The sequence below is a fragment of the Oncorhynchus keta genome, chromosome 17 (genome assembly GCF_023373465.1).
Source record: "Oncorhynchus keta strain PuntledgeMale-10-30-2019 chromosome 17, Oket_V2, whole genome shotgun sequence".
Lineage (NCBI taxonomy): Eukaryota > Metazoa > Chordata > Actinopteri > Salmoniformes > Salmonidae > Oncorhynchus > Oncorhynchus keta.
This window is the reverse complement of record NC_068437.1, coordinates 41,295,591-41,361,203: the sequence shown is the minus strand read 5'-3', so window position 1 is coordinate 41,361,203 and position 65,613 is coordinate 41,295,591. Positions and strand designations below refer to the sequence as shown.

Sequence of the window (65,613 nt, the reverse complement as noted above, 5' to 3'; positions counted from 1 at the left end):
GTGGACACCTATAAGTACCTAGGTGTCTGGCTAGACTGCAAACTCTCCTTCCAGACCCATATCAAACATCTCCAATCGAAAATCAAATCAAGAGTCGGCTTTCTATTCCGCAACAAAGCCTCCTTCACTCACGCTGCCAAGCTTACCCTAGTAAAACTGACTATCCTACTGATCCTCGACTTCGGCGATGCGATGTCATCTACAAAATCGCTTCCAACACTCAGCAAACTGGATGCAGTTTATCACAGTGCCATCCGTTTTGTCACTAAAGCACCTTATACTACCCACCACTGCGACTTGTATGCTCTAGTCGGCTGGCCCTCGCTACATATTCGTCGCCAGACCCACTGGCTCCAGGTCATCTACAAGGCCATGCTAGGTAAAGCTCCGCCTTATCTCAGTTCACTGGTCACGATGGCTACACCCATCCGTAGCACGCGCTCCAGCAGGTGTATCTCACTGATCATCCCTAAAGCCAACACCTCATTCGGCCGCCTTTCGTTCCAGTACTCTGCTGCCTGTGACTGGAACGAATTGCAAAATCGCTGAAGTTGGAGACTTTTATCTCCCTCACCAACTTCAAACATCAGCTATCTGAGCAGCTAACCGATCGCTGCAGCTGTACATAACCTATTGGTAAATAGCCCACCCATTTTCACCTACCTCATCCCCACAGTTTTTATTTATTTACTTTTCTGCTCTTTTGCACACCAATATCTCTACCTGTACATGATCATTTATCACTCCAGTGTTAATCTGCAATATTGTAATTATTTGCCTACCTCCTCATGCCTTTTGCACACATTGTATATAGACTCCCCTTTTTTTCTACTGTGTTATTGACTTGTTAATTGTTTACTCCATGTGTAACTCTGTGTTGTCTGTTCACACTGCTATGCTTTATCTTGGCCAGGTCGCAGTTGCAAATGAGAACTTGTTCTCCACTAGCCTACCTGGTTAAATAAAGGTGAAATAAAAAAAATAAAAAAATAAATGATAACAAGACCACTGAAAATATTGTGATTTTTTTTATTCTTGTTGCCAAATACTTCATACACACAAAAAAAATCCAACATTCTACACCAAAATTAATTATGTTTGATTGAATTTAACTATCTTATTAAAACATTAACCCTAGTGAGCAATAACAAGAATACAATAATCATTACAATAAGATTTTTTCAGAGTGATTACAATTGCACTAGAATTGTGTTTAAAAAAAGATTATTTGTTTGTTTCAGTATTTTCTCGTTAATACTTGCATTCGGTTTTGTATGATGTAAGAATGTATATTGTTGATCTGTATTTTGATTTTTTTTTAAATAATACTTAAATAAATAAATAACGAAGTGCGTGCCCTCACCGACGTGTGCCACAATTCTACAGCCAAAATGGGAGCCACTTTAAAACACAAGCCTGGAACAAGCCTGTTGAAATCAGCTGGAAGTCCTAGGAACTGCAATCTGGGAGGCATTCCTTTGATATTCCCATAGACAGCCATTAAAATGAGTGGTGAGCTCAAAAACAAATGTTCCCGGATGGATTCTCCCCGGGTTTTCAACAGCTAGATCAGTTCTGTTATACTCAGACATTATTTTAGCAGTTTTGGAAAGTGTTTTCTATCCAATACTATCAATATGCATATCCTAACTTCTGGGCCTGAGTAACAGGCAGTTTACTTTGGGCACGTCAGTCATCCGAAATACCGAAAACTGCCACCGGCCCACAAGGAGTTAACATGGTCATTCATCAATAATGTAAATCATCTCTTTTTAGTCACGTAGATCTGATTGTAGCACAACTTTTTTTGTAGCACATTTTTTTCCATGTATAGTGCTTTGAACTTAACATTGCAGCCTCAGACTAGGATATTTTATTAGTTGGCATTAATGCTGTCATCATTTGTCTGAAGAACTTATAACTTCAGACTGAGATAGACAAACAGCATTGATACCTCTTGCACCGCTGAGAAATGTTTCAACAAGGACTGTTGCCAAGGAACAGATGGATATTTTAAGCTTTTAGCGGAGGCTGATTATCTTTCAGGCTCTTTTATCGGCTAGTGATGTTGTTGTTGCTGCTCTCGCTAGACAGCCTTGAGAACCCACTGCGTCATTTCCAGACACAGAGACATCAAGTACCTCACTCACTGCAGTTCAACTTCTGCAGGATGTGAAATGTTTAATGTTATTGTGCTGCATTGACGCTTTCCACAGAATAATTCAATCCACCAAGGAGAAGTTATTTTACATGAAAATACACTTTTAACACCCCAACTGCTTGATACCTTTGTTTTTAGAGGATACAACATTTTAGTGAAGTGAGACCAGGTGCACATTCTCCAATGAATTTTGCCTGGCCTGGACCATGTTGTATGTTCCAGCCCTAAGGCTCAGCTCCCACTCCTAGTTAGCGCAACCCAGCCTGCCAGCCCATTGGGCACCAGGCCACAGTGGGCACTGCATTGCCACCTAATATTCTGATGAACTCTGTCCCTGATAAGGTTTCTCAGCGTAGCTTTGTCCTCGACTGACACCGGACACTGAATTAAAGCAGGAAATTTAGAGAGAACTCACCTGCGCTAGATTACAGAGCTGTATCAGTGTCATAGAGCAGGGGGTTCACATGTCACTTTACTTGCTTGATAGGAGCTCAGAGGCCTGGTGACACTGTCAGTCCTGATGGGTGTTGCCCTACAAATTGAGGCTAAAATGAGGCAAAAAATGATCACATTCATGAGTACTGCAACTGAGAATCCTAACCTATACATTCAAATCAAATCAAATTTTATTGGTCACATACACATGTTTAGCAGACGTTATTGCAGGTGTAGCGAAATGCTTGACAGTGCAGTAATATCTAACATGTAATATCTAACAATTTCACAACATATACCTAATACACACAAATCTAAATTAAGGAATGGAATTAAGAATATATCAATATATGGAATATAAAGTAGAAAAGTATAGATTAAAGTCTATACATATGAGATGAGTAATGCAGGATATGTAAACATTATTAAAGTAACTAGCGTTCCATTTATTAAAGTGGCCAGTGATTTCAAGTCTACAGTTGAAGTGGGAAGTTTACATACACCTTAGCCAACTACATTTAAACACAGTTTTTCACAGTTCCTGACAGTTAATCCTAGTAACAATTCCCTGTCTTAGGTCAGTTAGGATCACCACTTTATTTTAAGAATGTGAAATGTCAGAATAATAGTAGAGAGAATTATTTATTTCAGCTTTTGTTTATTTCATCACATTCCCAGTGGGTCAGAAGTTTACATACACTCAATTAGTATTTGGTAGCATTGCCTTTAAATTGTTTAACTTGGGTCAAACATTTCGGGTAGCCTTCCACAAGCGTCCCACAATAAGTTGGGTGAATTTTGGCCCATTCCTCCAGACAGAGCTGGTGTAACTGAGTCAGGTTTGTAGGCACACGAGCAAGGAGAAGCTTTCCACCTTCTCCACTGTGGTCCCATCGATGTGGATAGGGGGGTAACCCCTCTGCTGTTTCCTGAAGTTCACGATCAGCTCCTTTTTTATATTGTTGAGAGGTTATTTTCCTGGCACCACACTCCCAGAGCCCTCACCTCCTCCCTGTAGGCTGTCTCGTCATTGTTGGTAATCAAGCCTACTACTGTTGAGTCGTCGGCAAACATGATGATTGAGTTGGAAGCGTGCTTGGCCACGCAGTCATGGGTGAACAGGGAGTACAGGAGGGGGCTGAGCATGGATCTTTGTGGGGCCCCAGTGTTGAGGATCTGCGAAGTGGAGGTGTTGTTTCCTACCTTCACTACCTGGGGGCTGCCCGTCAGGAAGTCCAGGACCCGGTTCAGACCCAGGGCCTCGAGCTTAATGATGAGCTTGGGGGGTACTATGGTGTTGAATTCTGAGCTTTAGTCAATGAACAGCATTCTTACATAGGTATTCCTCTTGTACAGATGGGATAGGGCAGTGTGCAGTGTGATCGCGATTGTATCGTCTGTGTATCTATTGGGGCGGAAAGCAAATTGAAGTGGGTCTAGGGTGACAGGTAAGGTAGAGGTGATATGATCCTTGACTAGTCTCTCAAAGCACTTCATGATGACAGAAGTGAGTGCTATGGTGCACTAGTCATTTAGTTCAGTTACCTTTTTCTTTCTTGGTTACAAGAACAATGGTGGCCATCTTGAAGCATCTGGGGACAGCTGACTGGGATAGGGAGAGATTGAATATGTCCGTGAACACGCCAGCTGGTCTGCACATGCTCTGAGGACGCAGCTAGGGATGCCGTCTGTGCCGGTAGCCTTGCTAAGGTTAGCAAGCTTAAATGTCTATCGTCGGCCACTGAGAATGAGAGCCCACGGTCCTTGGTAGTGGGCCGCGTCGGTGGCACTGTTTTATCCTCAAAGCAGGCAAAGAAGGTGTTTAGCTTGTCCGGAAGCAAGATGTCGGTGTCCGCGACGTGGCTGGTTTTGCTTTTATAGTCCGTGATTGTCTGTAGACCCTGCCACAAACGTCTCGTGTCTGAGCTGTTGAATTGCGACTCCACTTTATCTCTACTCTGACATTTTGCCTGTTTGATTGCCTTGTGGAGGGAATGACTGCGCTGTTTGTATTCTGCCATATTACCAGTCACAAAGGGGTTTTCACTTTGCATAAAGTCCAGTGAAGATCTTTCAGGGCCGTTGTGGTAGTTGCCGTTGCGGCTTGAGTGTGGATAAACACGGCCGTGACTATAACCAAAGAAAATTATCTTGGGAGATAATACGGTCTGATTTGATTGTGAGGTATTCTAGGTCAGGTGAACAAAAGGACTTGAGTTCCTGTATGTTTTCGCAATTACCCATGAGTCGTTGATCATGAAACATACACCCCACCCCGCCTTTCTTCTTTCCTGAGAGATATTTATTCCTGTCTGCGCGAACTGAGAACCTAACTGGCTGGACGGACTCAGACAGTATATCACGAGAGAGCCATGTTTCCGTGAAACAGAGTATGTTACAATCCCTGATGTCTCTCTCAAAAGAAACCCTCACCCTGAGTTTGTCAACTTTATTATCCAGAGACTGAACCTTAGCGAGTAATATCGTTGGAAGCGGTGGGTTGGGTGGTGTGCGCGCCTCCTTAGTCGGACTAAGAAGACTACTCCAAGTACCTCTTCTCCGCTGGCATTGTTTTTGGTCGGCCTCTGGAATCAGTTCAATTGCCCTTTGGGGTGCGAACGAAGGATCCGCTTCAGGAAAGTCCTATTCCTAGTCGTAATGCTAGTAGTGCTGGTGAGTTACTGCCGCTCTGATATCCAATAGTTATTCACGGCTGTATGTAATAACACCAAAAACATTCTGGGCTAGTAATGTAAGAAATCATTCATAAAAAACTAAATACTGAAACGTTTTCTAGGAGCTAGAAGCAAGGCAACCCTCTTCTGTGTGTGATCCTGACCCCACACACATCAGGATCACACACTCCCACCCATCACTCATCCAACTTATGAAACGTTATTCAACCCGTTATTCACTGTCCTTACTATTTTTTCCCCCACTTAATTTGCTGCTCAGTCAGTGTTGAGATTGAGGTGGTAATGTGTCAGTCAAAGGGCCGCTGAGACGTATTTGCTGGGTCACAGTGCCCAGAGAGCACAAAGGCTGTCAGGCTTATTGTCACAGGTCGTCACATGGTAGAGGCCACTCAGTGTGTGGCGCTCGACACTGCCGCCACCACAATGGAGCCAGGGAGCAAAGCAGTGTTCCCTCTGCCAGGTGTGGTTGTTATCTGTCCCATTGTTCCACAGGGCCATGATAGCTCCGGGACGGGCTGTTGTCCTGGACGCTGTTTCCATGGCACAGTTGCTGTGGCATCGCTGAGAGAGGACAGCTGGGCGTCTCCTCAAGTCTAATGAACATTAATTGGATTTGCAGGGAATGCTGTGTAAACCCCAACCCAGGCGGGATGTTAATTAGTGACTGGCTTTGTTACATTAGTCTCTGTTGTTCCTGTTGTTCATGGTAGGGTACTGTTGGATAGTAGTGCCAAAACACAGCCCGGCTCCTCCTCTATGGGGACCGGGCCATCATTGTGTAATGTGTGAAGACTTGCCTGCTCCGAAAGATACTACAAAAGAAGGTTGATTTTTGTATTTATTTTTTGAGACTTTTGCTCATGAATTGAGATCTGAGTTGAACATAATAATGCATTGTTGTCTAGTAAAGAAAAAACACTTTGAACTCGACAAATATATAACATAATGAAAAGTAAAAATAAATACATAACATAATGAGAGATGTGTTGGTCAGAAAAGGCCAGTGTTTCAGTGAATGGGGCGGCAGGTGGTTAGAGCGTTGGACTTGTAACCGAAAGGTTGCAAGATCAAATCCCTGAGCTGACAAGGTACAAATCTGTCGTTCTGCCCCTGAACGAGGCAGTTAACCCACTGTTCCTAGGCCGTCATTTAAAATAAGAATTTATTCTTAACTGACTATCCTAGTTAATAAAAGGTACAAAAAATGTTTGCATTTTGAATGAGCCAGGCCTGAATGGAGCCTTACTTGATTACAGCCATAGTGTCTCTGAGAAGCTATCTCTATCAAAGACCCAGCTATCAATGTGATTTGATTACAGCCATAGTGTCTCTGAGAAGCTATCTCTATCAAAGACCCAGCTATCGATGTGATTTGATTACAGCCATAGTGTCTCTGAGAAGCTATCTCTATCAAAGACCCAGCTATCGATGTGATTTGATTACAGCCATAGTGTCTCTGAGAAGCTATCTCTATCAAAGACCCAGCTATCGATGTGATTTGATTACAGCCATAGTGTCTCTGAGAAGCTATCTCTATCAAAGAACCAGCTATCGATGTGATTTGATTACAGCCATAGTGTCTCTGAGAAGCTATCTCTGCTATCAGACAGACAAACTGAATTGGTCTACTCACACTGACAGCGTCGTGAAGAAGGCGCAGCAGCGCCTCTTCAACCTCAGGAGGCTGAAGAAATTCGGCTTGTCACCAAAAGCACTCACAAACTTCTACAGATGCACAATCGAGAGCATCCTGGCGGGCTGTATCACTGCCTGGTACGGCAACTGCTCCACCCTCAACCGTAAGGCTCTCCAGAGGGTAGTGAGGTCTGCACAACGCATCACCGGGGGCAAACTACCTGCCCTCCAGGACACCTACACCACCCGATGTTACAGGAAGGCCATAAAGATCATCAAGGACATCAACCACCCGAACCACTGCCTGTTCACCCCGCTATCATCCAGAAGGCGAGGTCAGTACAGGTGCATCAAAGCTGGGACCGAGTGACTGAAAAACAGCTTCTATCTCATGGCCATCAGACTGTTAAACAGCCACCACTAACATTGAGTGGCTGCTGCCAACACACTGTCATTGACACTGACCCAACTCCAGCCACTTTAATAATGGGAATTGATGGGAAATGATGTAAATATATCACGAGCCACTTTAAACAATGCTACCTTATATAATGTTACTTACCCTACATTATTCATCTCATATGCATACGTATATACTGTACTCTACATCATCGACTGCATCCTTATGTAATACATGTATCACTAGCCACTTTAACTATACCACTTTGTTTACTTTGTCTACATACTCATCTCATATGTATATACTGTACTCGATACCATCTACTGTATGCTGCTCTGTACCATCACTCATTCATATATCCTTATGTACATATTCTTTATCCCCTTACACTGTGTATAAGACAGTAGTTTTGAAATTGTTAGTTAGATTACTTGTTGGTTATCACTGCATTGTCGGAACTAGAAGCACAAGCATTTCGCTACACTCGCATTAAAATCTGCTAACCATGTGTATGTGACAAATAAAATTTGATTTGATTTGATTTTGATCGATGTGATTTGATTACACGCTTTGGAACAGCCCTTGTATTTGGCGGCTTTTAGCCCATGAAAAAAACAAGTGTACATTCCCATTGTACATTGACACATGATGTCATCGGGTTAATTCCCCCATCTGTGGTAATTGTTCCTATTTGAAAGGAGCTTATAGTTCGTGTCTCACTGGTTTTGGACAACACCTTTGTGTCCAGTCTGTGACTAAAGGGGTTAAGGGGATCACCTTGCACCATCCACAACCGCAGGGCTCTCCAGAGGGTGGTGCAGTCAGCCCAATGCATTACTGGGGGCACACTGCCTGCCCTGCAGGATATCTAGAGCATTAAATGTCACAGGAAGTCCAAGAAGATCATCAAGGACCTCAGCCACCCGAGTGACGGCCTGTTCACCCCGCTATCATCTAGAAGGCTATGGTCAGTACAGGTGCATCAAAGCTGGGACAGAGAGACTGAAAAACAGCTTCTATCTCAACGCCATCAGACTGTTACGTAGCCATCACTAGCCGGCTACCACCCGGTACTCAACCCTGCACCTTAAAGGCTGCTTCCCTATATACATAGACATGGAATCACTGGACACTTTAATAATGTTTACATACTGCTTTACTAATCTCATATGTATAGACTGTATTCTATTCTACTGTATTTTAGTCAATGCCACTCTGACATTGCTCGTCCTGATATTTATATGTGTCTTAATTCCAAGATTTTACTTTTAGATTTGTGTATTGTTGTGAATTGTTAGATACTACTGTGCTGTTGGAGCTAGGAACACAAACATTCCGCTACACCCGCAATAACATCTGCTAAATACAGTACCAGTCAAGAGTTTGGACACACCTACTCATTCAAGGGTTTTTATGCTTTTCCTTCACTCTGCGGTCCAAATAATCCCAAACCATCTCAATTGGGTTGAGGTCAGGTGATTATGGAGGCCAGGTCATCTGATGCAGCACTCCATCACTCTCCTTCTTCTATGGTTAGGTCAAGATGTGACTAGGGTGGGCATTCTAGTTTTTTTCGTTTCTAGGTTGGCCTAGTATGGTTCCCAATCAGAGGCAGCTGTCATTCGTTGTTTCTGATTGGGGATCATATTTAGGCAGCCTTTTCCCACCTGTTGTTTGTGGGATCTTGGTTTTGTATTGTTGTTTTTGAGCCCTACAAAGCTGGACGTTTTGTTTTGTTACTCTTTATTTGTTTTGTTGCTGGTTCACATTAATAAATATGATGAACGCCTTCCACACTGCACCAAAGTCCAATCCTTCCAACAATGATCGTTATAGAAGATCACACCAACAACGGACCAAGCAGCGTGCCCAGGAGGAGCAGACATCCTGGACGTGGGAGGATATATTGGACGGGAAGGGATCCTGGACGTGGGAGGAAATCCTAGCTGGAAAGGATCGCCTTCCATGGGAGCAGACGGAGTCAGCAAAGGAAAAACAATGACGACACCGGGGTTCGCAGCCACGACGGAAGCCCAAGCCTCAAAACATTTTTGGGGAGGCACACGGGGTGGTTGGCGGAACCAGAACCAACTCCCTGTACTCACCGTGTGGAGTTGGTCACCATTCAGGTGCCATGTTTTCTGGTTCTACGCCCCGTGTCTCCAGTGCGCCTCCACAGCCCGGTGCGTCCTGTGCCAGCTCCCCGCACTTGTCGTGCTAAAGTGGGTAGGAGGGGTTGTGCCGGCTCAGCGCTCCTGGTGTCCAGTACTCCTCCAGGGTCCAGTACATCCTGTGCCGGCTCTATGCACCTTGTCTCCAGTGCGCCCTCACAGCCCAGTGCGTCCTGTGCCAGCTCCCCGCACTTACTGTGCGAAGGTGGTCATTTGTCCAGGACGCGTTGTGCCAGCTCTACGCTCTAGACCTCCAGTGATGATCCATGGCCCGGAGCCTCCAGTGATGATCCATGGCCAGGAAGCCTCCAGTAATGATCCATGGCCCGGAGCCTGCAGAGACGATCCAAAGTCCGGCGCCTTCAGCGAGGGTTCCCGGTCCGGAGTCTCCGGCGACGATCTACGGTCCGGAGTCCCCGGCGACAATCTACGGTCCGGAGTCCCTGGCGATGATCCACAGTCCGGAGCCTTCGACGACGATCCACGGACCGGAGTCCCCGGCGATAATCCACGGTCCAGAGTCCCCAGCGATGATCCACGGTCCGGAGCCTTCGACGACGATCCACGGTCCGGCGCTTCCGACGACGATCCACTGTCCAGCGCTTCCGGCAACGATCCCCGCACCAGAGGCGTCACCGACGCTGGCGGATCCGCGAGCGGAGTGGGGTCGACGTCCCGCACCGGAGCTGCCACTGAGGCTGGATGCCCACCCAGACCATCCCCTATTGAGTCAGGTTTTGTGGCCGGAGTCCGCACCTTTGGGGGGGGGTTACTGTCACACCCTGACCTTAGAGATCCTTTTATTTCTCTATTTGGGTAGGTCAGGGTGTGACTAGGGTAGTCATTCTAGGTTTTTCGTTTCTAGGTTGGTCTAGTATGGTTCCCAATCAGAGGCAGCTGTCATTCGTTGTTTCTGACTGGGGATCATATTTAGGCAGCCTTTTCCCACCTGTTGTTTGTGGGATCTTGATTTTGTATTGTTGCTTTTGAGCCCTACAAAGCTGGACAATTTTGATACTCTTTATTTGTTTTGTTGGGGCTCATCCTATATACCTTATTTGAGTATTTTTCTGGATGATGTGTGTTGTTTTGTATTGGTAAGTATTGCTGCACTGCTAGAAACATAAGCATTTCGCTGTACATGTGATAACATCTGCAAATATGTGTACGCGACCAATCAACTTTGATGTTATTTGCAGAGTCTGTTGTGAAAGGTGACAGGTGTGTGAGTTCTAACACATGAAAGAAGGGCTGGTGGTGACATCATGATGCTCATCTTACCTGGGTGACACATTGCTCCTCTGCTTGTCACCTGTCCAGGACCATGGAGAGTGTCCAATTTTTTTTAATTTAACCTTTATTTAACCAGGTAGGCTAGGTAAGAACACGTTCGTATTTACAAATGCGACCTGGCCAAGATAAAGCAGAGCCGTTTGACACATGCAACAACACAGAGTTAAACATGGAATAAACAAACATACAGTCAATAATACAGTAGAAAAAGTCTATATACAGTGTGTGGAAATGAGGTAGGATAAGGGAGGTAAGGCAATAAATAGGCCATAGTGGCAAAGTAATTACAATATAGCAATTAAACCCTGGAATGGTAGATGTGCAGAAGATATAAATACAGTATGGGATGAGGTAGTTGGATGGGCTATTTACAGATGGGCTATGTACAGGTGCAGTGATCTGTGAGCTGCTCTGACAGCTGGTGCTTAAAGCTAGTGAGGGAGATAGTCTCCAGCTTCTGTGATTTTTGCAGTTCGTTCCAGTCATTGGCAGCATAGAACTGCAAAGAAAGGTGGACAAAGTAAGAATTGGCTTTGGGGGTGACCAGTGAGATATACCTGCTGGAGCGCGTGCTACGGGTGGGTGCTGCTATGGTGACCAGTGAGCTGAGATAAGGCGGGGCTTTACCTAGCAGAGACTTGTAGATGACCTGGTGCCAGTGGGTTTGGAGGCGAGTATGAAGCGAGGGCCAGCCAACGAGAGCGTACAGGTCATGGTGGTGGGTAGTATATGGGGCTTTGGTGACAAAACGGATGACACTGTGATAGACTGCATCCAATTTGTTGAGTAGAGTGTTGGAGGCTATTTTGTAAATGACATCGCCGAAGTCGAAGATCGGTAGGATGGTCAGTTTTACGAGGGTATGTTTGGCAGCATGAGTGAAGGATGCTTTGTTGCGAAATAGGAAGCCGATCCTAGATTTAATTTTCGATTGGAGATGCTTAATGTGAGTCTGGAAGGAGAGTTTACAGTCTAACCAGACATCTAGGTATTTGTGGTTGTCCACATATTCTAAGTCAGAAACGTCCAGAGTAGTGATGTCGGACGGGCGGGCAGGTGCGGGCAGCGATCAGTTGAATAGCATGCATTTAGTTTTACTTGCATTTAAGAGCAGTTGGAGGCCACGGAAGGAGAGTTGTATGGCATTGAAGGTCGTCTGGAGGTTAGTTAACACAGTGTCCAAAGAAGGGCCAGAAGTATACAGAATGGTGTCGTCTGCGTAGAGGTGGATCAGAGACTCACCAGCAGCAAGAGCGACATCATTGATGTATACAGAGAAGAGAGTCGGTCCAAGAATTGAACCCTGTGGCACCCCCATAGAGACTGCCAGAGGTCCGTACAGCAGACCCTCCGATTTGTCACACTGAACTCTACCAGAGAAGTAGTTGGTGAACCAGGCGAGGCAATCATCTGAGAAACCAAGGCTGTCGAGTCTGCCGATGAGGATGTGGTAATTGACAGAGTCGAAAGCCTTGGTCAGATCAATGAATACGGCTGCTCAGTAATGTTTCTTATCGATGGCGGTTAATATATCGTTTAGGACCTTGAGTGTGGCTGAGGTGCACCCATGACCAGCTCTGAAACCAGATTGCATAGCAGAGAAGGTATGGTGAGATTCAAAATGGTCGGTAATCTGTTTGTTGACTTGGCTTTCGAAGACCTTAGAAAGGCAGGGTAGGATAGATATAGGTCTGTAGCAGTTTGGATCAAGAGTGTCCCCCCCCTTTGAAGAGGGGGATGATGGCAGCTGCTTTCCAATCTTTGGGAATCTCAGACGACACGAAAGAGAGGTTGAACAGGCTAGTAATAGGGGTGGCAAAAATTTTGGCAGATAATTTTAGACAGAAAGGGTCCAGATTGTCTAGCCTGGCTGATTTGTAGGGGTCCAGATTTTGCAGCTCTTTCAGAACATTAGCTGACTGGATTTGGGAGAAGGAGAAATGGGGAAGGCTTGGGCGAGTTGCTGTGGGGGGTGCAGTGCTGTTGACCAGGGTAGGAGTAGCCAGGTGGAAAGCATGGCCAGCCGTAGAAAAATGCTTATTGAAATTCTCAATTATAGAGGATTTATCAGTGGTGACAGTGCTTCCTATCTTCAGTGCAGTGAGCAGCTGGGAGGAGGTGTTCTTATTCTCCATGGACTTTACAGTGTCCCATAAATTTTTTGATTTAGTGTTGCAGGAAGCAAATTTCTGCTTGAAAAAGCTAGCCTTATTTTTTCTAACTGCCTGTGTATAATGGTTTCCAGCTTCCCTGAACAGCTACATATCACGGGGGCTGTTCGATGCTAATGCAGAACGCCATAGGATGTTTTTGTGTTGGTTAAGGGCAGTCAGGTCTGGGGAGAACTAAGGGCTATATCTGTTCCTGGTTCTACATTTCTTGAATGGGGCATGCTTATTTAAGATGGTTAGGAATGCATTTAAAAAAAATAACCAGGCATCCTCTACTGACGGGATGAGATCCAATATCCTTCCAGGATACCCCGGCCAGGTCGATTAGAAAGGCCTGCTCGCTGAAGTGTTTCAGGGAGCGTTTGACAGTGATGAGTGGAGGTCGTTTGACCGCTGACCCATTACGGATGCAGGCAATGAGGCAGTGATCGCTGAGATCTTGGTTGAAGACAGCAGAGGTGTATTTAGAGGGCAAGTTGGTTAGGATGATATCTATGAGGGTGCTCGTGTTTAAGGCTTTGTTGAGGTACCTGGTAGGTTCATTGATCATTTGTGTGAGATTGAGGGCATCAAGTTTAGATTGTAGGATGGATGGGGTGTTAAGCATGTTCCAGTTTAGGTCGCCTAGCAGCACGAGCTCTGAAGATAGATGGGGGGCAATCAGTTCACATATGGTGTCCAGAGCACAGCTGGGAGCAGAGGGTGGTCTATAGCAGGCGGCAACGGTGAGAGATTGTTCAAATTGTTTGGGTACAGACCTGGATAGTAGGACAGAACTCTACAGGCTATCTTTGCAGTAGATTGCAACACCGCCCCCTTTGGCAGTTCTATCTCGTCTGAAAATGTTGTAGTTTGGGATGAAAATTTCAGAATTTTTGGTGGAGGAGGCTTCTAATGTTAACATGCATGAAACCAAGGCTATTACGGTTACAGAAGTCATCAAAAGAGAGAGCCTGGGGAATAGGAGTGGAGCTAGGCACTGCAGGGCCTGGATTCACCTCTACATCACCAGAGGAACAGAGGAGGAGTAGGATAAGGGTACGGCTAAAAGCAATAAGAATTGGTCGTCTAGAACGTCTGGAACAGAGAGTAAAAGGAGGTTTCTGGGGGCGATAAAATAGCTTCAAGATATAATGTATAGACAAAGGTATGGTAGGATGTGAATACAGTGGAGGTAAACCTAGGTATTGAGTGATGAGAGAGATATTGTCTCTAGAAACATCATTGAAACCAGGAGATGTCATCGCATGTGTGGGTGGTGGAACTAATAGGTTGGATAAGGTATAGTGAGCAGGACTCGAAGCTCTACAGTGAAATAAGCCAATAAACACTAACCAGAACAGCAATGGACAAGGCATATTGACATTAAGGAGAGGCATGCTTAGTCGAGTGATCAAAAGTGTCCAGTGAGTAGTGAGGTTGGTTGGGGTCACAGCGATTTAGACAGCTAGCCGGGCCATCGGTAGCAAGCTAGCATAGGATGGAGGTCTGTTATTAGCCACCTTGTGCGTTTCCGTCGGTAGGATTAGTGGGGTTCCGTGTGGTAGAGGGGACAAATCCAATTCGCAAAAAAAAACAATAGATATAGTTATAGAGGCCCAAGAAAAAAGCAGCCGATAAGACAGCTAACGGTTAGCGGACCGCAGATGGGCGTTCAGGTAACGTCGCGACGGAGGAGCCAGCCGGATAACTCCCTCGGGTAGATAACGTCGGTAGTCCAGTTGTGATGGCCCCGGTGGGGCTCCGCATTGGCAGTAAAACGGGTCCGGATAGGTGATTGTAGCCCAGGAGTGACTGATGGAACTCTTCAGCTGGCTAGCTCCGGAATAATTGATGTTTGTTCCGGAATCGACGAAAGCCGATAGTCACACGGATAGCAGCTAGCTAGTTGCGAGATCCAGGTATAAATGTCCAGAGTTAGCGGTTGAAATCCGGGGACATGGAGAGAAAAATAGGTCCGGTATGTTCCAGGCCGAGCCGCGCCATACAAAACTGGCAATAGATTTCCGAGCTAAAGGATAGCTGATGACCACAAACCGTGGTTAGCTGAATACTAACGATTAGCCAGTAAAGAAGCTAACTAGCTTCTGATTAGCTTCTGGCTAGCTTCTGGTTAGCTTCTATGGAGGATTACAGATCTGAGGTAAATAATACTTTATTTAAAAATATATATAAATTGGTGAGGCGGGTTGCAGGAGAGTGTTTTGAAGATGAGTTTATGGAAAATAAAAAATATATATAAAAAGGTATGCGAAGAAAGTTGTAAATATATATATACGGGACACGACAAGACGAGGACAAAAGATGTCTGAACTGCTATGCCATCTTGGAGCGAACAGAATGTCATAAATGTAATAATATCTCTGGTGGACAAGATTTCTGGGATTATGCTGGCGTATTCAGGGGGAAGTCACTCCTACTGCTGTATGATGGGAGAAACCATACATTGGGGTTTGAATAGATGTACAGTACCAGTCAAAAGTTTGGACACACTTACTCATTTATGGGTTTTTCTTTATTTTTCACTATGTTCTACCTTGTAGAATAATAATGAAGACACCAAAACTATGAAATAACATTTATGGAATCCTGTAATAACTAAAAAGTATTAAACAAATTATTCAAAGTAGCCACCCTTTGCCTTGATGACAGCTTTGCACACTCTTGGCATTATCTCAACCAGCTTCATGAAGTAGTCACCTGGAATGTATTTCAATTAACAGGTGTGCCTTGTTAATTTGTGGAATTTCTTTCCTTCTTAATATGTTTGAACTTTGAACGTTTTTTCAAGTGCAGTTGCAAAAACCATCAAGTGCTATGATGAAACTGACTCTCATGAGGACCGCCACAGGAAAGGAAGACCCAGAGTTACCTCTGCTGCAGAGGATAAGTTCATTAGAGTTAACTGCACCTCAGATTGCAGCCCAAATAAATGCTTCACAGAGTTCAAGTAACAGACACATCTCAACATCAACTGTTCAGAGGAGACTGCGTGAATCAGGTCGAATTGCTGCAACGAGACCACTACTAAGGAACCCCAATTAGAAGAAGAGGCTTGCTTGAGCCAAGAAACACGAGCAATGGACATTAAACCGGTGTAAATCTGTCCTTTGGTCTGATGAATCCAAATTTGATATGTTTGGTTCCAACATCCGTGTCTCTGTGAGACGCAGAGTAGGTGAATGGAAGATCTCCGCATGTGTGGTTCCCACCGTGAAGCATGGAGGAGGAGGTGTGATGATGTGGGGGTGCTTTGCTGGTGACACTGTCAGTGATTTATTTAGAATTCAAGGCACACACTACCACAGCATTCTGAAGCGATACACCATCCCATCTGGTTTGGGCTTAGTGGGACTATCAATTGTTTTCAATAGGGCAATGACCCAAAATACACCTCCAGGCTGTTTAAGGGCTATTTGACCAAGAAGGAGAGTGATTGAGTGCTGGATCAGATGACCTGGCCTCCACAATCACCCGACCTCAACCCAATTGAGATGGTTTGGGATGAATTGGACAGCAGAATGAAGGAAAAGCAGCCAACAAGTACTCAGCATATGTGGGAACTCCTTCAAGACTGTTGGAAAAGCATTCCTCGTGAAGCTGGTTGAGAGAATGCCAAGAGTATGCAAAGCTGTCATCAAGGCAAAGGGTGCCTACTTTGAACAATCTAAAATATTAAATATTTGTTTGACATTTGATTGGTTACTACATGATTCCATATGTGTTATTTCATAGTTTTGATGTCTTCACTATTATTCTACAAAGTAGAAAACAGTAAAAAATCACGTTAAAAAAAACTTGAATGTGTAGGTTTGTCCAAACATTTGACTGGTACTGTACATGTAAAAAAGGATACTGGAAAAGCAACCACCAACTACAACATCCCAAATTAACCCCATATGAATCTGCATTATTTTATGTCCCTCACTCTCCACTTAAACCTTATTGTTTAGGACCAGAATTGATCATCCTTGGCTCAATTATATGTTCTCCAGTGTAAATGAAGCCTGCTAATGTAGCGCATGGTGGTTCTGGAAGTTTTAAATCAAGAGGAGCTTGAGAGCTGCCCGGTTCCAACAGGTCTGACAAAGGGTACAGGGGACTGAGTAGTAGACCTATGACATTACTGAGCCCAATTGTGCTGAAGGTCAGAGCACTCTCCAGCAGGGACAGATCATCCTCTTTGCCCTGTCTGATTTCTGAAGAGCCCTTGTGTTGTATAACATCTACAATCATATTTATCTGCAGCTTTCCTTATTGTGTAAGGGGATGGATTTGGTTTTGACCTGCCTCACCCCATCTGTGATTAGTGACTCAGTCTTGGCCCTATGTCACAATGGAAAAACATCTTACACTTACATCATTGAAGTTTGGGTGTGAAGGACACCGAGTTATGTTGTCTCCCATTACGCCAATAAAACATGCTGTTTCCAGGGGCAGTATAAGAGATGGGGTGCTTTTATTGTCCACCTAAAAGCATTTATGTGCTAGTACATAATAAGCCTCCATTGCAGTTCATTTCCAGCATAGGACAACTCATACTGATTATCATTGTAACATCTGCTTCCAACTCACACCCTCAAACACCTACATCCCCTGAACGCAGCTCACTCTCCAGATCCCAATCACCTGAATTCTGTTCACACACCTGTATGTCATTATCACACAATATTTAGTTCAGTTCTTTGCACCCCATCACTGTGAGGTATTGTTTGTTTGGTGACACATGTCTTTCGGAGCCCTGGGTTTCCTGTGATTTACTCCTCCCGTGTATAATAGTTTTTGCCTGCCTCACTAATGACGCCTTTTGCCTATTCCCTGCCTGTACACATTGGATTTCCTGTTATCTACCTATTGCCTGATCTCCCGGACTATGTTACTAGCCTTTTCCCTGCCTGTACTGTCGCCCTTTTGGACCTCCTGTGTATGACCTTCTGTCTGTCCCTGGACCCAGCTACCTGCCTCCTCCTGTGTATGACCTCCTGCCTGCCCCTGGACCCAGCTACCTGCCTCCTCCTGTGTATGACCTTCTGCCTGCCCCTGGACCCAGCTACCTGCCTCCTCCTGTGGTCCTTTGCAATTAACACCTGCTGCGCCCTGCGCTTGAAACCAGCTCTCTGTCTCCCCGCGTGTTCATTACCAGCTCTCTGTCTCCCCTCGTGTTCATTACAATCATATATATATATAAAGTATATACACTACTATTCAAAAGTTTGGGATCACTCAGAAATGTCCTTGTTTTTTACAAGAAAAGTAAACATGTTTTCCATTAAAATAACATCAAATTGATCAGAAATACAGTGTAGACATTGTTGTTAGGGATATTTCCGCCTGACTGACGTGCCCAAAGTAAACTGCCTGTTACTCAGGCCCAGAAGCCAGTATATGCATATAATTGGTAGCATTGGATAGAGAACACTTTGTGGTTTGTAGAAATGTTAAAATGGTGTATGAGACTATAACACAATTAATATGGCAGGTGAACATCAAACAAAAAAATCAATCGGGAAGGTTTTTTTATTTAGCTCCCAGGCTCTTATAATGGAAAGCTATTGGTTCTATGTAATTCCACCTCCCATATTGCAATTCCTATGGCTTACACTAGATGTAAACAGTCTTTTTACTGTGTTTCAGGCTTGTTTCTTCAAAAACAAGCAAGAATTTTAAGTTTTTGTAGAAAGAGTCCCGGTACAATATCAGTCTGTTGGCACGTAATTTTACTCTTCTATTGAACATACTTCTTTCCGTATGAAATATTATAGTTTATTTACATTTTAGGATACCAGTCGATTGATTAGAAACGTAGTTTTACTTATTTGAACAAAGTTAGGGGTAGCTTTTTGGATTCCTTTCTCTGCATGTTGAATGAGTGGATTACTCAAATCGATGGCGCCAACTAAACAGACCTTTGGGGATATAAAGAAGGATTCTATCTAACAAAACAACCATTCATGTTGTAGCAAGCGACCCTTGGGATTGCAAACAGGGAAGATTTTCAAAAGTAAGTGATTTATTTAATCGCTATTTGTGATTTTATGAAGCCTGTGCTGGTTGAAAAATATGTTGATGTGGGGCACAGTCCTCAAACAATTGCATGGTATGCTTTCGCTGTAAAGCCTATTGTAAATCAGATAATGCAGGTAGATTAACAAGATTTTAAGTTTTTAAACAATATAAGATACTTGTATGTTCATAATTTTTTTATATTACGATTATGAATTTGAATTGCGCGCCCTCCAATTTCAACCAGAAATTGACAGGTGTCCCGTTGTTGACAGGTGTCCCGCTAACAGGATGCCTAGCCTTGTTGTAAATTACTATTTTAGCTGGAAATGGCAGATTTATTACAGAATATCTGGATAGCCGTACAAAGGCCCATTATCAGAAACCATCACTCCTGTGTTCCAAAGGCACGTTGTGTTAGCTAATCCAAGTGTATCATTTTAAAGGGCTAATTGATCATTAGAAAACCCTTTTGCAATTATGTTAGCACAGCTTTCTTCCGCAACTCGTCAGTCTATTCTTGTTCTGAGAAATTAAGGCTATTCCATGCAAGAAATTGCCAAGAAACTGAAGATCTTGTTCAACGCTGTGTACTACTCCCTTCACAGAACAGAGCAAACTAGCTCTAACCAGAATAGAAAGAGGAGTGGGAGGCCCCGGTGCACAACTAAGTACATTAGTGTCTAGTTTGAGAAACGGACGCCTCACAAGACCTCAACTGGCAGCTTCATTAAATAGTACCTGCAAAACACCACTCTCAACATCCACAGTGAAGAGGCAACTCTGGGATGCTGGCCTTCAAGACTGTTGGAAAAGCATTCCAGGTGAAGCTGGTGGAGAACAATCCGAAATTCCTTTTTGATACTGTGGCAAAGCTAACTAAAAAGCAGCATTCCCCAAGAGAGGATGACTTTCACTTTAGCAGTGATAAATTCATGAACTTCTTTGAGGAAAAGATTATGATTATTAGAAAGCAAATTACGGACTCCTCTTTAAACCTGCGTATTCCTCCAAACCTCAGTTGTCCTGAGTCTGCACAACTCTGCCAGGACCTAGGATCAAGAGAGACGCTCAAGTGTTTTAGTACTATATCTCTTGACACAATGATGAAAATAATCATGGCCTCTAAACCTTCAAGCTGTATACTGGACCCTATTCCAACTAAACTACTGAAAGAGCTGCTTCCTGTGCTTGGCCCTCCTATGTTGAACATAATAAACGGCTCTCTATCCACTGGATGTGTACCAAACTCACTAAAAGTGGCAGTAATAAAGCCTCTCTTGAAAAAGCCAAACCTTGACCCAGAAAATATAGAAAACTATCGGCCTATATCAAATCTTCCATTCCTCTCAAAGATTTTAGAGAAGGCTGTTGCGCAGCAACTCACTGCCTTCCTGAAGACAAACAATGTATACGAAATGCTTCAGTCTGGTTTTAGACCCCATCATAGCACTGAGACGGCACTTGTGAAGGTGGTAAATTACATTTTAATGGCATCGGACCGAGGCTCTGCATCTGTCCTCGTGCTCCTAGACCTTAGTGCTGCTTTTGATACCATCGATCACCACATTCTTTTGGAGAGATTGGAAACCCAAATTGGTCTACACGGACATGTTCTGGCCTGGTTTAGGTCTTATCTGTCGGAAAGATATCAGTTTGTCTCTGTGAATGGTTTGTCCTCTGACAAATCAACTGTAAATTTCGGTGTTCCTCAAGGTTCTGTTTTAGGACCACTATTGTTTTCACTATATATTTTACCTCTTGGGGATGTTATTCGAAAACATAATGTAAACTTTCACTGCTATGCGGATTACACACAGCTGTACATTTCAATGAAACATGGTGAAGCCCCAAAATTGCCCTCGCTAGAAGCATGTGTTTCAGACATGTGTTTCAGACATGGCTGCAAACTTTCTACTATTAAACTCGGACAAAACAGAGATGCTTGTTCTAGGTCCCAAGAAACAAAGAGATCTTCTGTTGAATCTGACAATTAATCTTAATGGTTGTACAGTCGTCTCAAATAAAACTGTGAAGGACCTCGGCGTTACTCTGGACCCTGATCTCTCTTTTGAAGAACATATCAAGACCATTTCGAGGACAGCTTTTTTCCATCTACGTAACATTGCAAAAATCAGAAACTTTCTGTCCAAAAATGATGCAGAAAAATTAATCCATGCTTTTGTCACTTCTAATATGCCATTTAGCAGACGCTTTTATCCATGTGTGCATACATTCTACGTATGGGTGGTCCCGGAAATCGAACCCTGGCGTTACAAGCGCCATGCTCTACCAACTGAGCTACAGAAGGTTAGACTACTGCAATGCTCTATTTTCCGGCTACCCGGATAAAGCACTAAATAAACTTCAGTTAGTGCTAAATACGGCTGCTAGAATCCTGACTAGAACCAAAAAATTTGATCATATTACTCCAGTGCTAGCCTCTCTACACTGGCTTCCTGTCAAAGCAAGGGCTGATTTCAAGGTTTTACTGCTAACCTACAAAGCATTACATGGGCTTGCTCCTACCTACCTCTCTGATTTGGTCCTGCCGTACATACCTACACGTACGCTACGGTCACAAGACGCAGGCCTCCTAATTGTCCCTAGAATTTCTAAGCAAACAGCTGGAGGCAGGGCTTTCTCCTATAGAGCTCCATTTTTATAGAACGGTCTGCCTACCCATGTCAGAGACGCAAACTCGGTCTCAACCTTTAAGTCTTTACTGAAGACTCATCTCTTCAGTGGGTCATATGATTGAGTGTAGTCTGGCCCAGGAGTGGGAAGGTGAACGGAAAGGCTCTGGAGCAACGAACCGCCCTTGCTGTCTCTGCCTGGCCGGTTCCCCTCTTTCCACTGGGATTCTCTGCCTCTAACCCTGTTACGGGGCTGAGTCACTGGCTTGCTGGGGCTCTCTCGTGCCGTCCCTGGGGGGGTGCGTCACCTGGGTGGGTTGATTCACTGTTGTGGTCGGCCTGTCTGGGTGGCGCCCCCCCTTGGGTTGTACCGTGGCGGAGATCTTTGTGGGCTATACTCGGCCTTGTCTCAGGATGGTAAGTTGGTGGTTGAAGATATCCCTCTAGTGGTGTGGGGGCTGTGCTTTGGCAAAGTGGGTGAGGTTATATCCTTCCTGTTTGGCCCTGTCCGGGGTGTCCTCGGATGGGGCCACAGTGTCTCCTGACCCCTCCTGTCTCAGCCTCCAGTATTTATGCTGCAGTAGTTTGTGTCGGGGGGCTAGGGTCAGTTTGTTATATCTGGAGTACTTCTCCTGTCCTATTCGGTGTCCTGTGTGAATCTAAGTGTGCGTTCTCTAATTCTCGCCTTCTCTCTTTCTTTCTCTCTCTCGGAGGACCTGAGCCCTAGGACCATGCCCCAGGACTACCTGACATGATGACTCCTTGCTGTCCCCAGTCCACCTGGCCATGCTGCTGCTCCAGTTTCAACTGGCCTGGGCCCTAGGACCATGTCCCAGGACTACCTGACATGATGACTCCTTGCTGTCCCCAGTCCACCTGGCCATGCTGCTGCTCCAGTTTCAACTGTTCTGCCTTATTATTATTCGACCATGCTGGTCATTTATGAACATTTGAACATCTTGGCCACGTTCTGTTATAATCTCCACCCGGCACAGCCAGAAGAGGACTGGCCACCCCACATATGCTCTCTCTAATTCTCTCTTTCTTTCTCTCTCTCGGAGGACCTGAGCCCTAGGACCGTGCCCCAGGACTACCTGACATGATGGCTCCTTGCTGTCCCCAGTCCACCTGACTGTGCTGCTGCTCCAGTTTCAACTGTTCTGCCTTATTATTATTCGACCATGCTGGTCATTTATGAACATTTGAACATCTTGGTCATGTTCTGTTATAATCTCTACCCGGCACAGCCAGAAGAGGACTGGCCACCCCACATAGCCCGGTTCCTCTCTAGGTTTCTTCCTAGGTTTTGGCCTTTCTAGGGAGTTTTTCCTAGCCACCGTGCTTTTACACCTGCATTGTTTGCTGTTTGGGGTTTTAGGCTGGGTTTCTGTACAGCACTTTGAGATATCAGCTGATGTACGAAGGGCTATATAAATAAATTTGATTTGATTTGATTTGAGAGAATGCCAAGAATGTGCAAAGCTGTCATCAAGGCAAGGGGTGGCTATTTGAAGAATTTCAAATATAAAATATATTTTAACACTTTTTTGTTACTACACGATTACATATGTGCTATTTCATAGTTTTTATGTCTTCAGTATTATTCTACAAAGTAGAAAATAGTTTTTTTTAAATAAGAAAAATCCTTGAATGAGTGGGTGTTCTAAAACCTTTGAAATATTATCAAGCTGTATAACCTATTATGAAACAGGCTTTGCATTGTCAATTGGTTTATTTTGTGTACATGTGTGCGTGCGTGACAGACAGGGAGAGATTAAATTCAGTACGCCTTTACTGTTTGTGTCTGCCAGTGCAAACCTACAATTTCATCAAATCTTTAACACGAGTGAGGGTCGAAATAGGGGAAAGCTTTATAGGGGTTAATGTATGATTCACAGTGTTTACAAAAAGAGTGTCTGCCCCATCTCGGGTCAACTGTGATTATGCCTCAATACAGAGTTTTTATTGCAATAGTCTGACCCAATAAATGTTAGAGCAATGTGTGAAATTGTCTGTGAATGGTAAATTGTAAGGTGAGAAAATATGAGCGACATCAGCATCTCTGAAAATATCAGGACTGCAATGTGAGAAACTCAGTAGGCTACGGGGACTCTGTGTAGGCTATCCACAGGGATGCAGCCTTTGCGGTAGACTATTGGCTACTGTGCGCGCAATGGCGCACACTCACCGGCCACTACTGAATTTTAGGAGTGCTAGTCCAATGTAGCTGACGATATGCAGCCTAACCGGGAAAAAAACATATTTCGGGTAGACCCAGCTGTCAGCTGCAGAAACCTAAATGGGCGGCCTCTCCAGAGACTCACGCGTCAGATGAATAGACAGTTTAAAGCTTGCTTCTTTCTCTAATCTCCTCCTGACAACAGCAATACTGACTCTATGTTTAAAATTATGACTGTTGCAGTTTGAGTTTCAGGACCCGGTCAGTTTGTGCTGATTCAAGACACAATCGCTCTTCGGTTTGACTTGGGCTGCTGAAGTTAAAGAGAATCTGAACGTGACAAGCCGCCTGGACTCTTGAAGATGTGCTCGCGACTTGCATTTACCTGGAATTTACAGTAGTTACTTAAAGTCGTAGGCTACATTCAAAGCGGTATGTTTCCCGAAATGAATAACAAGGTGAGGTCAATAATCAATTTTGAGTATCTATATCCATACAATCCGTTATTTATTTAAATCTTTATGCTACATATGTGTACAATGCAGTTTTTTTACAGCATTTATGTTCTCTCATTGTCTTTTATTTTATCGTTTGCTTGAACATCAGACAGTTATGTATTTTTTATGCCACTGAAGTCTGATATAACATTAATTTTGTAGTTGAAATTGTATGAAGATTCACTTTTCTTTTCTACTGAACGTTAACAAACTGATTTCAATTACATAATATTATGATAAGTAAACAGTAGTAGGAGCTAAATATTATGACCCATTTAGTAGTTTGCTTATGGGTTATCTGAGAAGGTATTCAAGATAGACATGATCCATAACTATTTTAGTCTACACTTACTTTATGGCTAGATTCATGGTGTTGACAGAAGCTCTATAACTTTACTATAAACATTATCCCAAATGACAAAGGACAGGAAAACAGCAACTCTTTCATCCTCTTTTTACAAATAACGTCAGCCTTGTTGACATCTGTCATTGATTATTTGCAATATCATTGTCACATTGATCAGCAGCCATCTATAAATCAGTCAGTGTATTTTCTCTGTATCAAGTTTGAAACTCTCAGTCAGCTTTTCTGGGTGGGATTGATGCTCTACTTTTCATGAGCAAAAAATGTGTACGTTTCTGTATAGCTACTAAAACTTCATCCGTTGTTGATGCTTAGACAGTTGTTTCCATTCGCTGCCAATTCAATATTTGCAATACGTTCCTTACCATTGGAGTCGGAGCTTTACTTTCCACATGCTGTTCTGTAACTGGTGTCGTGCGAGTCTCAGAAAAGACATATTAGGAATAATGTTTTCCCTTTCAAGGACCTGCATGATGTCAACAATCCAAAAGATCTTTCCAGTATCCAGTGAGATGTGCACTGCAACTAGTGGCAGCTTCTTTGTTGCTCTGTGCATCATTGCTCTACTGACCCACTCAGATAACATTTCAGGGGATGACCCCACCCCCAGCACACCTCCCTCAGGGGATGAGCACACCCCCAGCACACCTCCCCCTCATGACCACAACCCAAGTAGAAATACAGGGTTACACAAATCATAACACTACAAGTGACCTCAGAAAAAAAGTGACTTCAGTTATCAGATGCTGGACTATTGTAATACTACAGTAGGCCTATATAAGACAAATCATTGCCCTTTGAACACAGAGGTATTGCATGCTTAGAATTGGTGGCAGGTAGCTGTCACGCCTTGGTCATTGTATCTTGTGTTTTTGTTATATGTTTGGGTAGGCCAGGGTGTGACATGGGTTTATATGTTGTATTTCGTATTGGGGTTTGTATTAATTGGGAGTGTGTATTATTAGGGGTGTGTCTAGTTAGGCTTGGCTGCCTGAGGCGATTCCTAATTGGAGTCAGCTGATTCTCGTTGTCTCGGATTGGGAACCGTATTTAGGTAGCCTGAGTGCGCGTTGTATTTCGTGGGTGATTGTACCTGTCTCTGTGTTAGTCACCAGATAGGCTGTAATTAGTTTCACTCGTTTGTTGTTTTTGTATTTTCAGTTATTTCATGTACCGCATTATCTTCATTAAAAGTCATGAGTAACCTACACGCTGCATTTCGGTCTGACTCTCTTCAAACAACAGACGAACTTCGTTACAGTAGCCTAGCTCTTCAGAGCTTTGGGCCAGTAATTGAAAGGTCACTGGTTTGAATCCCTGTCTGCTGAGTGCCCATTTCAAATGGATGAGCGGTTTTGCATCTGCTTACAGTAAGCAGATGTACAGTACCTGTTTAGTGCCCTTCCACAGTGGCCGACATCGCAGTACAACCTTCACTCTCACAATCCTCCCAGGGGATTGGTTGTGTTACACGTGAATCCTGCATGTGTTCATATTTGAATGAGTGTTTGCTGACTTGTTCCGATTCCAAACCAAGCCAATGTGAAGGCAATCCTAGGTGGGCACTGGTGTTCCATTACTCTAAGTTTTCCCATGCCAAATAATTTTATACATTGCCCTGGGTATGCATGGGAATCAAAATACGGTCATATTCTTGTCAAGGAACACATATGGGTCAGTAAGAGGCAATTGGTCATTTCATAAAGAATATGAATCATATGGATGTTTATTTAGTGAACTCATGAGAAACAGTATATTTTTCCATTGTTTTATTCTTCTGACCTTTTAATCCAATAGTGTTATTTAGGTCAAGTCCATTCTCAATCTGCTCTGCTAACCAGCCAGCCGTTGTCTAACCCTCTCTGGCTCTCTGAGTTTTGCCTGTGCTCATCTGGGCTGGATGTTTCAGTCCACCCATATGGTGTCTCTCATTCAACACACTGTGTTAGTTGACACACTCCCCTCTGATTAAGGCATGTGTAAAACTAGCTATTCTGTCACATTGGCACAAGAGATAATACATCTCAGTGACTGATATGACCCCATGAAGCCTAGCATCAGACTGAATTGGGCTTTGTGAAAGGAAGTGAATGATCTCTCTGGTGCCAGGTTAAAACAGCCCTCTACTCTCACCATCATTACCAGCATTACTACACCCTTACACCATCATTACCACACCCTTACACTTTTCATAGAACATCAGAGGGTTAACAAGCCTATGCTCCAGGAAAGGAATGCATCTTGTGGAAAAACCGATCATAAAGAGACCATTGCTACTGTGGTAGCTAATTGATAAGATACTTAAGATACATAAGATACTCTAATTTTGGAGAGTGTGCATCATCTTTGCTTGCATGGTAGTAATCCTACTTCACTACTGTATCTATCTGTGAGACCCACCGCTGTGCTGGGCCTGAAACACCCACCAGCAACAATCAGGCTATTTATTCTCCTCATTCACAGAGATACTTTGAAGTTCATCAGTTTCGGTTATTAAAAATATGCGATTCATAATGCAGATTCAGACCTCAATGACTTGTTATGAGTCATATTGAATCTATTTAACTAAAACTGAATCTGATTTGAGGGAGACTCCCTTGGCAATGCTGCATCCAATGCCCACACACTGACTTATACAGGTGTAGAGAAGTTCTATGTGTAAATGTAATGTTAAGTGAAGTCTCCCATATTCCTTTCCTCCACAGTCTTTTAGAGGAGAGGCTTTCCCACACTCACACAGGCTCCAGACCCAACAGGGAACCAATCGACCCTATTCACAGGTGAGCCTTTACTCACTGGTGACCCCTGACCTGTAGAGCATTTGAGCCCCTACAGACCCACTCTCTTTCAATTCTGTATCTTTCTGTCTGTGCAGTGCCCTCCCCCTTCACTCCACCAAACGTCACTACCCTAGCTAACTCATGCTATTGGAGTAAATGTTTAATGTTGTTGGTGAATGACAACTCAAGGGGACAACTTTGGCCTTCCATTGACAGTGATGAACTTAAAGCAGTCCTCACTGTCAATAAAACACGATGTGTTTAAGAACACAGTGTAGTAGCCTACACTCTTAGAAAAAGGGTTCCAAAAGGGCTCTTCGGTTGTCCCAATAGAATAACCCTTTTTGGTTCCAGGTAGAGCTATTTTGGGTTCCATGTAGAACTCTCTGGAAGGGATTTTACATGGAACTTAAAAGTGTTCTACCTGCAACCAAAACGGGTTATTCAAAGGGGACACCCGAAGAACTCTTTTAGGTTCTAGATAGCACCTTTTTTTCTAAGTGTATATCTAATCAGCCTGCTGGTCATCTGTTGTTCTTTACAAATGCTGTTTTGAATTAAAGGAAATTGCACCTACACACTGAAGAATGCTGTAAACTCGAAACATCTGTGTACACTATCCTTGATGCAGTAAAAAATTATAAAGTAAGCTTTATGTGACATCTTTAAGAGTGCAAACCCATTCCACCTCTTTCTTTGGCTGAATTTGCAAGTTTTACGCACCAGCTAAGCTTCTGGGAGAACATGATGGTTCTCTTTTGATTACCTAATCAGCCTGCCCTGACTCCAGTTGTGTGCTGGTATAATACTGTATTTACCATTTGCTTGTTGTAGCAGGTGCTTGGAACTATATTTAGCCTGTGTCTCTATGCATCATAACTAAGTTGGACGCTACTGCAACAGTCTGTGCACGTGCGATTAAATGTCACTGCTATGTATAGACTGGGCTGGTGTTTTGTGCTTCTGTGCTTGCTGTTACCAAAGCAAAGGGATAAATAACTACTGGTTCCACTTTACAATAACTGTCCATAATAATACCTATGTATTTACATGTTAGTTATATCGGCAGATACATTGCCATTACCATGTAGGAAGTCATTCGATATTTTACTGGCATGTACAATTTTACAATAAACTCATGATCCCTGTCGTAGCCTAGGTAAGAGGTCTCCTTTCCCCATCATTCGTTTAGCTATGCCTGCAAGGCAGCCAGTGACATATGTAAACGTGCTCCTACAGCAAGCAGCATGGCAGCTAGAGAAAGGCCTGCTCCAGTTTAGGTCCCCCACAGCAGCAACTACGATGACAGACTGTCATGGCCCAGTCTCCAGGCTTTTGTTCCCACCTCACACTCACCCTGCTGAGTAATTCCATCCTCATCCCTGGGGGTCCTGGTTACCTGAGCCACCACAATTAGAACGGATGTAGGACTCTCTACCTCCCTTTATTTCTCCCTCCAACTCCCCCTCTCCGTCCTTTTCCCCAACCTTGTCCATAGAGTATGTGATCACATAGTCTCTTCCAACAGTCGCTGTAACTCGGACACAACTGGGGTTAGAGCACCATGGGTCTGGCAAGTGAGACTAGTTATGACGATACAAAATGTTATTATACTTTTAATGTTTTCATCTGCATATTTTAAAAACCCTTTATTTATTTGAACCCTTCTCTCTCTCTTGAAGAAATTGAACTCGGGCGTAGTGACCTTGCCCCAGCTGGAGCCCGCGGTTATACAGGTTGTTGTCAGCAATGCCAAACTCCACCACCAGCAGTCCGATAGCATACTGCCCCACATCGCCAAAAAGGAGGTGCAGAACAACTACCAGACACACCAGGTGAGGCTACATTTCACACTGTGTCACACTATACTGTTGACACACTATAACTTGACTCCAGTTGTCAATTGTAAATGCACATGTAAATTGTACATGATAGTAAGTCCTTGGCAGTTTATGCATCTTCAGATGAAACCGCTCAGCTGACATGCAATATCCCAGTAATGTAAAAGGAAGTGAGAGCAAGTTTCATCAGGGTTACGCTTAGTGACTGAGCCAAAGGGTTGAAACGACAGATCAACTAACCTCTTGATCCCTTTTGTGATTTGCAGGATGAGAGACCAAAGCCCTCCTCCCAGTTCTCCACATGGTTTGGCTCCTCAGTGGAGAACCTGTCTGACACTATCACCACCAAGGGCCTCAGCAACAAGCTGGAGGAGGCAAAGCTTTATAAAGGACAGAGGCTGCCCATGTCTCCAACCGAGGCACTGAGGCACTTCCAAGGGCGTCTGACAGAGTTTGAGCAGCAGGAGATCATGGACTACTCAGAAATCTGGTTCCTAGGGCTGGAGACTAAGAAGATCAAGGCCTCTCACGGAACTCCTCAGAATGCCGGCTACGACGACGAGCACGGCAGCTACAACAAGGTACAGTTACGTCAATGATTTTAATTGAAATTATTCTTGTGGTTCCTTGGGGTAAGGTGAAAGAAGGTTTGTTTGTTTGTTTGTTTGTATGACCAGTCAGACCATCCAACTGACCTTTCTCTCAACTTCACAATAATCTGCAGTGAAATTATGTTAAGGCACGAGAACAGAAGTCCCATGCACGCTAGCCAAACTGCCATGTGAGTCTAACTGACTATCCACAGGCAGTTAGTGTCTTATTCCATCCTGTATGGCTGTGCTGTTACAGGGAGACTGACTGTGAACATTGTTTAGACTCATGGCCCTATGCCCCATTCATGGTATTCTCTAGGTCACACAAAACTAGTTAAGTCATGACAGATGCTCAGCTAAATAACCAAATGAAATAACACAGGAGCAGTATTATTATGAACTAACTTTAAACTAACTTTACCTAAATTGAACTTACTTTTCTTAACTTGAACTAACTTTTAACTAACTAACTAACTAACTAACTAACTAACTAACTAACTAACTAACTAACTTTACCTAACTTTTAACTAACTAACTTGACCTAATTTTAACTAACTTTTGAACTAACTAACTTTTCCTACTAGCACTGACTTTGCTGATAATTACTTTATTGAGGAAAAATGTACTTGCTATGACTGTGATATACTGTCTCACCTTGCTACCTAGCTATCACCTTGCTATTCGCTGCAGCTAGCAACTGGAACGAGCTGCAACAAACACTCAAACTGGACAGTTTTATCGCAATCACTTAATTCTAAGACTTAATCATGGACACTCTTACTGACAGTTGTGGCTGCTCTGCGTGATATATTGTTGTCTCTACCTTCTTGCCCTTTGTGCTGTTGTCTGTGCTCAATAATGTTTGTACCCTGTTTTGTGCTGCTGCCATGTTGTGTTGCTACCATGCTGTGTAGTCATGTGTTGCTGCCATGCTATGTTGTTAACTTAGGTCTTTCTTTATGTAGTGTTATGTTGTCTCTCTTGTCGTGATGTGTGTTTTGTCCTATATTTTGATTTAATTTATTTTAATTTTAAATCCCAGCCCCCGTCCCCGCAGGAGGCATTTAGCCTTTTGGTGGGCCGTCATTGTAAATAAGAAATTGTTTTTAACTGACTTGCCTAGTTAAATAAAGTTTAAATTAAATAAATACATACAAATATCTTAAGATGAATGCACTAACTGTAAGTCGCTCTGAATAAGAGCATCTGCTAAATTACTAAAATGTCAATGTAAATGAACTAGTGTTTGGCACTAATCATTATAGTAGTCATTATAGAAAACCATAATGAAGGATGTCATTGTATCATGAACTACCATTTAAGTACATGCAGTGAGGCTCTCGTATTCAAAAGTATTGTCCAACATACCATACACATAGTACACAAACATTTCCAATTGAATGTTCTCTGTTCTGTATCCAGATTCTGCACGACCACATTGGCTTCCGCTTCGAGGTGCTGGAGGTGATTGGGAAAGGATCATTTGGACAGGTTCTGAAATGTCTGGACCACAAGACCCAAGAGCTGGTCGCCATCAAGGTCATTCGCAACAAGAAAAGGTACAAACAAAACATTTTGCTACATGCTCTTGAATACGCATCCAGTGCTCAAAGACTCTGAAACTGACCTTCTTGTGTGAGGTCAGTACCGACAGGTCGTCAGGTCAGTGTTCCAAAGGAGTTACCTCGGTATTGCTTTACCATTCCTCTCTCAGGTGATCCAATGCACTCTGTGTGTCAATGGAAGTCCGCCTCCTCCTCTTTGACTTTGATTGATACAAATGTCATCAGGGCTTAATGCTTTTCAATAATGCAGAAAACAAAATGGGTGCTTACCGCCGTAGGGCTGCCTTGGTCTCGCCACTGGGGCCTTGTCTTGAACTAAACCCTCTCAAAGATCCTGTTTCTCCTGGGAGAGGAGATTCTCCCTTCTTTGCAGCTGTCATAATTTTTCACACCAAAGTAAATTAAAACTGAAATTGAAAAATATTTGCGAGGAGATTTTCCATTTCTGATTTTGAATGGTTAAATCCAGAATGGAGTCATGACTAACTCCAACTAACTCTTACATTGGACTGTAGGTTTCACCACCAGGCCCTAGTGGAACTGAAGATCCTGGATGCTGTGAGGAGGAAAGACAGGGAAAAGTGCCACAATGTCATCCATATGAAAGAATACTTCTACTTCCGCAACCATCTCTGCATCACCTTCGAGCTGCTAGGGTGAGTGTAGTGTGTGGTATGTATTGATAGTTTACATACATTTTGACACTACACACATTTACAAAAAAAAAATTTAAAAAAATAAAAATAAAAGACACCTGAAATGATGAGTAAAACAATCACACGCACAAACATACACACACACACACACACACACACACACACACACACACACACACACACACACACACACACACACACACACACACACACACACACACACACACACACACACACACACACACAATCAAAATAGTCCCAGTGGAAGATAAATGGAACCCTGAGTAATTAATGTGTTAATCAAAGGTATTCAAGGTTAGGCACCTCTCCCAAGGTACAACAAGGTACAACTCCCCTATTACATACACAGCTCGTTTGTCACTAGTCACTTAAAATGCTACACTACTTGAGCAAAGTGAGCATCCCACCTAGAACAATCTGCCTCAACTAGCGTTAGGTTCCCTCTGAGACAAAATAGTCTTCTATTCCAGGCTGGCTGACCTTTAGTAGACGTCTTGGACTGCCACCCTGTCTAACATTACCGTCACCCAGTCCCTTAGTTAACGCCTTGATTAGGGCTCTATCACTTTTCTCTGGCTGCTCGGGGTGTAAAGGCTCCGTTTACACTGGACAGAGAAGTGTGTACATCCCAGAAGTATCTAGAAATATAAAGATTAACTCTGAGAGACACTCTTCTTAATGTTAACCAGAAGGGGACTAGGGTTCCAATCTGGGAACTCCCCCACGTTCAGCTGGAAGGTGGCGCATGGAACGCAAAAATATTCCTAAAAATATTTAACCTCCACACTTGCTCCCAGGCAGACTGAATAACTTTTTTGCCCGCTTTGAGGACAATACAGTGCCACTGACACGGCCTGCAACGAAAACATGCGGTCTCTCCTTCACTGCAGCCGAGGTGAGTAAGACATTTAAACGTGTTAACCCTCGCAAGGCTGCAGGCCCAGACGGCATCCCCAGCCGCGCCCTCAGAGCATGCGCAGACCAGCTGGCCGGTGTGTTTACGGACATATTCAATCAATCCCTATACCAGTCTGCTGTTCCCACATGCTTCAAGAGGGCCACCATTGTTCCTGTTCCCAAGAAAGCTAAGGTAACTGAGCTAAACGACTACCGCCCGTAGCACTCACTTCCGTCATCATGAAGTGCTTTGAGAGACTAGTCAAGGACCATATCACCTCCACCCTACCTGACACCCTAGACCCACTCCAATTTGCTTACCGCCCAAATAGGTCCACAGACGATGCAATCTCAACCACACTGCACACTGCCCTAACCCATCTGGACAAGAGGAATACCTATGTGAGAATGCTGTTCATCGACTACAGCTTGGCATTCAACACCATAGTACCCTCCAAGCTCGTCATCAAGCTCGAGACCCTGGGTCTCGACCCCGCCCTGTGCAATTGGGTACTGGACTTCCTGACGGGCCGCCCCCAGGTGGTGAGGGTAGGCAACAACATCTCCTCCCCGCTGATCCTCAACACGGGGGGCCCCACAAGGGTGCGTTCTGAGCCCTCTCCTGTACTCCCTGTTCACCCACGACTGTGTGGCCACGCACGCTCCAACTCAATCATCAAGTTTGCGGACGACACAACAGTGGTAGGCTTGATTACCAACAACGACGAGACGGCCTACAGGGAGGAGGTGAGGGCCCTCGGAGTGTGGTGTCAGGAAAATAACCTCACACTCAACGTCAACAAAACTAATGAGATGATTGTGGACTTCAGGAAACAGCAGAGGGAACACCCCCCTATCCACATCGATGGAACAGTAGTGGAGAGGGTAGCAAGTTTTAAGTTCCTCGGCATACGCATCACAGACAAACTGAATTGGTCCACTCACACAGACAGCGTCGTTAAGAAGGCGCAGCAGCGCCTCTTCAACCTCAGGAGGCTAAAGAAATTTGGCTTGTCACCAAAAGCACTCACAAACTTCTACAGATGCACAATCGAGAGCATCCTGGCGGGCTGTATCACCGCCTGGTATGGCAACTGCTCCGCCCTCAACCGCTTCTATCTCAAGGCCATCAGACTGTTAAACAGCCACATTGAGTGGCTGCTGCCAACACACTGACATTGACACTGACCCAACTCCAGCCACTTTAATAATGGGAATTGATGGGAAATGATGTAAATATATCACTAGCCACTTTAAACAATGCTACCTTATATAATGTTACTTACCCTACATTATTCATCTCATATGCATACGTATATACTGTACTCTATATCATCGACTGCATCCTTATGTAATACATGTATCACTAGCCACTTTAACTATGCCACTTTGTTTACTTTGTCTACATACTCATCTCATATGTATATACTGTACTCGATACCATCTACTGTATGCTGCCCTGTACCATCACTCATTCATATATCCTTATGTACATATTCTTTATCCCCTTACACTGTGTATAAGACAGTAGTTTTGGAATTGTTAGTTAGATTACTTGTTGGTTATTACTGCATTGTCGGAACTAGAATCACAAGCATTTCGCTACACTCGCATTAACATCTGCTAACCATGTGATTGATTTGATTTGATATCAAAATGCAATATAGTGCTGGCCTCTAGAGGACTAATAAACTATTACATTTGAGGCCAAATCCTCTATGCAGTGGTGGGAAAAAGAAAATGCAGAGAAAGACTGGGAATAGTGACAGACATGTTATCATTTGACCAGTTCTCTAAATTCTTGTCTTTCTGTGTTCTTATAGAGTCAACCTGTATGAGCTGATCAAGAAGAACAACTTCCAGGGCTTCAGTCTGGCCCTGATCCGTCGTTTCACCCGCTCCCTGCTCAAGTGCCTGCAGATGCTGTATAAGGAGAAGATCATTCACTGTGACCTCAAACCGGTAAGGTTCCACAAATCCCCATACATTGTAATGGCTCTGCATGGAACAGTAACAACACAAAGAATACCCAGCTGAGAAGTCAGACATGCTAATGCACAGTACCAGTGCAATGCAGAGGAAATAAGTTGGTTGCACTTTGTTTGGTAACTTGGAAAATGTCAAATTGACATTGTTTCTCTTTTTTCCACAAAAGGAGAACATACTTCTGTCTCAGAAAGGACAAGGAAATATAAAGGTGGTTGACTTTGGGTCCAGCTGTTATGAGCAGCAGAGAGGTGTGTCTCACCTGATTAAATACCTGATTTAAAAGTCTTATGTTAAAATCTCCAAAGCCACAGCAGTCATATACAATAACAGAATTTGAACATGAACTCCGCTCCCTCCCTTTCTCCTTGCCTGCCCTTGTAGTCTACACATACATCCAGAGTCGTTTCTACCGCTCCCCAGAGGTTATCCTGGGCCACCCCTACAGCATGGCCATCGACATGTGGAGTCTGGGCTGCATCATGGCTGAGCTCTACACCAGCTTCCCCCTATTTCCTGGGGAGAGCGAGGTGGAGCAGATTGCGTGCATCATGGAGGTACATTTTACATTTACATTTAAGTCATTTAGCAGACGCTCTTATCCAGAGCGACTTACAAATTGGTGCATTCACCTTATGACATCCAGTGGAACAGCCACTTTACAATAGTGCATCTAAATCTTTTAAGGGGGGTGAGAAGGATTACTTTATCCTAGCCTAGGTATTCCTTAAAGAGGTGGGGTTTCAGGTGTCTCCGGAAGGTGGTGATTGACTCCGCGGTCCTGGCGTCGTCAGGGAGTTTGTTCCACCATTGGGGAGCCAGAGCAGCGAACAGTTTTGACCGGGCTGAGCGGGAACTGTACTTCCTCAGTGGTAGGGAGGCGAGCAGGCCAGAGGTGGATGAACGCAGTGTCCTTGTTTGGGTGTAGGGCCTGATCAGAGCCTGGTACTGAGGTGCCGTTCCCCTCACAGCTCCGTAGGCAAGCACCATGGTCTTGTAGCGGATGCGAGCTTCAACTGGAAGCCAGTGGAGAGAGCGGAGGAGCGGGGTGACGTGAGAGAACTTGGGAAGGTTGAACACCAGACGGGCTGCGGCGTTCTGGATGAGTTGTAGGGGTTTAATGGCACAGGCAGGGAGCCCAGCCAACAGCGAGTTGCAGTAATCCAGACGGGAGATGACAAGTGCCTGGATTAGGACCTGCGCCGCTTCCTGTGTGAGGCAGGGTCGTACTCTGCGGATGTTGTAGAGCATGAACCTACAGGAACGGGCCACCGCCTTGATGTTAGTTGAGAACGACAGGGTGTTGTCCAGGATCACGCCAAGGTTCTTAGCGCTCTGGGAGGAGGACACAATGGAGTTGTCAACCGTGATGGCGAGATCATGGAACGGGCAGTCCTTCCCCGGGAGGAAGAGCAGCTCCGTCTTGCCGAGGTTCAGCTTGAGGTGGTGATCCGTCATCCACACTGATATGTCTGCCAGACATGCAGAGATGCGATTCGCCACCTGGTCATCAGAAGGGGGAAAGGAGAAGATTAATTGTGTGTCGTCTGCATAGCAATGATAGGAGAGACCATGTGAGGTTATGACAGAGCCAAGTGACTTGGTGTATAGCGAGAATAGGAGAGGGCCTAGAACAGAGCCCTGGGGGACACCAGTGGTGAGAGCGCGTGGTGAGGAGACAGATTCTTGCCACGCCACCTGGTAGGAGCGACCTGTCAGGTAGGACGCAATCCAAGCGTGGGCCGCGCCGGAGATGCCCAACTCGGAGAGGGTGGAGACGAGGATCTGATGGTTCACAGTATCGAAGGCAGCCGATAGGTCTAGAAGGATGAGAGCAGAGGAGGTACACAACCAATCACCTGCAGACATACAGTCTCAGACCCCAGCGCTAGCCAATTGGAGTATCTGATGTTAAATGTTTTTAGGAATCCATTTATCCATCACCATTCAAGAACATTCTGTTCTTTTATTTCTTAGGTACTTGGAATGCCTCCCAATGATTTTGTGCAGACAGCATCCAGGAGAAGGTTGTTTTTCGGTAAGAACTTTCTATGATTCGTACAGTAAGAATGCGTTTCTTTACTTCGGAAATATATATAAGGTTGTTGTATACTTAATGTTTTCTGTTGTCTGTACTGTTGTCTGTGCCCAATAATGTTTGTATCATGTTTTGTGCTGCTACCATGTTGTGCTGCTGCCATGTTGTGTTGCTACCAAGTTGTCATGTGTTGTTGCCATGTTATGTTGTTGTCTTAGGTCTCTCTTTATGTAGTGTTGTGGTGTCTTTCTTGTCATGATGTGTGTTTGTTGTGATTTTATTTGTATTTTTACTCCCAGTCCCAGGCCCTGCAGGAGGCCTTTTGGTAGGCCGTCATTGTAAATAACACTTTGGTCTTAACTGAGTTACATAGTTAAATAAATAAAAAGATATATACAATTAGGAACAACAATACATCTTAAGAAAGTATTAGGTCCAGAATTAATCAGATGAATCTCTGGGTTGTGTTTGAACCATGAGGTTTGGTAAGTCTCTAACTAGTGTGTTTGATGACTTGTTGCAGACTCCAAAGGAAACCCCAGAAACATCACAAACAGCAAAGGGCGGAAGAGGCGACCCAACTCCAAAGACCTGGCCAGTGTTTTGAAGACCGACGATCCTCTGTTCCTGGACTTCCTTCAACACTGCCTCACGTACGTCAACACTGACACACTAGAAATCTAGAATTCAGCACAGGATTATTACTCTGTGGTTTCAGGGTCATGAAAACTTTTGTTATGAGATTTCTGGTAGTGACCCCACTCCCTGCGGGTGTCTCGGGAGGAGTTGGGATATGCAAGAAACACATTTCCATTACACACTTGTGTGTAGCAGGGCAAATATAGTCCCCCCCAGAAATGTATTATTATTAGCTTGCTTCATCTTCTCCACGCACACTCAGGGTATATTCCTGTGCTATCTAGGTGGGATCCAACCAAGCGTATGACACCAGACGAAGCGATGCAACATGAGTGGATCCAGGAGGCTTGTCTCAAAAAGCCCCGGCCCAAAACACGACCCATGATTTGGAAGCCCAGGGAAAGCACAGAAAGTAACTACGAGGCTACTTACTGCAAAGTAGTTACTAACAGGACAGGTAAGACCAGGCCTCTCACTCTCTTTTATCTCTCAAAATAAATCTTCACAGTGTGTCAAAACAATTTATGGATTAAACCACATCATTCTGTACTTTGCAGCTGAGAAGATTGGGTCCGATAGCAACGACAAGCTGAAAAGAGACCTCTCCGCCAAGGCAGGGGGCAAGATGGTGACCACCGAGCGACTGCATCCCATTGGAGCGTCTGCAGAGGTGGAGTTGTGTGAGGGCGTGGCCAAGGTCAACAGGGACACCAATCAGGAGGCGAGTGGGGAGAGGTCCGTGCATATCATCATCAAGCCTAAACTAGACGTGGGCACTGACAGAGATTAGGAGTTGTCCCAGTGTCTGCCCCCTATCATGTAGCAGCACAAGGGAGGGGGCAGGAGGGCACCATTAGGCATTATGAACTTAAACATCATTAACCAGACACAGAAGATAATGCATACTGTTGTCATGTACAGGGGACCTCCTGTTTTGTGATATTCCTGTGGCTATGAGATTAATTCTATACAATCTATAGAGTTACTTTAGCTGTTGTGAGTATCCCACTGAATGCACTGTCTACGTGTCATGGAGAAGAGCAAAGATTCATAGTTTGGCAAGCTACCAATCCTGATTCAAACATTCGTTATTGTTGATGGTACGTTTACTGTTTAAAGGAGGCAGAGAGACAGTGACAGGATCAGTTAAAGTTACAATTCAGGAATACCGTGGTACGACAGCATTATGCTTTTGTTATGTGCATCTTTTGTGGCCCAGATCACAATACTCAACCCCAGCTAGTGTTACCTGTTGTACATTGACTTCTTTGAAAAGGAAAAGATGCAATGCTCGCTCACCATTAAAAATGTATTGTTTTATTTAAACAAGTTAAAAAGATTAACGTTTCAGCCTTCAATGGCCTTCATCTTCTTTCCGTTCATTGACTTCTTAAAGTATATTATTTATATTTTAGGTTTACTCTTTTACTGCTGTATTTTGTGTAGAAATTCCAAACCAAAGCAGCTACGTTGTGCAATATTTTGCATGGCTTCAAAAAAAATGTTCTTCCTTCTAAAATGGTTATTCGTTTCTGAAGGAGCGTGTGCAATATTAACTGAGCCAAAGAAAGTATTTCTGTCACTGCTGATCTTTCAGCTCAGCTGTGCCCTGTAAGAAACATGTTCTATTCAAACCTTTATGTCCTGCATCTTTACTAGATTGAATAATGCTATTGGAATGATATTACATAGTTATAATGGTCATTATGGTGATGATTATCCAGACATAGAAATTATGTTTGTAATGGCTTGTTTTCCCTGTACATATGTACCTGCTGTGATTTTTTGATGTATGTAATACAGAACATTATGTACGGTGTATGTTACAGGTTATTGTAAAGTTTAGACAAGGTTTTATATTTACTTGTTCACGATTACTTGTATTATCTATGTATGAAAGAATAATTTTATACTCGATTATGTTTGTGTTTGTAATTTTTTTTTTAATGATTAGACACTGAGAGACAATCATTTTATTAATAGTTTGTGCTTTGCAGTGTTATAATCCTTGCACTTTAGCTATGTATTTACCTGGGATAAAAGACAGATTCTCCACATAAAAAAGTTACCCAAAAAGTAACCAAGTGAGAGTTGTGTAATCAATTATATATTGTAGCTTGCCAGGAAACATTCAGTGAGGGAATTGCATAATTTTGTGTTATCCCATGGCAGTTTCTAGAAGTCAACATAATGACAAAGAAAATAGAACATCCTGGTATTGGTGACATAAGCGCTTTGTATCTGTAATGATGAGGTACAGTGTTTTGTGAAATGTATGCTGTCATTTTCCTTGCATCTGATAAATGACCTGGCTACACAAGTTTACAGGGAGAGTCAGGTCTCCGGTAGCCTCTGGAACTGCCGATCTGCGGCCAACAAGGCAGAGTTCATCTCAGCCTATGCCTCCCTCCAGTCCCTCGACTTCTTGGCACTGACGGAAACATGGATCACCACAGATAACACTGCTACTCCTACTGCTCTCTCCTCGTCCGCCCACGTGTTCTCGCACACCCCGAGAGCTTCTGGTCAGCGGGGTGGTGGCACCGGGATCCTCATCTCTCCCAAGTGGTCTTTCTCTCTTTCTCCCTTACCCATCTGTCTATCGCCTCCTTTGAATTCCATGCTGTCACAGTTACCAGCCCTTTCAAGCTTAACATCCTTATCATTTATCGCCCTCCAGGTTCCCTTGGAGAGTTCATCAATGAGCTTGATGCCTTGATAAGCTCCTTTCCTGAGGACGGCTCACCTCTCACAGTTCTGGGCGACTTTAACCTCCCCACGTCTACCTTTGACTCATTCCTCTCTGCCTACTTCTTTCCACTCCTCTCCTCTTTTGACCTCACCCTTTCACCTTCCCCCTACTCACAAGGCAGGCAATACGCTTGACCTCATCTTTACTAGATGCTGTTCTTCCACTAACCTCATTGCAACTCCCTCCAAGTCTCCGACCACTACCTTGTATCCTTTTCCCTCTCGCTCTCATCCAACACTTCCCACACTGCCCCTACTCGGATGGTATCGCGCCGTCCCAACCTTCGCTCTCTCTCCCCCGCTACTCTCTCCTCTTCCATCCTATCATCTCTTCCCTCTGCTCAAACCTTCTCCAACCTATCTCCTGATTCTGCCTCCTCAACCCTCCTCTCCTCCCTTTCTGCATCCTTTGACTCTCTATGTCCCCTATCCTCCAGGCCGGCTCGGTCCTCCCCTCCCGCTCCGTGGCTCGACGACTCATTGCGAGCTCACAGAACAGGGCTCCGGGCAGCCGAGCGGAAATGGAGGAAAACTCGCCTCCCTGCGGACCTGGCATCCTTTCACTCCCTCCTCTCTACATTTTCCTCCTCTGTCTCTGCTGCTAAAGCCACTTTCTACCATTCTAAATTCCAAGCATCTGCCTCTAACCCTAGGAAGCTCTTTGCCACCTTCTCCTCCCTCCTGAATCCTCCCCCTCCTCCCTCTCTGCAGATGACTTCGTCAACCATTTTGAAAAGAAGGTCGACGACATCCGATCCTCGTTTGCTAAGTCAAACGACACCGCTGGTTCTGCTCACACTGCCCTACCCTATGCTCTGACCTCTTTCTCCCCTCTCTCTCTAGATGAAATCTTGTGTCTTGTGACGGCCGGCCGCCCAACAACCTGCCCGCTTGACCCTATCCCCTCCTCTCTTCTCCAGACCATTTCCGGAGACCTTCTCCCTTACCTCACCTCGCTCATCAACTCATCCCTGACCGCTGGCTACGTCCCTTCCGTCTTCAAGAGAGCGAGAGTTGCACCCCTTCTGAAAAAACCTACACTCGATCCCTCCGATGTCAACAACTACAGACCAGTATCCCTTCTCTCTTTTCTCTCCAAAACTCTTGAGCGTGCCGTCCTTGGCCAGCTCTACCGCTATCTCTCTCAGAATGACCTTCTTGATCCTAATCAGTCAGGTTTCAAGACTAGTCATTCAACTGAGACTGCTCTTCTCTGTATCACGGAGGCGCTCCGCACTGCTAAAGCTAACTCTCTCTCCTCTGCTCTCATCCTTCTAGACCTATCGGCTGCCTTCGATACTGTGAACCATCAGATCCTCCTCTCCACCCTCTCCGAGTTGGGCATCTCCGGCGCGGCCCACGCTTGGATTGCGTCCTACCTGACAGGTCGCTCCTACCAGGTGGCGTGGCGAGAATCTGTCTCCTCACCACGCGCTCTCACCACTGGTGTCCCCCAGGGCTCTGTTCTAGGCCCTCTCTTATTCTCGCTATACACCAAGTCACTTGGCTCTGTCATAACCTCACATGGTCTCTCCTATCATTGCTATGCAGACGACACACAATTAATCTTCTCCTTTCCCCCTTCTGATGACCAGGTGGCGAATCGCATCTCTGCATGTCTGGCAGACATATCAGTGTGGATGACGGATCACCACCTCAAGCTGAACCTCAGCAAGACGGAGCTCCTCTTCCTCCCGGGGAAGGACTGCCCGCTCCATGATCTCGCCATCACGGTTGACAACTCCATTGTGTCCTCCTCCCAGAGCGCTAAGAACCTTGGCGTGATCCTGGACAACACCCTGTCGTTCTCAACTAACATCAAGGCGGTGTCCCGTTCCTGTAGGTTCATGCTCTACAACATCCGCAGAGTACGACCCTGCCTCACACAGGAAGCGGCGCAGGTCCTAATCCAGGCACTTGTCATCTCCCGTCTTGATTACTGCAACTCGCTGTTGGCTGGGCTCCCTGCCTGTGCCATTAAACCCCTACAACTCATCCAGAACGCCGCAGCCCGTCTGGTGTTCAACCTTCCCAAGTTCTCTCACGTCACCCCGCTCCTCCGCTCTCTGCACTGGCTTCCAGTTGAAGCTCGCATCCGCTACAAGACCATGGTGCTTCCCTACGGAGCTGTGAGGGGAACGGCACCTCAGTACCTCCAGGCTCTGATCAGGCCCTACACCCAAACAAGGGCACTGCGTTCATCCACCTCTGGCCTGCTCGCCTCCCTACCACTGAGGAAGTACAGTTCCCGCTCAGCCCAGTCAAAACTGTTCGCTGCTCTGGCCCCCAATGGTGGAACAATTTCCCTCACGACGCCAGGACAGCGGAGTCAATCACCACCTTCCGGAGACACCTGAAACCCCACCTCTTCAAGGAATACCTAGGATAGGGTAAGTAATCCTTCTCACCCCCCCTAAAAGATTTAGATGCACTATTGTAAAGTGGCTGTTCCACTGGATGTCATAAGGTGTATGCACCAATTTGCAAGTCGCTCTGGATAAGAGCGTCTGCTAAATGACTTAAATGTAATGTAAATGTAATAATCTGTATGTATCTTAATGGGGGAGACAACTAAATGAATTGACAGTAACCAGGTTTCTATCCAAATTTATGTGGGTAAAGTACATGTCGGATAATTGACAGGCCTGATGGAAACAACATCTGTTGGTATACATTACAAAAGTCGACAAAACAAAATACGCTGGGCAAGGTGAGTCTTTTTATGTCGTTAAAATGTAATATGCGAGAAATGTCAGTGGAAACGCTTTTATGCGCAAATATTAACGTAATAACTCTTGGAGTCACGCGATGACATTTTGTGTGGTCCGAAAGCATGCAGTTTACTAGGCGACAGATTGAATAAATGATGGTGAACTTCACAGGGTGGTGAAAGTGCAAGGTGATGACAGAGTCGGTTTAGTCGGTAACAGAGTCGGTAATATGAAAGAGGATGGCATTGGCATGTCTGTACAGGTAGGGTGAGTCAACCTGATTTTTTTCTGCAAGCAAGCACTCACGCACACACGCACACAACACACACAGATAAATCAGTACCATGGACAGCCACATCATATTTAGCTTAAATTGATTGGACTAAATCGTTTTTGGTATATTTTAGTTGTCACTGTATTAGACTAAGCATAGGTGATTAGATGGTGTTGAAATGTTGAAGTTGTAATGGTGCTGGAATAGTGGAGGCAGCGCCTGTTTTCTTTGCGACTTCGATAACTCTGCGTTGTTTTAAATCAATAGTTGTTAAGTAGACCGAACATTTCGGAAACATTACCTTACTTGATATGCTGTAGGTAATTGTTTGTTACATGCAATATGTTTTTTGGACTTCACCGGACAGAAGTTGCTCTCCGGTTTTGTGATAAAACAAAGATGTAGTTGAATTTATTCTGCCACTGTGTCTTCTTCTTGTCTCAACCTTATTCCTATATGCATATATCACGGTGTCAGGGCATATGAACTAACACATTATAGAGCAAACAATCACAACACATAGATTGTAATAGCCTATGTCTTTTTTCTTTCCTGGCTTCCCCTATGATTTTACACACACAACTGAAGATGATGAGCTTGAGCTTGATTGTTCCTTTCCAATAAACATCGAGGGTCTTATTCTGGTTACATGAACATCGATGCTTGGCTGCCGTTTGACAAATAAAAACAAACTCACTTTTTAGTCCATAATAATCTCATCATAGGCTTTGAGCTACCCGCACTGTATTTGCGAGATGTTGGCTAGACTAGAGAGCACGTGCAAATACCAGAGTGGGCACACTCTCTATATCACGCAACACTTTTTGGTGAGAAAACCATCAGTAGAGTTGGAAGTGCGATGGAAACCCATTTAACTTGTATTTTTTATTCGTTACATGGGAATTTTACCGCGAAAGGTATTTGTATGTGGACTACGTCATCACTCACAGTTTTTATCCCCAACCCGTCAAATTGATGGAAACACATCTCTGGTGGGAAAATGAGCATATTATTTTTATACGGATTTTAGAATATTCGATTGAAAATCTGTCGCCAATGGGGTGGAAACCTAGCTAGTCACAAAAGAGTAAAGAGTTACACTATTGAATGAGAATATAAGTGGAAACAATATATATATACAGTATGTATAGTTTACGCCTGATATGTTAGGTTAGTCCCTGGCTGGCTGGTTATATTTCAGAATAGTGATTACAATATAGAAAAATACTGTTACATTGCCAAAATGTTGAAAATGTAACCCTCTCAAACAAACGAGTCCATTAACTCACGCAAAACCTAGACCCTTCTGACTTGCCGTACCAAGACGCGCCAGAAGAAACATGGCGGCCGCTGCGCTCGTTAGCCGTCCTGCGAGTGTCCTTCCCAGGTTTTCAAGTGAGTAACACAAGACATGCACTTTTAGATGATAGACATGCACCGATAACTGCACTGTTGAGAGATAGTTGAAAGAATGTTTAATCTGAACACAGAATAGTTTTTAAGCGACAATGCTACCCTCTGTGACCCTTTTTGTGATATGACCTAAGTTAACCGGTTAGCTAGCTCTTGCTTACGAATACGACAAGTTGTCTAATTTCTAGCACCATGTCATATATAAGATATCAGTTTGTGCCACAGACATTTTTGCTAAGAAGGCCTATGTTTTGGTTGGTTGTTCATTTGTGATGTTGGCAGTTTGAATACAGTACAACCATCAGAGATTCCCCACCCCCTCTGCTTGTACTTCTCCCCCTGCAGGTTCCTGCTCCCCTGTGGTGCTATCAGCCGTCCCTGTGACAGTCCAGCAGAGAACGGTCCACCATGCTGTCATCCCCAGAGGGAAAGGGGGGCGCTCCTCCTCCAGTGGGGTAGCAGCCACAGTCTTCGGAGCCACCGGCTTCCTGGGAAGATATGTTGTCAACCGCCTGGGTGAGTTTCACCATCATCAGTCCCGAAGCCTTCAGATGATAACCTTTTAATTTACCATGTTGTGTACCTACCATGTTGTTGCCATGTTGTGTTGCTACCATGTTGTTGTGTTGTTGTCAAGTGTTACTACCATGTTGTCATGTGTTGCTGCCTTGCTATGGTAACGGATGTGAAATGGCTAGCTAGTGGTCCGCGGCTTTTGTGGAGCGATGGGTAAGGATGCTTCATGGGTGTCAGTTGTTGATGTGTGCAGAGGGTCCCTGGTTCGAGCCCGGGTATGGGCGAGGGGACGGACTAAAGTTATACTGTTACACTATGATGTTGTCTTAGGTTTCTCTTTATGTAGTGTTGTGTTGCCTCTCTTGTCGTGATGTGTGTTTTGTCCTATATTTATGTTTTTTTATTTATTTTTTATACCCGCAGGAGGTATTTTGCCTTTCGGTAGACCATCATTGTAAATAAGATTTTTTTCTTAACTGACTTGCCTAGTTAAATAAAGCTTAAATAAAAACATGGCAGCTCTGTGGTCTTCTTCAATTTATTTCTTATGTTTATTTGTGCTTGTGAGGGATGCATTAATTTCTTTGGTTTTGTGACAATCCTCTTTGTTTACACTGCAGTGACTGCATACTACGGGGCAGTTATGTGTTTGTTGACCTGTCTGGTGGTTTTGTAGGTCGTATGGGTTCTCAGATTGTGATTCCTCACCGGTGTGACCAGTATGACCTCATGTATCTCAGGCCCATGGGGGATCTAGGACAGGTCATCTTTATGGTGAGAAAAATACTATTTATCAGATGTGACGTCATTAATCACTTCACTTTCAAATCTCTTCATTTGTTAGCTAAGTGTTGTTTTTTCTCATGCCAGGTTACCCTCAAGCCTCATATGTGCACTCCACCTTGCTATATTTCAGGAGTGGGATGCCAGGAACAAGGATTCTATCAGAAAAGCATTGGCTCACTCCAATGTGGTCATCAACCTGGTGGGACGAGAGTGGGAAACCAAGTATGGCCCAACTGACTGTATATACAAACATATTTTAGAAAAGTACATGGTTGCTAAAAAGAACCCACTGGTGGTGAACATTCACCTAAAGAGTTTCTCCATCACTCCATCACTATATGAATCAACCTACTTTTAACTACACCAGAGGCTTGAATTACTTCTTAGTGGAGCAAAGAACCTCAACCCTGCTTCCACCATTAGGAACACTTATATTATGACCTTCTGTGAAACGTTTGTTGTACTTGGCTTTACTCAGTGTTCTGTTCTTCCTCTTTCTATCTGTATAAAGGAACTATCCCTTTGAGGACACCTACGTGAGCATCCCTCAGCAGATTGCCATAGCCGCCCGGGAGGCAGGCATCACAAAGCTGATCCATATATCTCACCTCAACGCTGACATCCGCAGCCCCTCCAAATACCTTAGGAATAAGGTACTGGCTAATGCAGAGCTCTGTTGAACTCTCTTTCTTTGACATATTTCTTTCTGGCATGTCATTGTGCACAAATATCATGTAATGTGTGTGATGTAACCTTGTAGGCAGTAGGTGAGACGGCTGTGAGAGATGAATTCCCTGATGCCATCATCATGAAGCCTGCAGAGATGTTTGGAAGGGAGGACAGATTCTTCAACCATTTTGCCAGTAAATAAGCAGAGCGTAGTTCATTTCTGTGTGGCCCAGAGTAAAAATGGTTAAAAAGTTGAATAAGATTGTGATCTGTCAGAACTCTTAAGTAGACAGTGTCTGAATTTGTGGGAATATGTTGACGTAATTACACAGCCTCTGTTGACTGTATAGGCCTGCAAACTGTTGAGGGGGCTGTTGCATAGTTGAACTCTTGAATTTTCAGTGTATTGGCAAAACAAACCAAAATAATGATTTTGTAAGGTGATGTATCGGCTCCAATTGGTCTTGATTCAATGCTATTATTGTTTAAAAGGGGATGAGTTCAGTCATTGTTTGAATGTTTGTTTTTTCCTTTGTTGCACAGACATGCGTTGGTTTGGGAAAGCTGTGCCTCTCATCTCCATGGGGAAGAAGACGGTGAAGCAGCCTGTTCATGTGAGTGTGTCTGATCTCATGATGTCAGCCATGTCTGTTACTCAAGACTCACTCTGTCTTCTCTTTTCAGGTGGTAGATGTGGCCAAGGCTATCATCAACGCCATCAAGGACCCCGATGCCAATGGCAAGACATATGCACTAGTTGGGTAAGGACTTGAAATGGGCTTGACTTTTGGCTGTTTTTTAGGGATGTCAATTGCGTTTCCAGTCAGTTCAGGAAATGAAGTCAAATTCTATCCATTAATTTGAAACTGCTCATTTTCAACAACTAGGTGAACCTAGTATAAATCATAAAAACGATGATGAGTTGCTTTATTGCATGGCTTTGTATCTTGTACTCACCCAGGGTGTGGAATAAAATATATGATTGTGTGATGGCAGTTTCATGTTCACACATGCAGTACATTATTTAGAAACGTCAACCACCAGAATTGAGAGATGTAGCAACCAAAATGTTTGTCAGCCTTTTGGTTTTGTTTTTCTGCCACACAGACCAAACCGTTATCTCCTTCATGACCTGGTGGAGTACGTGTATGCTGTGGCACACAGGCCCTTTGTGCCCTACCCTCTCCCACGCCCTCTCTATCAGTGAGTATGCACCGGCTTCTGGTTCTGCATGGTATCTTAAATGGTCCTCGGGAGGAAAATTAACTGTGTACGTACTGTTATAGGCTGACTGATGAAGTGGTGTGTCAAGCTGTTAGTATGTTTAGAACACAAAAAGCCTCAAGTTTGACCAGTGGATGTGAGGTGGCAAGGAACCTGTTGGTTTGTTTAAATGCAATACTATCAGATACGGTATGATTAACATGTCTTTATCTCTGGTTTCAGTCTTGTTGCACGTTTCTTTGCAATGAACCCATTCGAGCCTTGGACAACTCCTGACAAAGTAGATCGAGTAAGAAAATGCAACATAAACAGCATATTATAAGCATCTTTGTAAAAAGCACATTTTATTCAAATTAAGGTCAATTGGAATTTTCTTTCATGTTGTTGGGGCCACATGTTGAAGAAATGTGAATGAAGGAAATATGTTTAAACTTTCTCTTGGATTTTTGTAATGACCTGAATGTGTTTGTTCCAGTTCCATACCACAGATATGAAGTATCCAGGGCTTCCTGGCTTAGAGGACCTAGGCATTATCCCTGCCTCCATAGAGCAGAAAGCTATCGAGGTCCTGCGTCGCCATCGCCGCTTCCGCTTCTTGGAGGCCGAGTTGGCCGATACCAAGCCAGCCAAGACAGTCAACTATTGAGTAGCCCGTCTTGTCTGACCGCCCAACACCACCACCATAGCCACAGGCTGATCCTCCTATACAACTGTGCTGTCTTCTTTTACAAATACTCTGTACATAAATAAATAACAGATGATCGTCTAAAACTATTTTGTCGTTATGATTCCATGGATCCATTAAAACAGCATTCATTGTGTAGCAAAAAATATATAAGTCTAAATAATCAGTCACCTTAACACACTCCCATGTAATGTAACATGTGCATCACTATTTATTAAGGAGATGTACTTTGAAACCACCATCTGGGTGGTGCTTTAGGACTTTGAGTCAGCAAGGTTCAGCAATCTATTCTTTCCTCCAGTAACTCACTATCTGTTTTTATGGAGCCCCTCCCACAGTCCCACTACACACAAAGTCTCCACCTCCACACCAACTGATAAGATTTCAACTGTTATGTCCACGTTTCCCTCAGCAATTATCAATGATGTTCTACATCACATATCTGGTCTTAACATGTGTGTTTGTGTAATCATGCTTGTGTTTGTAGACCTATATGATGTAGCCTAATTGTTTATGAATGTATGTTATCCATTCATGCTTTTGTATATGTACTATTGATATTTTTAAATCAAACAATGAAATCAAACCACAGCCGGCCATGATTACAGACATCTCTGTGTGGTTTGACACTATATAAACTAGTGACCCGCAGTGTTTGTCATTATAACCTGATGAAGACAGCGTGGCTGTTGAAATCTTGGTATTAAATTATTGTGCCTTTTCTTTGTAATGTGTTATGTTAACGGTTGATCTACCATGTCAACTCTCCATAACTGTTAAGTAAATCAATGGTGATTTGCTTCTTTTTTTTTATAGGCACCTGTATTCTTTGTTGATTAGATAAGATGTATTTTATGGCATTACATGGAGGGAGTTGTAACGTCTTTAGAGGGCACAGTTACTGAATCAATGTATATGACAAAGGGACATAACCAGGCTGGTTGTCGACAGGTAGCAATGAAGCTCAACGTCCTGCGAGGAGTAGGAATCACGTTTGGAGCCGTTATTCCACTCATCATGTATATTGTTTATATGAAACAGGCAGTGAGTTCCACTTCCAATACAAAAAGGCTTCATCAAAAAGAGACTGCTAAGACTGTGCTGATGACGAGACTGGAGAGAATTGAAAATAACCTCAACAAATTATGTAAGTGTTTCTATGTAAGTGTTCTCAATCGCCATCTTGACATACATTCTTTGCATTTCAGTATTCTTTACTGAAGTACATGACAATATGCACAGTGATTTTTGGGGGGATTGTGACTCTTGGAATGCATTTCTGCAATATTTATGTGATAGAGGAATTCTAAATTCCTTTATGTTTTAATTGCCAAAACCAATTTCGCACTCGTTTCTAATTCATTAATGATGTGTAAGTTCATTAATTATGCATGAAGTAGATCGAAACCAGTCTTAAAAGCCAGGTAAGAGCGTTTAATTCCAGAGAGTACTGAAGCATACACATGACATCATCAGTTTCCCACCCTCTCTCCGATTCTCACAAGAGCCCATTGTTTATTAGGTCTGGAACATCTCCCAGACATTTCTTATCTGTCTGAAAAGCCATAGCATCACGCCCCTTTAACTTCCCAAGAGACACAGACAATTAATTCGTTCTGCTTATATTTTCAGTAACAGCTTAACCAATAACTTTTACTTTTCATACCATAACATAATAGTATTAGAATAAATGGTTCTAATCAATAATGTATACATAATTAATCATCTCAACCATATTTTCCTCTATCATTATGTTATGTTGCATGGGTAATATGCTTCTGAATATGAGCTAAAATAATCCAGTCAATCATTAAATTAATCTGCCAGTGACTCAGAAATCAAGGGTTAGGGTTAAAATCAAGTATTACTTAAGAACAAAAGGGAATTGGTTCGTATTGTTGTTAGTCTTCTACTGATAGATGACACTCATGCCAATAACATTGTCACATAGTTTATATTGTTTTCCTCAGTGGCATCAGTAATACCTGTGAGCATTTTGTCCACAGCCGAATTAATAGAATCTAAATATCAGAAAGACCCCCCAACAAGGGAAGAAGTTGTGGTAACAGAGGCAAAGAAGATGGTGGTGCCCCAGTTGTATCCCAACTCCTACCTGTTTACAAAGTGGGGTGATGACCTCTCAGAGGAGGAGCAGAGAGAGGCCGAGGCCCTGTTCCAGAGATATGGATACAACGTCTTCTTGAGTGACCAACTGCCACTCAACAGAGAGCTGCCAGATACACGAGACAACAGGTTAAACTAACTGTAATCAGGACTGTAACTTTGCTATGGTCATGACCGTAACTCCGCTGCTTGGTCATGACTTGATGAAATGAGGAGGACATTTAATTGTTACTGTCTGATAAATGGTAAGACACAAAGCACAGGTGGTGGTATGCCTTCTAAATAATCTCTCAACACTCAGATGTTTGCAGAAGAAATACCCCAAGGACCTTCCTAGTATTGCTGTGGTATTGATCTACCTGGACGAGGCCCTGTCTATCATTAAACGGGCAATCCGCAGCATCATCGACCGAACCCCTGAACACCTGCTGAGAGAAATTATTCTGGTGGACGACCACAGCTCCAATGGTGCATCTCACAGACACCATTCCATTACTAGTGGAGTAAGTATTTGTCTATAGTCTTGATTATGAATCTCTTCTCTCCACAGAAGACCTGGGAGAAAAGCTAGCTGCCTACATAGAGCTCATCCACAAGGAAAGGCCAGGCCTTATAAAAAGGGTGAGACACAAGCAGCAGATGGGACTGACTCAAGCCCGCATCTCAGGGTGGGAGCACGCCACCGCCGATACAGTGGCCATTCTGGATGCCCACATTGAAGTCAATGTGGGGTGGTAAGTGCCATGTGTGTATGGTGTTTCCCATACATTACTTGGGCAGCATCTGTCTGCTTATCTTTAATTGATTGAATGTTGTTGTTGTCCACGCTTACAGGGCAGAGCCACTGCTGGCCAGGATCAAAGCAGACAGGACCACTGTGGTGACTCCGGTGTTTGACAAGGTCGGTTTTGATGACCTGCAGGTGGAGCATTACGGGGCCAATGCACACGGTTTTGACTGGCCCCTGTGGTGCATGTACGAGTCCTTCAGACCAGAGTGGAACGAGCTCCATGATGAATCACAACCAGGGAAGTAAGTGACGTCCACTATGTAGCATCCAGCCCCATCACTATGAGACTTATTGTCTCACATGTTCTGTATTGATTAGTAGCAGTCAATAGGAATTGCAGAAGAATACCATGTACACTGAACAAAAATATAAATGTAATGTGTTGGTCCCATGTTTCATGAGCTGAAATAAAAGATCCCAGAAATTTTCCATATGCACAAAAAAGCTTATTTCTCTTAATTTTTGGACACACATTTCTTTACATCCCTGTTAGTGAGCATTTCTCATTTGCCAAGATATTCCATCCACCTGACAGGTGTGGCATATCAAGAATCTGATTAAACAGTATGATCATTACACGGGTACTCCTTGTCCTGGGGACAATAAAAGCCCACTCTAAAATGTGCAGTTTGTCAAACAACACAATGCCACAGATGTCTCAAGTTTTGAGGCAGCGTGAAATTGGCATGCTGACTGCAGGAATTTCCACCAGAGCTGTTGCCAGATAATTGAATGTTAATTTCTCTACCATAAGCCACCTCCAACATCGTTTTAGAGAATTTGGCAGTAGATCCAACCAGCCTCACAACCACAGACCACATGTAACCATGCCAGCCCATTACCTCCACATCTGGCTTCTTCACCTGCGGATTCGTCTGAGACCAGCTACCCAGATAGCTGATGAAACTGTGGGTTTGCACAATCCAAAACATTTCTGCACAAACTGTCAGAAACTGTCTCAAGGAAGCTCATCTGCGTGCTCGTCGTCCTCACCAGGGCCTTGACCTGACTGAAGTTCTGCATCGTAACCGATTTCAGTGGGCAAATGCTAACCTTCGATGACCACTGGCAAGCTGGAGAAGTGTGCTCTTCATGGATGAATACCGGTTTCAACTGTACCGGGCAGATGGCAGACAGTGTGTATGGTGTCGTGTGGGTTGACCGGTTTGCTGATGTCAACATTGTGAACAGTGCCCAATGGTGGCGGTGAGGTTTTGGTATGGGCAGGAATAAGCTACAGCGAACAATTGACTTGATTTCCTTATATGAACTGTAACTCAGTAAAATCGTTGAAATTGTTGCATGTTTTTTCAATGATGTGTGTCTGTTGTAGCTCCTACTTCCTGTAGCAGTGCTTTTACTTGCTGGTTGATTCCACATAATCACTCACTGACTTCTTTTTATAGGAGTCCTTCTGTCATGGGTATTTTTGTGGCACATCGACTTTTCCTTGGAGAGATTGGGGTACTTGATGGTGGAATGAAAATCTATGGAGGAGAGAATGTTGAGCTGGGGATCAGGGTAGGTTGAGCTGGTTACCATGGCATAATGGCTGCACAAATTACAATATCTGATGTCAAGTAGCTAAGGAAATTGTCCTCAGTTGGGTATGTATTAGATTTGTGTCATTTTACAAGCACATATCAGAGAATGTTTTGTCTCATATCTTCATTAACATTTTGCGGTGATCTGGTCTGTTTTATTCCAGGTGTGGCTGTGTGGAGGAAGCATAGAGGTAGTGCCTTGTTCTAAGATCGCACACATTGAGAGGGCACACAAACCGTACGCACCTGACCTGAGTTACATCATGAGAAGGAATGCACTGAGGGTAGCTGCGATCTGGATGGATGACTACAAAAGTAATGTGAACATTGCTTGGAATCTTCCGTTGAAGGTAGGGAAATTGAGATGAGGGCAATTCCATGGAAACGGAATACACTGACTGGAATTGCCCATAAAAAAAACAAGACAATCTTTCTTTCCTATAAATAGCCTGTGGAAGTAATTTTGATGAGATGTTTTTCTAACAGTATTATTTTTGTGATGTATGTCTCCTAGGATCATGGGATTGATATCGGCGATGTGTCACAGAGGAAGAAGCTCAGAGAAAAGCTTGAATGTAAGCCCTTCAAGTGGTACCTGGATAACGTGTATCCTACACTGGCCACCTGGGAGGAGCTAGTGGCCTATGGAGGAGTAAGGGTTACATTATTACTAAGTCCCTCACCAGATTAATACAATGTACAGAATTATAACTTTGACATTTTTTTATAACTCTGAAATTTGCTAGGTAAATGCCAAACAATGTTTAACCAAATGAGTTTTAAGGATTAATGGTATATGATTCTATTCCATTATGTTCATGGTTCATTATGTTCATGGTTGCACACTAAAACAAAGACACACAATGACAAACAGTTGTAACAATCAAATGTTCTAATTTGATGGTGGATATTTATTAAGCAGTCATAAAACTAAATAATCGGGCTGCGTTTAGACAGGCAGCCCAATTCTGATATTTTTTCCACTAATTGATATTTTGACCAATCACATCAGACCTTTTTCAGAGCTGATTTGTCAACAACAACAAAATACAATTTGCAAAAAAAGTTACAAATCAGTATTGAGCTGCCAGTCTAAACGCAGCAGAGTCATGGAAACAGATCTTCTTAGTTTAGCCAAACCTACCTGTATTGAGAAGGCCTGGTTACACATCCACCATGGTTTAAAGGGCAATGTGAAAAGAAAATATCAAGAGCCGGTACCGTTTGGCTGGGCACGATAGTGTAAGAGGGAATTAGTGTACCACCAAATATTCTTGCCTAAACATACCTTCTTCTTGCACCTCCAGCTGCAGAATGACCTCCTGCAGAGCCATTGTATTGATGAGGGGACTGTCCCTGGGAATATACCCCTTCTTTATGGATGTCATTTCTATCAACCACAGGTATGTTTGTATTCTGTGTATGTGTCTGTGTATTATGTCATTTTGTGCCAAAAAATCCGTTCTCCCCGTCTGTTGACAGCTTCTTATCCACAGCAATGTTATTACAACACTGATGGGGAGATCTACGTGGGTGGGATTAAGTCTCACAAGTACAACAACAACCGGTGTCTAGTGGATCCTGGCACTGGAAATATACCAACGCTGCATGATTGTAAACTGGCAACAGAGAGAGGACTACACAAGCACTGGGACTTCCAACAGGTAGCCTGTAATCAGAACTGTGGGTCTAGATCATACATTTTAGAGCTATCTTCTGGAGCAGGGTTTCCTTAACTCGGTCCTGTCCAAAACGTGCTCTAGAACAGTGGTCTATGCACCACACCCAAACACAGTTCCATCAAAGCCTTATTCATAACAGCATTCACTTAACAAGCATGCAAAGTTCATCCAAAGTTATTTTATATATGCATTTGTTTTTCCAGGGTCAAGCCATCAGGAACACACACACAAATAGGTGTCTTGAGATTGGCCAGGGACAAAACTCATACTATATGCTGGTCATCCAACAATGCACTGGGCAAAACTGGAGAATTCAACATGTCATAAGAGAGTTCTAAAACAAACCCATGGACAAGTTGTTGGGGTCACATTCCTGAAATTCTAGATTTGACATTTGTGTTATCTATCATAACTGTTTCAAACAATATCTTGCCAAAATAAAATCCAAAATTGATTTTATGCAGGGTATTGACAACAAACATCCAATGTAGACAATTGCATTATTCTCTTTCTCTGAAAAACATGACACAGACAGAATAAAAGATTGCATTGTAAAATAATCTTGTTGATGGTGGTTCTGATTATCAGCTTTTAGCTACCAATGTGTACATAATAACCTAACATGTACCATGCACTGTATATTGAATGAATACACACAAACATATTTTTGGGGGTCTTAGCATTGCTTTCTTGTCAGTGTTGCACATGTTTTGTCATTCATAAAATACAGTGGCTAACAAAAGTATTCTCCCCCTTGGCATTTTTCCTATTTTGTTGCCTTACAACCTGGAAGTCAAATGGATTTTCTGGGGCTTTGTATCATTTGATTTACACAACAACGCCACTTTGAATTTTTGTTGTGGAAAAAAAGACAGAAAACTTGAGCGTGCATAACTATTCACCCCCAGAGCCACCTTTTGCAGCAATTACAGCTGCAAGTCTTTTGGGGTATGTCTCTAGAAGCTTGGCACATCTAGCCACTGCCTTTTGTCAAACACCAAACATGTTTGCTTATATTTATCTTTAAGCAATGGCTTTTTTTCAGGCCACTCTTCCGTAAAGCCCAGCTCTGTGGAGTGTACGGCTTAAAGTGGTCCTATGGACAGATACCCCAATCTCTGCTGTGGAGCTTTGCAGATCCTTCAGGGTCATCTTTGGTCTCTTTGTTGCCTCTCTGATTAATGCCCTCTTTGCCTGGTCTGTGAGTTTTGGTGGGCAGGTTTGTTGTGATGTCATATTCCGTCCATTTAAAAAAAAAATGGATTTAATGGTGCTCCGTGGGATGTTCAAAGTTTTGGATATTTTTTTATAACCCAACCCTGATGTGTACTTCTCCACATCTTTGTGCCTGACCTGTTTGGAGAGCTCCTTGGTCTTCATGGTGCCGCTTGCTTGGTGGTGCCACTTGCTTAGTGGTGTTGCAGACTCTGGGGCCTTTCAGAACAGGTGTATATATACTGAGATCATGTGACACTTAAATAAAGTCCACCTGTGTGCAATCTAACTAATTATGTGACTTCTGAAGGTAATTGGTTGGACCAGATCTTATCTAGGGGTTTCATGGCAAAGGGGGTGAATACATATACACGCACCACTTTTGATTTTATTTTTAGAAACAAGTCATTTTTTTCTAAATCACTTTAAATTACAGGTTGTAATGCAACAAAATAGGAAAAACGCCAAGGGGGATGAATAATTTTGCAAGGCACTGTAACCCACAAAGTAAGGGATTTTGTTATGGAGGTCAAATTAGTGTTGAATTTGGTCAACAACAAAAAAGTCATTGCTAATTTCCTACATGGGGCTTATTTGATCAAATGTAAGTTTCGTAATGGTTATGTTCTTACGAATGCACTGCTATAAGTGGATGCATGTGGCATTTCGCCAACTTTGGATATGTATATTTTTTAAACTTTATAGCTGAGTTGTGCCTGTTGTCATAGAGAGATAGGTTATATCCATGTGCCCTCTATTTTGGCATTGCCGTTGAGGGTTTCCACCATATTAAAGAAGTAAACTGGGTGGGGATTCCTATGAGTTGGGAACAATCAGCCAATTAAGAAGATGCTATAACTGCCCATGTTGTCACAGACTCTATAAAGGCACAGATACAAAGATGAGTCTTCTATCTCAATATTTCCCAACCAGGGGTATGTCGGGGGTCCCCAGGGGGTAGGTGGGAAGAGTTTAAAAAATGTTTCGAAAATAAATATTGGGAAAAGTGTTACCATTTTGCAAGGGAACAATCTTTCCAATATTTTGGAGTTACTGAATTTTCACCCGGGCCCCTAAACAAAGCAGACAACTTTACCGGTGATAACTACATTACCAATGCATTCATTCTATCAGGGGCGCAACTTTCACTGGGGACATGTCCCCCCCACAAAAATGGCATTTTTGTCCCCCCCATTTTTATCACTGGAATGTGATACAAAACAAGGCAACTGTGTGCTTTAGGACCAGGAGGACGCCTCCGAGCGGTCAGGCAGGCTGTTTGGAGTGTTTAATATATGTCCCCCACACTTATAAAACCAAAGTTGCGCCCCTGCATTCTATCCATGTAAGACATTCTGGTGAGCACTATTTCATTTAGTCTTCTAGAGCAGTGTTTCCCAGCCGGCAGTCCCCAGGGGGTAGGTGGGATGATTTTTTTTAAATGTGAAGAAAAATAATTGGGAAAAATATTACCCCAAAAAACATGTTCAAGTTATTACAAATCATAATAGGCAGGAAAACATTTACTGAGGCAACTGGTGTGAAATCTCTAGTTATTTTATTTGTATAGGCCTACTTCTTTAGTTTAGTTTCGGTGCATCTGCATTGCTCTGTCTACCCGTTGGCTCAATGGTTGATCCTCTGCTTGTGCCAAGTACACTTGATCCTTTGCTCCGTGCGCCAGAGCGCGTGCTTCTGTTGTACTCGCAGAAACTATGATTTATAAGATAGCAGCTGATGCACGGAAGACTGTTCCATTGTCAAATAATATGGTGTGCCGCAGGATCGATTGAAGTTAATATTGTCGAGTGGTGAAAAAAATTATAATAATTCGGGTCCATTTTCTCTGCAGTTGTTGAACGAATCGACTGATGTCAGTAAGGAAGCCCAGTTCATTCCGTTTGTGCGATACAGAGACATTTAGGAAATTAATGAGCACATTCTGTTCTGCAAGAAGCTAATGGGGAGAACTAAAGGTGAGGATGTATTTCACATTATTGACAGCTTTTTCTCAGAGCACAATCTGGATTGGAAATCCTGTGTTCGTGTGCACACCTGGGAGAGTGAAATAATAATTGAAGATAGTAGTTTCCTTACCACATTTTGGACCCCCAATGGTAGATACTGGTGGACAAGGTTACCTTTTGGAGTGAAACCAGCTGCAGAGGAATATCAGCGAAGGCAACATGATGCACTTCAGGGACTACCAGGAATAAGCATCATAGCTGATGACATCCTGGTATATGGCTGTGGTGCTTTAATCGAAGAAGTAGTGCAGGACCATGACCACAACCTGACTCAGCTCTTACAAAGAGAAGGGAGATTAATCTAAAGCTGAATAAAGACGAGGTTAAGCTCAGGCTCACAAGTATTACATACATGGGACATCTTGACAGCTGAAGACCTGAAGCAAGACTGAGGCAGTATAGCAAATGCCACCACCTACAGAAGCAAAAGCAGTGCAGCAACTGCTTGGTTTTGTAAATTACTTAGCCAAGATCCTACCTCATCTGTCTGACGTATGTGAGCCATTGCATCGGCTGACCAATAAAGATGTGCTATGGGCATGGCTTCCTCAACATGATGATGTATTGGAGCAAATCAAGAAAGTGGTAAGCAACCAGCCAATACTGAGGTACTATGACCTCTCTGAAGAAGTGACCCTACAATGTGATGCAAGTGACAAAGGCAGTGCTCTTGCAGAAGGGGCAGCCCATTGCATTTGCTTCAAGGACATTGACACTCACGGAGCAAGGATATGCCCAAATTGAAAAGGAGTGCCTAGCCATAGTGTTCGCCTGTGACCGTTTTGATCAATACCTTCTTGGTAGGGACTTTATCACGGTGCAGACTGATCACAAGCCGCTTGAGGTTAACTTTAAAAAACCATTCTGTCTGCCCCAAAGCGATTTCACAGGATGATGCTGAAGCTTCAGCGTTATCAACTACAAGTAGTATACAAGAAAGGAATAGAGCTTCACATTGCAGATTCTTGTCTAGAGCAGCAATACCAACAACTAGTGACCTGCAATATCGGACAAATGAGTCCGTATAAAATGTGAAATGATACTTGATTCCTGGAGCATTTAATATCCAATGCTTATTTGTATGAAATATTCAAAACTGTTCATGAATGGCTGCAATAATACATAGTCTTATAATTCATTTTCAAAGACAAGTAGGCATATTAGATTTCAAATATGTGATTACACTGGCAAAATTGGGAAGAAGTGGAATAATAAAATAAGTTAGAGGAATAACAGTTCTTGCTGACAAGCACAGTAATGACCCTATAGCCCATTTAAGAATGAGAATTGTTCTACTGATCAGACTAAATAAAGTAAATAAATAATTACATCTCTTGATGACAAAATTACAAATCGGCCCCTACATCCTAATCAAATCCTCCTCTAGAATCTAACTTGCACTTTTCGATTCACAATCTGTTTGACAAAATTATTTTCAGTTACAAATCAGGTCATCCTACCAAACCTCTTTGCTAAAACGTACTGTATGTAGGTCTGTCTGCAGCCTTTTAGTTGTCACAGTCTAAATTCCAATCACCAAATGAGGGGACTAATGCAAGTGGATTAAATCGACTTTAGTACATGCTGTCAAAAGGCTGCTTTCTGCAATAGGGATTGTAGTATAGCAACCTAAATTTGTTGACCACATTGTACATAAAACAGCACTACAGTTCTACTCTTTTTAGTTTTCTAAACTCAACAGATCATTCTCTCGCTCCATTCAACTCCGCTCTAATCTTGAGGGGTGTTTCTAGGGATAATGTTAAAGGAATATAACAATTCCTATTATGTATTCATTAACCAATTCAATTTAAATCACTCTGTCTGTTTCTAAGAATTTGTAAGATCCTTATTTGCATAAAATGGACAGAGACCAGTCTACCAAAATTAGCCAATAGCATTTATTCTCGAGCGCTGCTCATAGTACCATGTACCTCAGTTTATATATTACATATGACGTCATAGGTTTTAAAATGTCCCTCCTCCTCTCCGACCAGGACAAAGCATCTTCAAAAGTTCTAACTCACTAGCGCACATACTTGACACACAATATATCTGGATTATATCCTGAAGTCTCACCACAGTTTATTACCACTGAGCAGACAGTTCCAGTCCCCCCCCCCCCAGATATGGAAAACCTGGGGGGCTCCCGCTGTCTTATTTCATGTCCACAGAGTTATAGCCGGGTTCAAACATAGGTTAAGGATCCTCTTTGCTTACTTTAGACACACACACATGCATTCTATCCAACCTAGTTGGAGCGATGTTTATTATTTTGAATTACTCCTTAATTCATGTTACATAACCTCCAATCTCTAATGGTTAAGTTTCTGAGTAGAATAATTTAATCATTGATGTTAAACCTTGATGAAATATCTTAACAGATAGCCCCCTTTTTTTCAATTTTCACCTAAAATGACATACCAAATCTAACTGCCTGTAGCTCAGGCCCTGAAGCAAGGATATGCATATTCTTTGTACCATTTTAAAGGAAACACTTTGTGAAAATGTGAATTGAATGTAGGAGAATATATCACAATAGATCTGGTAGAAGAAAATACAAAGAAAAAAAACAACCAGATGTTTTCTACCACCATCTTTGTAATGCAAGAGAAAGGTCCCAGTTCTAGCCATCACTCTGGTTGTAATTCCGATGGTGTCCACGAGATGGCAGCAGTGTATGTGCAAAGTTTCAGACAGATAACTTGAAGTATGAGCAAACTCCATGACATTTAGTGTGAAGTCACCCAGGTACATTTGATCAAATCGTGAAGGAGACATTTGCATTCATATAAACATTTTCTGCAAGAATATCGTCAAATCTGTATACTTGGACTTTAATTTAGCTTTTCCAGTATTAGTAGCCATATTATAAATTCTACATTTGCAAAACAACCAGTTTTCATAACTTCATAACTCTGAATATTCTTAGAATTTTTGTCCAAAAGGAAAAAGCATGCTGTCGTAAAAGGTTAGCACCTACATTTTGCGACAGGTAGAGGGATACTCCCGTAAAGCCCAGCTCATTGGCTATCTAGCTAGCTTTGTTTGATCACGATTGGTGCTTATTTGACAAAGATACAGTTGATTAAATGAAGACCGGCTGCGTCATCGGCGTGCCATGAAGGCATCGCTCTCTGAACAACTTTGGTGTCCTATCGGATATACTACACACCTAATGATATAGTGAAGTCAGGTTACGTTCTAGGATCTCTGAGGAATACATACGAATGTGACGTGACTGGTTGAATCAACTTTTAGGGTTAGATTTTCACAGATTTCTTTCTTTGCAAATAGAATGAGTGGAAATACAAAATGCATGCTATATGGACCTTTTTAGGATATGAAAATGGATTTTATCTAACAAAACGACACTTCATGTTATCTCTGGGACCCCTTGGATGATAAATCAGAGGAAGATTTCCGAATATAAGTACACATTTCACCTTCAGAGGGGAATTTATCAAACCTTTCGTGCTGAAAAAAAGTGTTTTGTTGTTAGGAGCTCGCCCCAAAACAATAGCATGGCATTTTTTCACAGTAATAGCTACTGTAAATTGGATAGTGCAGTTATATTAATAAGAATGTAAGCTTTCAGACGATATAAGACACTTATATGTACCGACATTTGTTGTTTCTCGAAAAATCTGCAATCGTGACACAAGGCGCTGCATGATTTACAACTGTCCGGTTGACGGGACGCCGATCCCTAAGAAGTAAAACAAAACATGCACCCAGTCCCTTTGATCACTTACATAACTAGACCAATCATATTCTTCAATGTGCTGCGATTTACAGTACTGCGGAAAGACAAGACAATGATAGAGGTTCAGCTCGTGATGTTAAATTGTAGGTGCAGATGCTCCGATTTTCAAAATGATTTGGAGCACAGTTGAAAAGTTAACGTGCTGACTATTCAACGGACTAATTAGAAAAATAAAAGCAATACTTTTCAATGCGTGACAATCATCGCGCTGGCTTGCTTTTACCATGACCCTCTTTCTTGCCCCGCTATTTTTATTTATTTATTTCACCTTTATTTAACCAGGTAGGCAAGTTGAGAACAAGTTCTCATTTACAATTGCGACCTGGCCAAGATAAAGCATAGCAGTTCGACACATACAACGACACAGAGTTACATATGGAGTAAAACAAACATACAGTCAATAATACAGTATAAACAAGTCTATATACGATGTGAGCAAATGAGGTGAGATAAGAGAGGTAAAGGCAACAAAAGGCCATGGTGAAAAAGTAAATACGATATAGCAAGTAAAACACTGGAATGGTAGATTTGCAGTGGACGAATGTGCAAAGTAGACATAAAAACAATGGGGTGCAAAGGAGCAAAATAAATAAATAAATAAAATAAATAAATACAGTAGGGAAAGAGGTAGTTGTATGGGCTAAATTATAGGTGGGCTATGTACAGGTGCAGTAATCTGTGAGCTGCTCTGACAGTTGGTGCTTAAAGCTAGTGAGGGAGATAAGTGTTTCCAGTTTCAGAGATTTTTGTAGTTTGTTTCAGTCATTGGCAGCAGAGAACTGGAAGGAGAGGCGGCCAAAGAAATAATTGGTTTTGGGGGTGACCAGAGAGATATACCTGCTGGAGCGCGTGCTACAGGTGGGTGATGCTATGGTGACCAGCGAGCTGAGATAAGGGGGACTTTACCTAGCAGGGTCTTGTAGATGACATGGAGCCAGTGGGTTTGGTGACGAGTATGAAGCGAGGGCCAGCCAACGAGAGCGTACAGGTCGCAATGGTGGGTAGTATATGGGGCTTTGGTGACAAAACGGATTGCACTGTGATAGACTGCATCCAATTTGTTGAGTAGGGTATTGGAGGCTATTTTGTAAATGACATCGCCGAAGTCGAGGATTGGTAGGATGGTCAGTTTTACAAGGGTATGTTTGGCAGCATGAGTGAAGGATAATAATAATATAATAATAATATATGCCATTTAGCAGACGCTTTTATCCAAAGCGACTTACAGTCATGTGTGCATACATTCTACGTATGGGTGGTCCCGGGGATCGAACCCACTACCCTGGCGTTACAAGCGCCATGCTCTACCAACTGAGCTTTGTTGCGAAATAGGAAGGCAATTCTAGATTTCACTTTGGATTGGAGATGTTTGATGTGGGTCTGGAAGGAGAGTTTACAGTCTAACCAGACACCCAGGTATTTGTAGTTGTCCACGTATTCTAAGTCAGAGCCGTCCAGAGTTGTTGGGCAGGTGCAGGCAGCGATCGGTTGAAGAGCATGCATTTAGTTTTACTTGTATTTAAGAGCAATTGGAGGCCACGGAAGGAGAGTTGTATGGCATTGAAGCTTGCCTGGAGGGTTGTTAACACAGTGTCCAAAGAAGGGCCTGAAGTATACAGAATGGTGTTGTCTGCGTAGAGGTAGATCAGAGACTCACCAGCAGCAAGAGCGACATCATTGATGTATACAGAGAAGAGAGTCAGTCCAAGAATTGAACCCTGTGGCACCCCCATAGAGACTGCCAGAGGTCCGAACAGCAGAACCTCTGATTTGACACACTGAACTCTATCAGAGAAGTAGTTGGTGAACCAGGCAAGGCAATAATTTGAGAAACCGTATTCATTGATCTGGCCAAGGCTTTCGACTCTGTCAATCACCACATCCTCATCGGCAGACTCGACAGCCTTGGCCAGATCAATGAATACGGCTGCACAGTAATGTTTCTTATCGATGGCGGTTAAGATATCGTTTAGGACCTTGAGCGTGGCTGAGGTGCACCCATGACCAGCTCTGAAACCAGATTGCATAACAGAGAAGGTATGGTGAGATTCGAAATGGTCGGTAATCTGTTTGTTGACTTGGCTTTCGAAGACCTTAGAAAGGCAGGGTAGGATAGATATAGGTCTGTAGCAGTTTGGATCAAGAGTGCCCCCCACCTTTGAAGAGGGGGATGACCGCAGCTACTTTCCAATCTTGGGAATCTCAGACGACACAAACGAGAGGTTGAACAGGCTAGTAATAGGGATGGCAACAATTTCCGCAGATCATTTTAGACAGAAGGGCCTCCAGAATGGCTAGCCCGGCTGATTTGTAGTGGTCCAGATTTTGCAGCTCTTTCAGAACGTCAGCTGACTGGATTTACAGTGTCCCAGAACTTTTTTGAGTTTGTGTTGCAGGAAGCAAATTTCTGCTTGAAAAAGCTAGCCTTGGCTTTTCTAACTGCCTGTGTATAATAGTATCTAGCTTCCCTGAACAGCTGCATATCACAGGGGCTGTTCGATGCTAATGCAGAACGCCCATAGGATGTTTTTGTGTTGGTTAAGGTCTGGGGAGAACCATGGGCTATATCTGTTCCTGGTTCTAAATTTCTTGAATGGGGCATGCTTATTTAAGATGGTTAGGAATGCATTTAAAAAAAAACAGGCATCCTCTACTGATGGGATGAGATCAATATCATTCCAGGATACCCCGGCCAGGTCGATTAGAAAGGCCTGCTCGCTGAAGTGTTTCAGGGAGCGTTTGACAGTGATGAGTGGAGGTCGTTTGACCGCTGACCCATTACGGATGCAGGCAATGAGGCAGTGATCGCTGAGATCTTGGTTGAAGACAGCAGAGGTGTATTTAGAGGGCAAGTTGGTTAGGATGATATCTATGAGGGTGCCCGTGTTTAAGGCTTTGGGGAGGTACCTGGTAGGTTCATTGATAATTTGTGTGAGATTGAGGGCATCAAGCTTAAATTGTAGGATGGCTGGTGTGTTAAGCATGTTCCAGTTTAGGTCGCCTAGCAGCACGAGCTCTGAAGATAGATGGGGAGCAATCAGTTCACATATGGTGTCCAGAGCACAGCTGGTGGCAGAGGGTGGTCTATAGCATTTACATTTACATTTAAGTCATTTAGCAGACGCTCTTATCCAGAGCGACTTACAAATAGGTGCATTCACCTTATGACATCCAGTAGAACAGTCACTTTACAATAGTGCATCTAAATCTTAAAGGGGGGTGAGAAGGATTACTTATCCTATCCTAGGTATTCCTTAAAGAGGTGGGGTTTCAGGTGTCTCCGGAAGGTGGTGATTGACTCCGCTGTCCTGGCGTCGTGAGGGAGTTTGTTCCACCATTGGGGGGCCAGAGCAGCGAACAGTTTTGACTGGGCTGAGCGGGAACTGTACTTCCTCAGTGGTAGGGAGGCGAGCAGGCCAGAGGTGGATGAACGCAGTGCCCTTGTTTGGGTGTAGGGCCTGATCAGAGCCTGGAGGTACTGAGGTGCCGTTCCCCTCACAGCTCCGTAGGCAAGCACCATGGTCTTGTAGCGGATGCGAGCTTTAAAAGTTAAAGTTAAAATTGTTTGGGTACAGACCTGGATAGTAGGACAGAACTCTGCAGGCTATCTTTGCAGTAGATTGCAACACCGCCCACTTTGGCAGTTCTATCTTGTCGGAAAATGTTGTAGTTTGGGATGAAAATTTCAGAATTTTTGGTGGTCTTCCTAAGCCAGGATTCAGACACAGCTAGAACATCCGGGTTGGCAGAGTGTGCTAAAGCAGTGAATAAAACAAACT

The 65,613-nt window shown here is 43.5% G+C and overlaps 3 protein-coding genes across 3 annotated transcripts; all 3 read left to right on the top strand.

Moving 5' to 3' along the window:
• The first annotated feature begins 23,644 nt into the window (after window positions 1-23,644).
• Window positions 23,645-39,817, top strand: LOC118396179 (dual specificity tyrosine-phosphorylation-regulated kinase 4-like). The gene is made up of 13 exons (XM_035790288.2): window positions 23,645-24,238; window positions 27,347-27,421; window positions 29,104-29,256; window positions 29,529-29,843; window positions 31,278-31,414; window positions 31,936-32,076; window positions 34,818-34,956; window positions 35,150-35,231; window positions 35,365-35,537; window positions 36,958-37,018; window positions 37,542-37,671; window positions 37,942-38,114; window positions 38,215-39,817. Exons 1-13 carry the CDS (start codon window positions 24,215-24,217, stop codon window positions 38,445-38,447), a joined length of 1,836 nt encoding a protein of 611 aa, XP_035646181.1. The 5' UTR covers window positions 23,645-24,214; the 3' UTR covers window positions 38,448-39,817.
• Window positions 39,818-44,676: 4,859 nt separating this feature from the next.
• LOC118395848 (NADH dehydrogenase [ubiquinone] 1 alpha subcomplex subunit 9, mitochondrial-like) lies at window positions 44,677-48,775 on the top strand. The gene is made up of 11 exons (XM_035789830.2): window positions 44,677-44,788; window positions 45,152-45,322; window positions 45,999-46,096; window positions 46,239-46,330; window positions 46,620-46,761; window positions 46,869-46,971; window positions 47,321-47,391; window positions 47,462-47,538; window positions 47,885-47,980; window positions 48,224-48,290; window positions 48,477-48,775. Exons 1-11 carry the CDS (start codon window positions 44,734-44,736, stop codon window positions 48,645-48,647), a joined length of 1,143 nt encoding a protein of 380 aa, XP_035645723.1. The 5' UTR covers window positions 44,677-44,733; the 3' UTR covers window positions 48,648-48,775.
• An 820-nt stretch (window positions 48,776-49,595) lies between these two features.
• LOC118396178 (probable polypeptide N-acetylgalactosaminyltransferase 8) lies at window positions 49,596-55,629 on the top strand. The gene is made up of 11 exons (XM_035790285.2): window positions 49,596-49,833; window positions 50,693-50,939; window positions 51,112-51,278; window positions 51,361-51,544; window positions 51,645-51,842; window positions 53,007-53,121; window positions 53,309-53,494; window positions 53,659-53,796; window positions 54,452-54,547; window positions 54,641-54,808; window positions 55,030-55,629. The coding sequence occupies exons 1-11, from the start codon at window positions 49,596-49,598 to the stop codon at window positions 55,162-55,164; spliced, it is 1,872 nt and encodes a 623-aa protein (XP_035646178.2). The 3' UTR covers window positions 55,165-55,629.
• The last annotated feature ends 9,984 nt before the right edge of the window (window positions 55,630-65,613 follow it).

Excerpts from the sequence above, each read along its gene's own strand:
- LOC118396179 (XM_035790288.2), top strand. The coding sequence starts at position 24,215 with ATGTTTCCCGAAATGAATAACAAG. Across the intron at positions 29,844-31,277 it reads AGCACGGCAGCTACAACAAG|ATTCTGCACGACCACATTGG; the intron begins GTACAGTTACGT and ends TTCTGTATCCAG. Across the intron at positions 37,672-37,941 it reads TTCCTTCAACACTGCCTCAC|GTGGGATCCAACCAAGCGTA; the intron begins GTACGTCAACAC and ends TGTGCTATCTAG.
- LOC118395848 (XM_035789830.2), top strand. The coding sequence starts at position 44,734 with ATGGCGGCCGCTGCGCTCGTTAGCCGTCCTGCGAGTGTCCTTCCCAGG. Across the intron at positions 45,323-45,998 it reads ATATGTTGTCAACCGCCTGG|GTCGTATGGGTTCTCAGATT; the intron begins GTGAGTTTCACC and ends GTGGTTTTGTAG. Across the intron at positions 47,539-47,884 it reads AAGACATATGCACTAGTTGG|ACCAAACCGTTATCTCCTTC; the intron begins GTAAGGACTTGA and ends TCTGCCACACAG.
- LOC118396178 (XM_035790285.2), top strand. The coding sequence starts at position 49,596 with ATGTATATGACAAAGGGACATAACCAGGCTGGTTGTCGACAGGTAGCA. Across the intron at positions 51,843-53,006 it reads GATGAATCACAACCAGGGAA|GAGTCCTTCTGTCATGGGTA; the intron begins GTAAGTGACGTC and ends TTCTTTTTATAG. Across the intron at positions 54,548-54,640 it reads GTCATTTCTATCAACCACAG|CAATGTTATTACAACACTGA; the intron begins GTATGTTTGTAT and ends TCTTATCCACAG.